Raw genomic sequence first — 72,089 nt, forward strand, 5'->3', positions numbered from 1 at the left:
TCTTCTTTTTCCAGGTTAGATATGCCTCTTGGTCTCTCCTGTGCTGGTTTGTGTTGCCAGCCTCAGGTTCAACCATAGCAGTGGTGAGAGGCTCTATCGCATCCTGTTCCTCTAGGATATACTGGACCTTTCGGTGCCAGATGTCCCAGTTGTCCCCGTTAAGCTTTTCTCCCTTGTTCAATTCAGCAATTATGTTCTTGGTTGCCATTCTTAGTTCTGTGACAAATCTATCCCACATTAATCTATGTTCTCTTTGAAGAGAACCGAACCAAAGAACATTTCAGTTATATAGCACAATGAAGTATACAATGTAATGTGCCTATATTATCCTCGATCAGTAAATAATGAAATTACAAGATCTATGATCAAGAGAATACGTTTGTACCTCCCATCACACAGATACTAGCAATAATCATCATGTCCTATCAAGGATTTTATATAAGCACTTCAAAGATTGTAACCTTTAGAAGTCTCATCTTCTAAAAGCTCCCACTTATAAAAGGCATACATATGATATTCATAAATAATCATACAACAATAATTCAAGTAATTTCATTAAATGAAATAACATACTTAGTCTGTTTACAATGCATGAAACCACAAATTCATGGCGAATACAAATATTACATCATTTGATATGAACATAAATGTAATCAAGCATTGCTTTTCTTAGGCTTCTAAGTTTGCGCGTTTTGTTCATAAAGGAGGACACTAGCTCTATGGCCCAAATCCAGTAAGACTTTCTTATGGGTTTGCCTTTAGGTCCGCCTCTAACTCTTATTGCTCTTATGTACTCCATTATGACTCTAAGGTAGAATTCTGTATTCTTCTTATCGGTCATGTAATGGACGTAGCTAGCGAGCACACCATTGATGCCTTTTATGTTTGTCAATTTAGCTGCATCACTTTCAGCTATTCTCATAGCTAAAGCAGGGGTACAGGGTTGATCCACCTCTTCGCCTTCCTCTACTTCGGTTTTATTGGGAAGATCTAGCGAATCATTACAGACCAAATGAGGTTCGGTACGGAGGGGTTCAGTGGGAAATAAAGATTCTGACTCAGGTCCAGAATCCATTAACTCCTCCGGGATTTCTTGAGGAACCTCTTCAGGGTCCTCTTCAGGATCCTCATCCTCTGGTTCATATTCTGGAACTGCATTATCCATGTATAAGTATTCCAATGAACCATCTTGGATATTTTCAGTGCTACTAGAAGCCTCTTGCTTCATTTTCACCTAGAACAAAATAATTTAAATTATTTTGAATATTCTGGAATTTATTTCCGCATGAAAAATACCAGAAAATACACTGAAATAGATCCTTAATTATCTCCAAAATTATCAAATTATATATCAAAATGAAGATCTTGATTTTAGGGATTTTTAGAGACAAACCGCACCTCAAACGGACCTTCCACGCGCCTACACGCGCCCCTAGAAGGAAAAATTAGCGAAAAATTGAAAAAAAAATTTCCCACTCGCCCTGTCGGCGCGTGTACTTCACGCGCCACCATGCAGCCTGCCGCCGGCGACACGCGCCGTGCCTGCGGCTTCCACGCGCCACCACCTGTCAGGTGGTGGTCCCCACGTGCCAAGGTGGGGTGCCACGTGGCAGAACGCGCCACGTGGCGCTGCTTGTCAAAAATTTTTTTTTAATTTTTTTTTTTGGACAGACCCTTTTTTTTTATTAAAAGTATTTGGACCGGTTGGGTTTGGGTCCATTTCGGCCCAACCGGTTCCCTTCAAATTTTTTTTTTTTTGATTTTGGTCTGGGCTGGATCCTGCCTCCAGCCCAGTACACCCCCTTTTTTTTTTTGGTCTGGGCTGGATCCTACGTCCAGCCCAGTACATGCCCCTTTTTTTTTTTTTTAAGCAGGGGCCAAAACGACGCCGTTTTGGCCCCGGAGGTCACCTTCAACCTCCAGCCGGGTCGTCTTGACCCGGATTCTGCAACTGGGTCGGGTCCCACGGACCCGATTTCTTCTCTCCTCCGTTTCTCCGCCGTCCGGTGTCCGTTTTTAGTGTACTTTATATCATTTTCTTCGTTTTTCGAGCTCTACGCAATGGGATAATTTTGAAACCAAAAACTTGATTTTCCAGAGACCCAAAAATGAAAACCGTACGGCCAAACTGATATACTGTATGAAACGATTTTCATGAGGCAGAGAAGCAACCCAATATGTCTAAACATAAATATAAGACACCAAAACTATCATACTGAAAGTAAAATGGAGGATTTGCATAATATATTGAAGCAAATCACAAGTTACTCAGACCGAACAATCAGAAAAAAATACTGATATGAAAACGCAGGCCACAGAATCTACAGGAAATATCACATGCTCTAATACCAATGAAGGTTTTCGGGCATACCTGGAGTCTACAGTAAAGTCAGGTTGCCACGTGGAGGTCCGATCACGGTGACGGAGTCGGATCTGGGAGACACAGTAAATACACCGGAGGGAGAGTTTGGAGAGACAGGGAGAGAGACTTGTGGAGGAGAAAAAAACGCATTATGCTACTGCCCAAAACTGATCCCTTTTGATCAGTTTCGTAACTCCTTGTTTATTCAAACAAAAACCGTCTCAAAACCGTCTCCTTTATACACCCGTTCCCGCCTTTTGGCAAAATATATTAAAGGGCGAAAATTACAGTTAAAGACCCAAGAGTTTTGCTATTTACACTGGAGTCCCAAATGATAAATGGGCTTGGGTCCAATCCACCAAGGGTGGACTGGCCCATTTTCTTACAATATAGATATGATTACCATAGAAGTCATAGTCTCAAAATTAGATAAAATTAAAACTCAGTGATGGGGTAGCAGGCTATATATATATATATATATATATATGCAAGTAATAATTGTACCGTATATAACAAAAATACAGATAAAAATATTCCAAGTCACGCGAATGCAATGTCAATGTAAAGATATGATTGGGTACCATTAGTTTCGGATGCATGAATGTGTTCCATTTGTTGTTTAGCATCATGTTCAAAGTTTGAAATTTCCACTAAATGAACTCCCACTTCCTGAAATTGACTAGGCAGTTTGTTCAAGTCCAAGAGAAACTTACCTAGAAGTTATCTCTCTCAAGGGTAACAAAATTAGTAACCAAATTAATGACATAAAGCAAAGTGATTACAGATTAGTAATCGAACTATTGACTTAATTATGCTCAAAAAGTTCTTAGTCTTTGATTAAGATAACAATAAGCTGTAAAGTCCTAAAATCATATTAATGCCATCACCTGTTTCGGATTCACCAATTCCTTCGCTGTTCAAATCCAAGTTTGTGAGCATTGAGTGAGATTGATTCTCAGCAGCGACCATTTATAGCAAGCAAATAGGACGCCATATGCACTTCTAGGGAGATAAGCTAGTAATCTTGTCGGTGACACTAAAAGGACAATGAAGACAAAAATATGTCAATGAATCTTAAGTAAACACATTGAATCAATAAAAACACATCAAACGGTAGAAGTTCTTAGATCGATGAAAATCTGAAATCACAAATCAAAAATTGGAAATCAAAAGTCTAGAATAAGAGATCGGTCTGTGTTGTCAAGTGGAGGTTTGGAGCTGTTGGAAAAATGCAATGAATCCATAAAAACAAGAAAATCTGAAATCTCAGCTCAAAAAAAAAACAAAAATATGAAATCACAAAGTAGAAATTAGAAATTGAAAATCCAAAGAGATCAATCAGTGCTGTCAAATTGAGATTTGGTATGGGCGATTAGGTATTGTGCGGGGCTATTTTTTAAAATTTTATAAGGGTATTTTTGGGAAATAGGTGACATTTTTTAACCAGTAACTAATTTAACTAAATTCCTTAATATTTCCAAATTAGTAAACTGAGTCTTATAATTAGGACCGGAGATAGTATCATATTAACTAATTTAAATAATATTTTTAATCAACTCAAATTAGTTTATTAGGTTTTACATTAAAAACCGAAGGAGTATAATTTTTTAACTTAAAATTGAATCTATTTTGGAGAAATTGCAAATCAAGTATTTTGTAAATATATATATGTTGTCAATTGCAATCCAATTATTGTCAAAACCTATGAAAGCGTTGTAACAATCCTAATTTGTGATTTCGTAATTTCCACAGTTTTCTTTTGTTTTTTTATTTGTTGTTGCGATTTTTCCATCTATCTTTCCTCAAGAATAAGACTCAATTATATAACTAATGTCCTAATCACAAAATTACTAGAAAAATCCACTCATTCATAATTTTTCAATCAAAAGATCACGATTTAAAAATATAAATAATTGTATAAAAATATGCACGTGGAACAAAAAGCAAAGACAAATTACACAATAAAAGGCCTAGCAAACCAAAGGGGCAACCAAAGTACCAAAAAGCTCAACTGGAGAGGCCCCTCAATCCTAGCAACAACTCATTTCTGGGTGGTCTTAAGCCAACCACACTCAAAGTTCTAATTAAAACAAGGAGCGATTAGACCTTTATATGATCGAGAGTCGCTCGCAATTTCCATAACGTTCACTTTCCACCACTTTGTCAATGAAATTATACTGACTTCTGTTTTCTTGGAAATCTTCTCCTTCCCATGCAATGCCTTGCCAACTCGAAAAGGATTGTTATTCCTCAAAACCGTTCCAAATAATAAAACTAATAAACTTTTTTTAGTTTTATTTATATGTCAACCTTCTATATTTACAAGTAACTAGAGTTATATGTAATTGATTTCATTATTTAAAAACTTTGTGTAATTCTCCCTGGAATACACGTGTGCATGTATAACTTTTGATATCAACTTACACTGCATAATTTGAACTAGTTGATTAACCCTATATTGGCCAAGAAAAACCTTTAAGCCAATGACCTAAATAATATTTGATCACTCCCATCTATCACTGGGAATTGAAGAAATTTTTAAAGTATTCCTCCAATCTTCAATATAAGACCCAATTATTAAGTTGATTTTGGTCCTAAATATGAGAAATATTTCTTATATTTATTAATTTTTTCTAAATTATCCTTATAAATACTCTCCAACCATAAACAAGTGGAAAAGGGAGAGAAGATATCAGGGAAGATGATTATGGTATTTTAGAAAAAATATATTATATTTTTTATAATTAACTAACTTACTTAACTTCGTTAATCTAATCAAATTAGTTAAATAGGTCTTATATTAAGGACCGAAGGAGTATTTTGTATTCTAACTTCCTTAATCTAATCAAATCTGAGCATGAATTTTGTACACAATCATACAATAATAATTTACTTAATTTCATTTTGCTCTAATCAATTTCTTTTCTTTGAATTTGTCGATCCCCTTTTGTTCAGATGAACAGTCGAAGATGTGGGGATAAGTTACTAAAAAGCGAGGAATCAAAGCAAATCTTATTCGTGTGTTAGAAATTAACTTTAATCAAAAGCTTAAAGGCACTGGATCCCATCATGAAGCTACAAGTGGCCATTTTTTTTAAGTAAAAGAAAAGGTTACATAAAAAAAGGAGGTTGGTATCTATAAGTCAGATCTTGATGTAGTGTTTCGAAACATGAAATAAAGCAAAAGAAAAGCAGTATAAATCCAATACTAAAGCACTCCCGCATCAAGTGCCAGGGATCTTAGAATTGAATCTAGTTTTTTTTTTTTTTTGCCAACTTAGTGTGAATATAATGTTGTGATAAACGTTAAAATAAAATATTTTGTGCATGTTATAGTTATAATACTATACCATTGCAAAATATCCAAAAATCATTGCAACTGCTCAGTTCAAAATTCTTTTACTTTGATTTTAAGGAAAGATCATTTTCTGGATACTTATATTTTAACTCAATATTTAATGAGGTATATGTAATTTTTTCATTCTTTATTTTTTGATATAATTTTCACTTTTTATCCTTTAATTTTGTTCTATTAACACTATTAGTAGTAGGACAACGGTGTTAACAAAGTAAAGCTAAAAGATTTAATAAAAAGAGAAAAATATAAAAAAAATAAAATTAAAAATTAAAAGAATAATAAGTACATGCAAGATTTAATAAGTACTCTTGAGCGGAATTAATTAATATGCAATTAAAAAAGAATAGAGAAATAATTAAAGCCTTAAGAAAATGTGAGGCAATCTCAATAATTTCGAGCCAATATATGATTCCGCATTTACACGCAAGGGCTTATTAGCATGCCTGGGCAAGAAGACCAACCAGGATAAAAGCTGAAAGTCGACAATGACATGCCCATGCAAGACAAACACCGTATGATGACTCATCCATTAATACAAAAGTCGCCTGAAATTTTTGTAGCCACATAGTTTTTTTTTTTTGACCAAGGTAGCCACATAGTTATACTATAATGAGAAAACAAATAAAGTTTCAGATTACATTGAAGAATAATAAATAAATTGATATATTATTCAAATCATGAAGTATCGTTTTTCGGTAAGCTTTATTGACCTCACAATTATATTTTTTAAAATTTATATTCAGAATTTATAACAAAAAAAATATAAAAATTCTCTCATCGAGGCGGAATAGATCTAGAACTGAGTATTTTCATTCAGGAATAATAATTATCTGAAAAGAAAAACAAAACAGAAACTCAAGCGTTAATTTAATTAAAGTTAAAAATAAATAAAAATAAAAATTACCTAAATAGTGCAAAACTGCTCAAGTACTAATACTACACCTACATCTAACTGCTCCCCGAGCCCGGGGAATGGCATATTCTTTCCCAAGGAAGAATTAACTAATTTAACAGAAAACAAAGGAAGGAGGGAAAAAGGCCAAAAAAAAGAGGAGTAAAACAAAAATAGAAAAATAAAAAGGAAAAAGCCAAAAAGGAGAGGCAAAAGTGGATAATGTGAGTGGGATCATCTGTACTATGCCCACAAAAAAAGAATTAGAGAAATTTTGCTAAAATAGCCTATTTAAAAATTTAATTAGCTAAAAAAACTTACATTTAAACGAATATAACGGAGGAGTACTATATACAAACACGGCCTAGGCTTCTCCCCACCCATCAACATGAATATTGTCCAGATTGTAAATATAAGAGGCAAATAATAATTTATTTTAGCTTTAATAAAATTTTAATTGATATTTTCTTTGAATTTATAAATATTTTTTAAAAATATTTTTATACTAATATTAAGAAAGTTTTCCATTAAAAAAGGTATTTTAAAAAATTAATATATATTTATTACAAATAATTAATTTAACTAATTATTTTATTTTTATCAATTAACTATTTAATTCTTATATTAAAAGCATAAGATTTAGTAATAAATTAGAGTAAGCATGTTGGATTAGAGATTTTGCATTTGTAAGAAATTTGATATGAGATGCATGTTACACTGTTTTTTTTTTGCACTGCAAGGTCTTTTACTTACTACTTCCATGTACAGAATAAATCTTAGTTCTCACAAGCATGCCCCTCTAGGAGCAAGAATTCCTTCACGGCATATGATGCCTACAATAAATTTTACAAAATGAAAAATGTATACTTGAGGATTAAATTGCGTATCTTTTAAGGGGGGAAAAACAAAAGAAGCAGAACAAAAAATTATGGAGAACGAGTTGTTCAGAATTTAGACTTGAGATTGATGGAGTCCACTGCAAGATGATGAATGTCTTTGAGCAACCCCAGGACCTGTCACACCGTGGGCCTCTTCGCCGGTGACTCCGCCGTACACAAGAACGCCACTCAAAGGCTCTCCGCCATCTCCCTCTCCAACTCGCCACCCTCATCTCTCAGCCTCTCATCCAACATGGCCACCCCATTTCCTTCTCTCACCATCTTTCTCACCCACACGACTGTCTCTGCCATGCTAGCCCTCCTCGTTAAGAGCTCCATCAGCACGACACCGAAGCAGTAAATGTCCGTCTTCATTGTGCAATTCAACTTATCTTGCTGCCTGATTTTTCAGAACCCAAAATCCGTGATTCGGGGTTGGAAGTCGTCGGCAAATAAGATATTAGAGGTGACTAGGTGGCCATGTACGATGGGCTCTGATCCGGCATGGTGGAGATATGCCAGGCCACATGCTATCTCGACAGCAATACGATGTTGTGTTCGCCAACCCATGGTTTCTGATGAAGACGCCTGTGATCTGACACCGTTTTGAATCTCCCATGTGTCGCTACCCTAATCCTTCACATTAGTAGTCCCCATTGGCAGCTCATAAATCCACCTTCCTGAATCACCGTTCGGCATGAACTCGTACAACACCAGCTTCTCTTTTCCTGAAATTGCAATAAACATAATCAAATTTCAATTTTAATTAAATTCACCACATTTAATTACACTCATATTTAAGCAAATTTCTCAATTAGACCAAACATGAATCAAGTTTGCCAACTTCCATAATTTTTTTTTAAAAAGATTAATATTAACAAAAAAGTTTTGTTAGGCTGAAACCATTTGAAATATTTTGCTTATTTCCATAAACAAACATTTCAATTACGAAACCAAAATGTACGACAGGACAGACACAAATTCCTATACGTAATCATAACAAGAGTGTGGATTCAGGGAAAAGGGGTACACAGCAAGTTAGTGAGTGCGACATCATAATATTAAAACCCGTGAAGGCAATTAATGCGAGAAGGTTCAATTCAATTTCAGAATGTACGCTGCTTCTGCTAAAAAAGCAGAATTTAAAAAAAAAAAAGAGTAAAATTTGGAACAAAGCATTTGGATTTTGGAGCAGATGCAACTCGGCACAGTACTTGCAATGCAGTAACTGGAGAGTGGCAGTATGTTTGGATGCTCCAGCTTTGAGAGTTCAACGAACAAGTCAACCACGTTGTCATGTTTAACGCCTCTGGCATTCTCCAAAACCTTGATTTCCATGTGGATGTCTCCGCCGGCCGGTAAGACGGCTCTGTAGAGGGGGCCACACCTCCCTTCAGCGGGCAGCGAGTCTTTACCGAAGTGTGACGTGTTCGTGATCAGTTCCTTGAACTCAGGTTCATCAATGGCTTCTCGAACATCACGATTGGCACCGATGATGGCTCCTTCAGATCAGCCACCCACGACGTACCTGATTCGGTCTCGAAAGCAAACGGTCCGGATTTGTCGACCTTGAAACGCAATGGAGGGACTGGTTTCGAGATCACCCATTTGTTTTCCTTAGCCAATCGTCTCTTCCTGTAGATGCAAAATACTGAAATACACAATAGAACAATGATGACTCCTGAAGCAGAGTAAACTGAGAGAATCAGTGTTTTAGATTTTGATTTGGGTTGTTTTGCACTGATCGAGTCTCGTTTCGGAGGGTGATGAAACGTCGACGTTTTAGAAGCGTTGTAAGTGAAGTTAGCACCGGTGTGAAGGAAAGCTGATTTGTCGACTTTCTTCTTGTACCCATCGAAGCTAAGTATGTCTCTGAAATTGTTGTGAGAAATGTTCAAGAAATGAAGGGTATGAAGACGAGGGAAATCAAAAGGAAAAGTACCATTCAACTTGTTATTTGAGAGGCCAAAGTAATTCAGCGACTTCAAAACAGAGATAGGTTTGACATTTCCTTTGATTTTACAGTTGGACAGGTCAAGGTAGTTCAGGTTGGTGAGCTTCTGAAACCCAGAAGGGAGGTATTTCAGATTGTTATGAGATTCTTGGAAGGAAGCCTTATGGCCCTAAACTGATCGTCGTTGGAGCAGTGGGGTAACGAAGAAACGTTGAATCCGGAGACTGATTTGAAGGCCTTGGACACAAGGTCGCCTTCCTCTTGACTAAGTTTGCAAGAGGAGGAAGAAGGTACAACAAAAGCAAGCAGAGCCAGAAGAATGAAGAACCTGAAAAAGGGTCTCATTTTAGCAGGAGCAAGTGAGCGGCTCGAATTATTTCTGTCATATATACCCTGTTTGTTTCAGTGAGAGGCTTTGAGGGGGAGGGGGATGGGGAGTTGGAATTGAAGTGGGGCAATTATCGCGAATATAAAGAATCGACGACGTCATGGTTGACCGAGAACTTAACGGCTCGGGAGAATGGGAAGAGGGTGAGGTGTTGACTATTGACCATTGCACTTAACACATTATTATAGCTTCTTCTTCTTTTTTTTTTTTTTGCCGCAAAGTACTATAGCTTCTAATTACACGCTTATTTGTAATCATGTGAATCGGAAGATATAAATACGTTAGAAAAGTAAAAATTTTTTCACCAGCGCTTGAAAAATAAATTATACTATTAGTATATTACAAATAATATATTTGTATATATATTTATTTATGATGTGTGGTAGTTGCAGAGTAATTAATCCATTATTTGTCATTTAAAAGAATAATTGATTACTACAAGACATGATGTCATGCGAATAAAAATTGGTAAATGTATTCTGCAAAGTTATGGATTTAAATCATAATCCATTGCGATAACTTTCTTCAAGAGGCAATCTGTGACTATAATAATCTCTATAATAAGTATTATTTGAGCTGTAGGACACATCCTAACCCTACTAAATTTGTAAGATTAAACTTATTGAAAAAAATTTTTATAATTTTTTTTAAAAAAACGATGTTATATGTATACTTTAATAAAGGAATGGTGCTGTTTTTTTTTCACGAAAAATGGACAGACAGTTGCGTTGCAGGAAATTGGAAGTCCCAACGAACGTAGAAGGCAGGAAGGTCACATAAGGAGGTGGGAAGTCAGATGGCCCCGAAACAGATGTGAAGGCGACTTCTAAAGTTTTCATACTCAAGGGTTCCCACTTTTTATTTCTCATTCATTCGGAGAGTTACAAGCATCATGTTCATGTAGTATTGGCAGATGCAATCGTACGTGACCTTGTGATAGACGATAACTTTTTTCAAATAGTCAAAACATAAAAGAATTTTTAAAAAAATTAGTTAAATCGGTTATTTTTTTACAAATACGTAGTAATCTTCTTAAACCGTCATCTTTAATCATATTTGTTAGATTATTAAAATTATCCTTTCATGAAAACCTTTTATAATCAATAGAAATATTTTGCAAAAAGATAGAGAAAATACATTAGATTGATATATTATATTTAGAATCAAATCTAATTCTAACTGATTTTTATATTAAAAATCAAAGGTAGTATATGAGATCATTAAAGGCCAAAAAAAAATTCCATAATAAGTAAATAAACAAAGTTTCAGTACAAAATTGATAACAACTAATAAGCTCATGCAACTTCTTTGTTATTGAGATTTTTTGGTGATATATTCTTTTCTTAGAATCTTATAATGAATCCCCCAAAATACTAGCTTTATAATGCTAATTAAAAAGCTTTTATTGAATATAATGTTATATTTTATAAGAAATAATTAATTTTAATCAACTTTCTTACGCAAAGCAATTAATTGAATCTTATAAAAAAAGGGTATAAAGTATTTTTTTTCCACATATATTTTTTCATCACACTACTCTTCATCTATAAATATATTTTATGCTATTTTTTGTCACTTTTTCTTGTGATGAGCAAGGGTGACGCTCTTTAATTTATATGGTGTATATTGATTGATATTGATATGATTATTTTTGTTAATGGCATTGATGATTGATAATAATGATGGTAGGGAGTCATTCTTTTAAGAGTAAATATTATCTATACTAAATTGATAAATTAAAATAATAAAAAGAACAAGAGAAAGACCCCATTGCACAAAGATTATGAAAAGACCAACGGAGGTGAAGAAAAAAGAATAGAAAGAAATAAAATATGTATATATGAATATGGCATTTTGGTCTCTAAGTAAAAAGTACATTAAAGACAATAATAGTTAATTATTGTATAATAACAACAACAAAATAAAACACATCTCATTTTATGTGCATTTGGAAGGCAAGTTGTCCCTTTATCATTATTAGTTTTAAATTTTAAGACCTTGCAATGTATGGACATATTCGCTCTAAATTAAATACTTAACGAACAATATTATTTTTGGTTGACTTTTGAAGAGCTCTGAGAAGTCATGAATCATGATGCCTTCACTTTAACTCCATTCGTTGGGTAAACTAATCTCTTCATATATTCAATTTGGTCTTTAATTAGAATGATGAATCATATCTGAAACTGAAAGGAGCAAAAATAAATTATTACAACTACTTTGTTGAACTTCTAGCAGTAGTTGACGTGAGTAGAGACTATACGCCCACACATTTCCAGTTCCATTAATGATAATAAATAATACTTTAATAAAATATTGAAAAAAAAAAAACTATGCATTCCATGTAATATAGGTCAAATGTAATTAATTAATGCTTTTTAAGAAATACTTGGTCGTTTATATTTTTTGTATTATAAAAAATATCATTCCTTTTCGATTTTTCATTTAATGCAATAAATTACCAGCATTCATTACAAAAAAATTGACTTTCAACAGTGACAAAAAGTTGCAGCTAAAAGTATAAAATTTGCCGTTGAAAATTTTTAGTGGTAATTTGTCACTGCTGAAAAGTCATTACCATAGTGATCGTGATTGAAAACTTTTAGCGGCGACAAAAAAAAGTTCCCGTTAAAAGAGACTTTTAACAGCGACTTTTAGAAGTTTCAGTGGCGACATTTGTCTCCACTGAAAGTCACTTTCATTGGTGACTTTTTGTCGCTACTAAAAGAACTTTTAGCAATGACAGTTTGTAGACGCCAAAAGTGACTTTTAGCGGCGACTTTTTTATCGCCGCAGAAAGTGATGCCTAGGTTTTACTGAAGCCACATCATCGCTGCCGATCACCATGTCATCACCAACCAGACGCCACATCATCACTAGCCACCTCCACGTCATCGTCAGCCACCTCCACGTTGTGATAACATCACCGATGAAGGTCATAGATTCAGTGGCGACAAAAAAGGTTGCTGCGGTACACTCACACTAATTTAACTATAATCATCTCTCCCTCATAAACTTAACTATGCTATCCCTTTCAATTATAATGCATTCCTCTCACACACACCATCTCACTTTCAATTATATTTTAATTACATTTTACATCTCTCTCTCTCAGACTCTATCTCTCACTACCTTCCCATCTTTCCTTATCTCTCAAACATACATCTTGCGTTGCCATTGAAAGTATTTTCTACGGCAACAAAATGTCACCGCTGAAAGTCAACTTCGAGCGGCGACATTATTTGTCACCACCAAATGTTGTACCTTTTAGCGGTGACCACATGCAGTTGCTGCAAAAAGTCCTACATTCGGCGGTAGCTTTGATGTTGCCACTAAAAAGTTCCACTTTTGGTGGTGACAATAAAAGTTGCCGCTGAAAGTCATACTTTCAGTTGTGACTTTTTTTGTCACCACCGAAAGTCATCATTGAAAGTGATTTTTTTTGTAGTGATTAAGTGGGCAACTAAAAACAAACAATAATACAATAAAGCAAAAATTCTCAATTCAAACTAGTAATAATTGGATAAGGATATTGAAAAAAAAAATATAAATACTTCACCATAGGTTGCCCTAGCTTTTGAACCAACTGTAGCTTAAAAGTTGTCTTGTATTTACTACGAGATATAGCAATGTGAGCGGCAAAAAGGGAAAAAAAGCAGAGATAGATATGGTAGTGTGTGTGTATATAAAGGAAAATTTCATCTAAGTTTCGCACATGAAATTTAATTGTCAATAAGTTCCAAAAAATTATGACCTTTCAATTTAGTAGTAAATGATAAAAATGAAATCTTTTTTTTTGTTAATCACCAAGCCGTCAAACTCATTTAGTTATATTGTGCAAAAATCTATATAATACATTAATTTTCCTAATTTACATCCTAATTCTCTTATGCATTATTGTTAATTTCCTTATCTATACTTGTTAATTTGCTAATTTTAGTTATTTCAGATTTCCAAAATTTCATAAGAACAATTGCAATTAGCAAATTAAAACGTACATTTAGAGGAATTAACAATAACCAACAATTCCTATTTTCCATATTCTCAAAATTTCACAAGTTAATCGTTTTACACAAAACAATAATTTTATTTTTATCCCTTAATGCCTACTCAAAATTAAGCGGCATTTGTAGGACTCAAATGAAAATTTTCATTAAAAAGGAGTATATTTCATATCACAAAGTGACAATTTACATGCCAATGACCCATCGATTAATCAAATCAAAATAAAGCAAAAAAGAGGTGATATAAACAAAATGCGGTCAAAGTGACTAAAGACTACACATGGTGATAGTAGATACCCAGTGGCGTCACACCTGCTCTGCACGTGATCTTGGCTTCTACCATTTGCTCTTATTGTCATGTTCATATAATTTTACTATATTTGATATAATTTTGTTTAGATTTAGTGGGGTAAGTTAAGTGGGTGGCATCACCTCATCCACAAGCATACAAACCAAAGTTCCAAGAGAATGACACGTCAGCTTTACTCTAGCAATAATATTCAAATTACGAGAAGACTGAGTTTCTGATATAAAATTATAGCAAGATCCCACCAACTCTCGCTTGTGGGCATTATGAAATTGAAAACTACTCTACTTAATGTATATATGAGAAAATGTCAGAGGTAGTTATTTGTTCCATTTAAGTAGGACTGAATGGAGAGGCTCCAATAAATAATACTTGTACTATGGAACTTAGCTCCCCCTTTGTTTAATTGTTTTATGAGCCCTCTATTCTAACTTAGAAGAAAGAAAGAAACTAAGCAAGCCCCCAACGCAGGACAAGGATGGAAATACCAACAAGTGTTAGTCTAAGTAGAAAGAACTTAGACATCTTAAATATTATGTCTTGGGTTCGATATTTGGGACTATGTGTATGACAAAAATACTATTGGGAGAGGTCTCTTCTACGGCGCTTGACAGTATCCCGAGAGATTAGTCTTTTATCGTTCAGGTGGAAGGATACTTTGAACAACCAAAATAAAAACAAGGATGGAAATATGAGAAGTTTTCTTAGTGGGCCAGCCCGTTAATCTAGTTTTGCCCTAAAATTCTATGACTATACGGGTTATTTTTAATTCAAACCAGAGCCAGTCCGACATTAAGATTGCAACTAGAAAGGTTAAAATTCAAGGATATACCTAGTTACCTCTTGCATTCGATCATTTTCTAGCAACTCCCTCCATAAAACTGATGTTTTATTAATTTTCTATTTCACAAAATCTATTACACCAACTTCACCTATATTATAACTTATTCATATTATATAATTAATTTTTTTATCAAAAAATTAGAGTCGGAAAAATACAAATAATATTCTAGCCAAACGGATCAGCGAGTCGCGCTCCATCCCAAATTTTCTTATCAATACCTTTTAAGAATCTTATATGAATTTTTCAACATTTAAATTCAAGTATCCGTTTATTTAATAAATAATAAGACTCAATATATCAGTCTATTTTCTCTGATAATTCTTGTATTTGAAGTTTGAAGTTTTTAACTGTTTACAACTTTTTTTTTCTGGGCCAAGAACTGTTTACAACTTAACAAGGTGTGCTATGTGGTGACGGTAATAACTAAAATCACACCCTTGAAGAAAAACTTTTATTAAAGACTTCAAATGGGCCGAATAATTTCTGGTGTGGATTGGATTGTCCGCTCCTTGTTTGGGTCTAACATGTTATCCAAAGTAAATGCCCATTTGGAGAAAAATGTTCTGAGGCTCAAAATCATAATTTTGAAGTTGAACCAATCAGAGTTGAATCTAGTAAAAATAGCCAACTCATCATAACATGATGAACTAATATATAAATCTGCACTGCAAGATGTACTCATATTTCGTATCAAATAATATTTCAAACAGGATTACTTTTAAGAAAAGAATAGTTGGGGTTAGAAAAAAAATCATGAATTTGAAGCCAAATCCATGTTTATTGAGAGCGGTTAACAAGCAACACAATTTTTAAATTCGTAGTTATGAATTTTAAAACCAAATAGTACCATTTTTTTTTTTAAAAACCACGTTTAACCCCAAAACCTTATTTAGGAATAGAAGCAAATTGTACCTGCTTTTGGGTAACTTCAGTTTTTGCTAAACTCAATTTGGGCCACTTTTGATTTTGCTTAGAGCCAAGTTTGCAAAGTTAATTAATTCTACCAATACACAGCAAAACTAAACAAGCTTTAAATACATAAATAATTAAAGCCACGTGATATTTATCAACATTCTGCTAATTTAGTTTTTTCCCCCCCAATTACATTGAGAAAGAAATCACCACTCGACTGCATTCAAGGGGAGTTAAAAAATAATTAAAAAAGTAAAGGACTTATTACCAAATATTTTCGGATCTGCGTTTACCACTTTAGAAAACCATCTCCTCCCCCCCCCAAAAAAAAGCCGATATTTTTGGAGCTTCGTTTATTTATCTTTTGCTTGATGAGCCTTGTTTATTTATTTATATTTTTTAAAGCAGTTTCGTTCTATGTTCTTGCGTGTCATTAAGGCATCATCATAAGGCATGAACTTAAGTTTCAATATTATATTAACCCTTTACGTACAATGTATAGGTCAACTTATTTGCTTTTTGAATAATAATATAATTGTTTTATGATTAATCTTATCAAAGTCAACAAATGTATATTGGTTATGTCACAAGATTCATAGATCACATTTGCAAAATGTGGAAGTCACTTCTTCACCATGTTAGAGATACAGGTTTTATATATGACTTTGGAGAGTATCATGGTCTTGTCTTTTCAGTAATGTGCTGGTCATTATCTCAATAAAATAGTTGTTGATTTTAAATGCTCTTCCGATCCTTAATATAAAACCTAATTAACTAATTTGAGTAAATTAAGAATGTTATTTAAATTACTTCTCCGATCCTAAATATAAAACCCATTTTGTAGTGTAAATTATACTATAAAATGGGTCTTACATTTAAGATCGGAGGAGTAGTTAATATGATATGTTTTTTTCTAAAACACTCTGAGTATCTTTTTTAACTCCTTTCCTCATTTTCTTACTTGATTATTGTTGGGAGAATACCAATAGGGTTAATTTGGAAAAAAGTTGATAAACATGTGAAATAAATCTTATATATATTATCAATATTAACTTCTTAATTAACTCCTAGATTAAGGACGGCAGAAGTAATTAATACAAATATGCGCTTGATTTATTTATTTATTCTTTTACGTTCATCATCTTATTTTTTTTTAATCTTTATTTGGTATTATAAATAGATGGGAGGATAAAACTAAAACTAAGTCCTTAGGATTATTTGGGGGCAAAAATCTTAAGAAAATCTTGACTAGCTAAATACATGTTGGGTTATGGCGTAAAGCTTCTCAAACTTGGCCTTGATCTTAGGAAACTCAAGTTGGAAGAGGAAATGGAAATAAAATCTCAAAGTCCTAATAACAACTGAGCAATTTGTAATTACAAATTTTAAGACTACTTCTCATTTGTTATTGGGACTTTTTGATAATTATTTTTTTATTTTAGATCTCACAGTAATTCTCCAAGTTGGAATATTGCTTTCATTATGAAAATTCCCTAACCCGGATAGGTCAAGGTTTTAAGGGGTAAGTACAAATGTAACAAACCTACCATTCCCTTGTTAAACATCGCCCATCTGAAGTTTTACTTGGACTAGAATCTTCTTGGGACAAACTCACATGGGAAATTTAGGATTAGGGATTGGGAAAAGGAATCAAGTTTCTTTATGGTTTGATAGATGTGTTAGCTAAACAACATATATACATATATTATTCAAACAATCCAGATTATATACATATATGTATGTGATACTCAAAAGAGTTACAGCGGAAGACTTATAAATACCTCTCACCATTAGTTCAGTTGATTTGATGTAGTTCTGACAAAAACAAAAAAAGATTTGATGTAGAACTCAATCTGAATAATGACAAGCTGTGGATTGAAGAACACAATTAGAAAAAGAAGGAATGCAGGGAATCTTCCAGCTGGTGATTAGGCACAGTGATGGCGATTGGGTTGTAGCCGTCACCAGTGGGGAACCCTCAGAAAGTGAGCAGAGAGATTAGGGTTTCGCTCCTGACTCAGTGTACCATCTATTATTTTCACTATCAGAAACTAACTTTAATTAATTGAGTCAATTACCCATCTCGGACTGGGCCTAAAATGACTACGGGCCATACTCAGAAATATTTATTAATTATCCTAATAATATCTAAATAGTTATATATTAATAATAAATATCTCACATTCTCCCACTTGGCCTATATACTTAATGCCATTGCCCAGTCAAGATTAACTAAGGACATACTACAAGAATCATGGCGGTAAGTCCTCTTTTATCGAGTATTACCTTCCATGTATTACAAGCAGCATCCTTGCTTAATGGGTACCACTTTATGAATAAACTCAATGTTTATTCGGTTCCTATCTCAATGTTTATCAATTTCAATATCACAAATGTATACAATCTTAAACAAGAAATGATAAATCATAAATTTGATTTCATTGCTCATACCTCAACTAGTCAAATGAAGGACGAAATCCCATGTGAGGTACATGTGAAACGAAAACATTTGGTTTCAACCCTTTCGTCAAAGGATCAGCTAGCATATCATTTGTACTGATGCGTTCAACCGAAACTTGGCCATCCTGAACTCTTTCTTTCAGGCATAGGAATTTAAGTTCAACAAATTTGCTTTGACTTTTATTCCTTTTGTTATTTACTATGGCCACTGCAACTGCGTTATCACAGTACATTCTTATTGGCCTACAGATTGAGTTCACAATATTGAGCCCAGCAATGAAATTCTTTATCCAAATTGCTTGTGAACTTGCCTTAAAACATGCAATGTACTCAGCATCACCAGTAGAAGGAGCTGTCAGCGTTTGCTTTGCACTTTTCCATGATATAGCTCCTCCTGCTAACAGGAAGATGTAACCAGTTGTAGATTTATTTGTATCTACACATCCTCTAAGATCTGAATTTGAGTACCCAATTACTTCCAAATTGTCTGTTCTTCTATATGTGAGCATGTAGTGTTTAGTACCTTGTAGGTATCTGAACACCTTCTTTGCAGCTATCCAATGTGCTTCCCCAAGATCACTTTGATATCTCCCCAACATACCCACAGCAAATGCGATGTTAGGTCTTGTACAAACCTGTGCATACATCAAGCTTCCTACCGCTGAGGCATATGGGACCTTTTCCATATGTTTTCTTTCAAGCTCGATTTTGGGACACCGATCTGAACTAAATTTATCTCCTTTTTCAATAGGAGCTACGTTAGATGAACAGTTTTTCATTCTGAATCATTCAAGAATCTTGCCAATGTAAGCTTCTTGAGATAAGCCTACAAGACCTTGGGTTCTATCTCTATGAATCTTTATGCCAATGACATAAGATGCCTCACCCATGTCTTTCATGTCAAAACTCTTGAACAGAAACTGTTTCACCTCATGCAATAGTCCCAGATCATTTGTGGCAAGCAAAATGTCATCCACATACAAAATCAAGAATATGATCCTGCTCCCACTAGCCTTGTGGTATATATAGTCATCCATGATGTTCTCAACAAAACCAAATGACATGATCACTTTATGGAACTTTAAGTACCACTGCCGTGAAGCCTGTTTCAGACCATGTATTGATTTCTCTAGCTTGCACACCAACTGCTCTTTACCTTCTGCAACGAATCCCTCAGGTTGTTTCATATAGACTTCTTCCTCCAATTCACCATTGAGGAATGCAGTCTTCACATCCATTTGGTGCAACTCTAGATCAAAATGTGCAACCAATGCCATGATGATGCAGAATGAATCTTTCTTCGATACAGGTGAAAAAGTTTCCCTATAGTCAATTCCTTCCACTTGTGTGAAACCCTTAGCAACCAACCTAGCCTTGTATATATCAATGTTGCCCTGTGAGTCCCTTTTGGTTTTGTAAACCCATTTACAGCCAATGGCCTTAGACCCACTAGGCAACTCTACAAGTTCCCAAACATGGTTGTTTGCCATGGAATTCATTTCATCAATCATAGCATCATGCCACAATTTAGAGTTTGCACTCTTCATGGCCTGAGTAAACGTTAATGGATCATTTTCAACACTTGCATCACAGTCAACTTCAGCAGAGTACACTATGTAGTCATTTGGTAATATCGGTCTTTTTTCTCTAGTTGACCTCCTTAATTCAACCTCTTGGGTTGATTCAGGCTACTGACTAGGAACATCCTCTATCACATTTTGTGGGGGTTCCACTTGTGTGACAGTTTGATCAGCTTGTATGTGTTCCTCTTGTCTAGCATTGTCAACTTGAGCTCCAGGATTTACATCATGTTCAATGTCAACTCTAACAGTAGGAGAGTCATTAACTATTGATGGTCCCTCATAATTGGTGTTAGTGGTTTGCTCTATATGATTGTCTTGTGAACAATCACTCCCACTAATCACATCATTCTCAAGAAATTTGGCATTCCTAGATTCTACAAATCTTTTAGAAGGTGGAGGACAATAAAACTTATAACCTTTTGACCTTTCTACAGAGCCTACAAAGTAAGCTCTAATGGTCTTAGGGTCCAGTTTCTTTTCCTATGGATTGTACACTCTTACTTCAGCAGGACAACCCTATACCCTGAAATGATTTAAACTGGGTTTCCAACCTTTCCAGATTTCAAAGGGTGTTTTAGATACTGCCTTTGTTGGAACCCTGTTTAATATGTAAGTGGCTGTCTTGAGTGCTTCCTTCCACAAGGAAGTTGGAAGTTTAGAGCTACTCAGCATGCTCTTAACCATATCTAATAAGGTCCTATTTCTTCTTTCAGCTACACCATTCATATCAGGTGAGCCAGGCATGTTATATTGGGCTACTATACCTTGCTCTCGAAGAAATTCAGCAAATGGACCAGGTGCTTGTCCTTCACTAGTGTACCTGCCATAATACTTACCACCTCGATTTGATCTCACAATCTTGATTGGTTTCCCGATATGTTTTTCTACTTCTGCTTTATATTCTTTAAAGGCATCTAGTGCCTCACTTTTATTATAAAGCATATAGACATACATGTATCGTGAGTAATCATCAATAAAGGTGATAAAATATTTTTGACCATGCGTAGTCAAGTCGGGGCAACAAATATCCGTGTGTATAATTTCTAGCAATTCAGAACTTCTCTTAGCCCCTTTATGTGACTTGTTGGTCTGCTTTCCTCTTATGCAGTCCATACAAGAATCAAATTCTGGATGGTCTAAAGATGGAAGAATTCCATCTTTACTTAACCTTTTGATTCTTTCACTAGAGATATGTCCCAATCTCCTATGCCACAGGCTAACAGAATTCTCATCAATGACACTTCTTTTAGTACCATGCATAACAGAAAAAGATTGCGGAGAATCAGAAACAATTTTAAATAAAATATCAATCATAACGAAGTTCGCAATCAAAACAGAGTCTTTTGACAAAGTCATAAATTTCTTAGAAAGAACTAAATGGTAATCAAACGGAATCAGTCTTGACATGGAAATCAAATTCCTCTTATAATAGGGTACATAAAAAACTTCATAAAGATCCAAAACATGATTATTTGAAAAAATTATGCGAAAAGTCCGAACAGCTTTCACAGGATCTCCTTTCCCACTGCTTGAAAGGACCGTTTCCTCATTGGGATGTGGAGGCCTGTTGGTTAGAAAGCCCTGCATGGTAGTCAAAATGTGGATCATTGAACCAGTGTCAATCCACCAAGTGTCATTATTAACGCTAGAAAAATTAGATTCAAAAGTAACACACGATGAAAACATACTTCTCTTTTCTAGCCATGCCTTCCTCTTGAGACACTCATCCCTCATGTGTCCCTTTTTCTTACAGAAGAAGCATCTAGCATTCCTTTTGTTAACAGCTGAAACAGCAGGGATTTTCTTCTTTTTCTTTTCCTCCTTCTTTTCTTTCTTTCCCCTTCTGCTGCCAGCCTTGGAACTTTCTGCTAAATGAGCCTCCTTTTGTACACCCTTTCCACTCATCAGCAATCTAGTCTCTTCTTGAACACACATGGACAGCAGTTCATCCATTGACCATTTCTCCTTATGTGTGTTGTACGAGACCTTGAAAGCATCATATTGACCAGGAAGTGAGTTCAAGATCAATTGCACTAGGAACTGCTCGGTAGGTTCCATTTCAAAGGATTTCAGCTAAGAGGCTAGGTCTCTCATTTTCATTATATGTTGCCTCACGCCACCAATACCTGTAAGCCTCATAACACATAATTCAGACATGATGGCACCAACCATCTGTTTGTCTATTGGCTTGAACTGCTTGTCCAAGGCTTCCAGGTATCCTTTGGCTGTCTCACATTTAGGGATTGCTCCCCTAATGCTTCTGGTGATCCTTTGTTGTATAAGCAGAAGAGATAAGTGGTTGCTCCGCTCCCATAATTCATACCTTTCTTTTGCCTCCTTATCATTTGAGGCATCATCTAGTCTAGGAGGCTTTTCATACCTTAAGGCATAATCCAAGTCCATACAACCGAGCTGCAGCAAAACATCATCTCTCCAATTAGCGTAGTTAGTGCTGCCATCTAAAATGATTTTGTTGCTCACATCAGTCATGATTCTAGGGGTAGCAATCGGAACTGCAAATTGGAAACAGATAAATGAACAAACAAACAAGCTCACAAGTTAGAATTTGAGGCAATTACCATTCACTGTGCCATGTATGCATGCTTAAATGAATAAAGCATACAAGTAATAAATACGTATCACTAATGTCTACCTGTGGGCAAAGACATTAGCATAGCATGTATTTATCTCAAATTGATGAAACTAGAATGCATTTGCATTTTCTAATACCTGTGGGCCACTTAGAAAATAACAAGGCCATTCTATCCCACCCTAATTAAATATGCAATTATGAGATGTCTACCTATGGGCAAAGATAAATCATAATTACACATTTAATTACAATTGATATTTCAAATCCATATGTGATTAATTAGTGCATGCGACATACTTAGGGATGCCGTGGCTACTCCTTAGAAGATGCATGCTATCACAAATATCACAAATGTGTATTTAAATTCCAAATATGCACAACTTAATGGAGAATATAACAAATCAATTTAATTAACAAAAGTAACTAAATAATTTAATTTAAATTCTCCCCCTATTTTATGCACAAAAAAAATTAATAAATTAATTTCAATACATTTCAACTTCAAAAGAGTTTTACAAAATTCAAATAGTTAATTTAATTGCCCAAAACATTATCCAAAATAGGCAATTAAATAACAAAACAAATTAAATTTTGTAAACATGTTCCAAATGTCAAAATGTTGAAGAAATTAATTATCCTCAATTTAAACAATTATGGAGCATAAAATAGAATTCAAAGAAACATATTACAAAGCAAAATTAATTTATTTTGTGCAAACATATTTTGGAAAATCAAATTAAATGGCCCAAAATAATTTTCTAGAAATAAAACCAAATGGCCCATACTTAAGAGTCCAAACAGAGCCCAAATAATCAATCCAGAAACAAAATAAAAAAGTTAAGGCCCAAAACGAAAGTCCAGAAAACAAACAGAGACCAAAAATAAATTTCCATGCAAAACGAGCCCAATAAGGAGCCCAAAATGTTACTGTTCTGAAACTGTGCAATTTTTTTTTTATGTAAAGTGGCCCAAAAATAAAAGCCCAGACCGAGAGGGAGAAAAGAGACAAAAACCTGGAAAACAAAAGCCCAAAGCTTTTGGCCCAGTTCGACATTAAATTTTTTAAAAAAATTTTAAACAGAAGCCCAAATCACGGCCCAAATGCGTGTCCGACCCACTACAGGATAAATGAAACGGTGAGTTTCATTTCACCAGAAACGACACCGTTTTTTTTTGGGCCCAGGTTGTCTTCCTCATGGAGTCGGATTAGGTCAACCCGACTCCTAACCCGCATGCAACTCGGTTCTGCAGCCGTCGACTCTGCAACTCTTGGCGTCTCTTTCCGACGAGCTATTCGTCGTTTTCTGGCATTAAGGAGGCCGTTTTGAGGCTCTTCCGATGGTGCAATGTTCTCAAAACAGCAACAAACATAATTCGAACATATTTGAATCAAGATTTTGAGCAAAAATCAAAGCAAGATATTGATTTTGATGAAAGAAAAGAGTGACTGAAAAACAGGACCTCCATGGACAATGAGGTCGACGATAGGTTCATCAGAGAGATAAATTTCATCTCCTTCCATCGCCTTAATCCGCAACTGAAACTCTTACAATCATAAACATAAACAACACGGTGGTGACCATGATTCCTAGGCAATATGAAAGTTTATTTCTTTCCATTCAAAGCTCAAAACGTACAGATTGAGTAAAAAATTCAAACTCATTGCAAACTGAATGAAAGCAGATTTTGAATGGATCTTCGGATTTATTCGAATGTGGTGATGGTTCACGGGAGAATAAAAATTATTCTCCTCCATCCCATTCAGCCCGTAAAATCAAAAATAAAATATCCAGATCAAATTAAATTAACCAAATCAAAAGATGCTATCAAAATGATTAAAATTTTCGAAGTAGAAAATTAAACAAATTTAAATGAGCATCATAAAAGAGTAAGGTGAGGTGAATCAAGAAACCAAGCTCTGATACCACATGTTAGCTAAACAACATATATACATATATTATTCAAACAATCCAAATTATATACATATATGTATGTGATACTCAAAAGAGTTACAGCGGAAGACTCGCCATTAGCTCAGTTGATTTGATGTAGAACTCGATCTGAATAATGACAAGCTGTGGATTGAAGAATACAATTAGAGAAAGAAGGAATGCAGGGAATCTTCCAGCTGGTGATTAGGCACAGTGATGGCGACTGGGATGTAGCCGTCACCAGTGGGGAACCCTCAGAAAGTGAGCAGAGAGATTAGGGTTTCGCTCCTGACTCAGTGTACCATCTATTATTTTCAACATCAGAAACTAACTTTAATTAACTGAGTCAATTACCCATCTTGGACTGGGCCCAAAATGACTACAGGTCACACTCAGAAATATTTATTAATTATCCTAATAATATTTAAATAGTTATATATTAATAATAAATATCTCACAAGATGGTCATCACTTTTTCCTCAACCTCTTGTTTGATATGGTTCTAATGCGGGTGCAATATTTTTAATGCCAGAGTCACTAATTTTAAAAATTTAGTAAGGGATTGGGACTTAAAACAAGATTATCCGCGATCCTTCTATGAATGTCATCAGCCAAATATTTCTTGTTCAACTGCCTGATTCGAATGAGGATGGATGACGATGATGCTCTTTGTTGGAGACCTTTGGTTGGTGGCAACTTCTTAATCAAATCTCTGCCTATAAAGGCACTGAAAATTCAAATTAAAAAAAAAAATCGCTTCCAATCCCGACATTTGGACAAAAATGTGGAAATGGCTCACCTATGATGAGATAATCAAAACCTTCCTTTGGAAAGTTAGATAATTGCAGCTGAACCATTGGAAATGCATGAAGGCCCTCAGTCTCTTCTGGAATGAAAAGCTTCTACGAGAGTCAGTGTTTCCTACAATTCCTTGAAAGCTATCATCATAAGAACAAGCACTTTCGAATTTATCCCTTTTCCCCCCATTTTTTGGATATGATTATGCATGAATCTTCTCATGCGAGATTGGATTGTCTCTTTCGATCACCCCTTTGGACAAGATAATACCTACTAACTAACTCATAAAGCAGACCATTATAGCTTGAATTTTACGATTTTAAATAACCATATCCCTTGGCATATAGGGATTTATTAATCTCTGATTTGACTTAATCCCTATTTTATGCGCACCATCCTAACTGTGGTTTTAATTTTGTTATTCAAAAAGAAAGATTGTCAAACTAGAGCGTGGCTTCCCTTGAATAAAGTATGGGGTAAGCTATACTTTTTGAATATAATATACGGGTAAATACATATACATACATCCCCAATTCTTGGGTCGTAGATGGGAGTGCTTCCTGCTGGGGCGACGACCGTACGGTAGCCGCGGTCACTAGTTCCCTTATGATATTCCACTTCCAGTTACATGCCAACCCTATAAACGTGGAGCTAATTAAGTTGTTACTCAAACCAACTATGCTTTTAATATTCTATTTTATACCTCATCCTTGGATCTCAAATCTTTAATTTGACCTTTCTTTTTCTCCTCTCTTTTGTTTTTGGCACATACTCTATTCAATCTTCATTTCAATTTAGTAATTTACCGGTAAGTTACTCTGAGATTGGCATGTGAGAAGTAAAATAATTGATTCTCTTAGTGCATCAATAGAATAATAAAGGAACTTGGTTTTGATTCAAGCTAACCTCATAGGCTGATAATATCATCATTAATCTTTATATATATATATATATATATATATATAAGGAAAATCAAATTGCATTCGCAGGTTATAATTTTCAAAAAATTCAGTTTAATTCATGAGAGGTATGTTAAAAGCTTCAAATTCAACTGCACGTTTGAATTATTTTGCTCTCAGTATTGAATTAAGAGATTTATGTCAATGCAAATAAACAAAAGCAATCTACAGGATTGGATTTTGATTGACTAAACATATGTTGCGTATTTGTTCTGATTCAACATTGTTTGAAAAATTATTTAAATATTTTAAACATCAAAATCAGATTAATTAGTTTTTTAAAAAAAATGAAAAACTACTCTAAAATTAGAGTTAAATAAGTTAAAAAAATAAAATTAAAATTAAAATAAAGTTATCACATTGAAATTAAATCAAAATAAAATTTAAAATTATCACACAAAAATTTATTTAGCCTAACCAACCCCGCAGATACACACACACACACACACAAACAGACCTCAACAAATCAAAACCACATCTTCGCCGCCAAACAGCTCACATCATCACCACCTTCAATGGCCGAGAAGCACGTCGACGCCCAAACCTAAACCAGAAAAACAGAACAACCATAATACTGCAGCTTCTACGTTCTTCACCACCATAATACTGCAGCTTCTACGTTCTTCACCACCATAATACTGCAGCTTCTACGTTCTTCACCACAGCATCCATGGCAGACGTCGACGTTTCGAACAGCGGCCTCAATCGGACGAAGAAGAAGAATGACGCCAATCATTTACTTGGCCGCTATGAAGTCGGAAAACTCCTAGGACATGGCACCTTCGTGAAGGTTTACTACGCTCGGAACATTAAAACCAACGAAGACGTCGCAATTAAGATCATCGACAAGGAGAAAATACTCAAAGGCGGCTATCTCAATGCTCCGCCGCGTCCGCCACCCCAACATCGTCCAGCTCTTCGAAGTCATGGCCACGAAGATGAAGATCTACTTCGTCATGGAATACGTCCGCGGCGGCGAGTTATTCAATAAAGTCGCAAAAGGCCGATTGAAGGAAGGAGTCGCCAGAAAGTATTTCCAGCAAATGATCTCCGCCGTAGAATTTTGCCAGGCCAAAGGCGTGTACCACCGCAATCTCAAGCCGGAAAACCTGTTACTCGACGAAAATGGCGATCTCAAGGTTTCCGATTTCGGCCTCAGCACTGTCTCCGATCAAATCAGACAAGACAGATTGTTTCATACTTTCTGTGGAACGCCTGCGTATGTTGCTCCTGAGGTTCTGGCAAGAAAAGGATACGACGGAGCCACAGTTGATCTCTGGTCTTGTGGCGTTATTCTCTTCGTTTTAATGGCAGGTTATTTACCATTCCATGATCAGAATGTTATGTCTATGTACAAGAAGATTTACAGAGGAGTTTTCCGGTGTCCCAAGTGGTTCTCGCCGGAGCTAAACTTATTATGCACTCGTCTTCTCGATACAAACCCAGAAACTAGAATCTCAATTCCAAAAATCATGGAAAACAAGTGGTTCAAGAAAGGGATCAAACAAATCAAGTTTTATTTCGACGACGATAAGCTACCAGCATTGAAGATATTGACAAACTGGATTTAAACAAGGACGACATAGGCTAATCTCAGATTATTCAGTATCAGAATCCTATTCAGAGCTAGACGTCAAAAGAAGAAGCAACGCTTCATTGCCAAGACCAGCAAGCTTGAATGCATTTGATATAATATCATTCTCTGCAGGCTTCGATCTTTCTGGGTTGTTCGAGGAGAAAGGGGACGGGGCGACGCTCGTGTCCAGCGCGCCAGTGTCAAAGATCACATCGAAGTTGGAGGAAATTGCGCAGTTGGTGAGCTTTACAGTGAGGAAGAAGGATTGCAGGGTGAGCTCGGAGGGATCAAGGGAAGGTGTGAAGGGGCCACTGACGATTGCTGCTGAGATATTCGAGCTGACTCCGTCGTTGGTGGTGGTGGAAGTGAAGAAGAAAGCAGGGGATAAAACAGAGTATGAACAGTTTTGTAACTCTGAATTGAAACCTGGCTTACAGAAGTTAATTATGAAGAATGAATCAGCAACTTCTTCTCCCAAGAGAAATTCTTCTGATGAGACTCCTCAATCCGATTCTGATTCTTAGAATTCTCCACACTAGTTAACTCTCGGATATTGAATCCTCATTTTTTCTCCTCTACTTTAGATTGTTTATATATGGTAATCTTTGTCATCTTTTATTTTCTGGACTTAAGGTTTTGTCCTTAACTGGAGGAGTGGATTCTATGGCTCTTTTTTAATATACAAACTATAGGTGCTATGGTGCAACCAGCCTAATTTGAATAATAAATGATCAGATATATCAATAATTATCAATACATAGCTAGCCAAGCCGTAGTGAAAACTCATTCTTCAAATTGTGTATGGGACAAAATATGTATGTAGTTGAGTACTACTCTTATCCTTAAGATAGAACCTAATTGTTAAGTTAATTTTGATTTTAATTATAAGATTTATTTATCATATTTATCAGTTTTTTCTGAATTACTTCTATAGACGCTCATTCAATCATAATCAAGTAAGCGAGAGAAGAAGGATATTAAGAAAAATAATTATGGTGTTTTAGAAAAACCATATTATATTTTTTATAATTAACTAACTTACCTAATTTTCTCAATCTAATCAAATTAGTTAAATATGTCTTATATTAAAGATCGGAGGAGTATATATCTCTGCCGAACTTGTAAAACTTCATATTTACTTCTCTTATTGGTTTGAAGTATAAGAAAATCTAAATGTGGTTCCTTGCAAGGATTGTAATGGGGTTTTGGTTGGATTACTCCATTGATCGTAATTGTTTACATTACAAGTCTATATTCGTAAGATATATAGTTCATTAGCTATATATCTTGCCATATATCTCAACCTTCACTATAAAAAGATGAGACTTCCTATTCGAACCAAAGATATATTCATATTCTTTCTTTTTTTAAATAACTCATATAACTATCATATCTTTTATTAAGGATTCAAACTCACAATTTTATGCAAGAAAAACTTTAAGAAAAAGATCAACAGGAATTGGGTTTAGTGAAAAGGGTTAGCTCCTCACGACGTGACAAATCAAGATTCAAATCCTCGTTAGGAGAGATGTTCATATTTAATACTCATACCTCGAATATGATTACTTCCAATTAGAAGATACCTATACTTTAACCAAAAAAAAAAAACTTTAAGAAAGATGCTTGTTGTTAATTGAGTTATAAGGGCCAAGCTCCACATATCCATATCCATTCCAATTATCAAAAGACTGTTTTGCACTTTAATTTCTAGCTATGTTATTATTTAATTAGGGTAAAGTCTTTCTTCAAGACAATTATTGAAATTACATAATTTTTATTTATTTGTCAAATTGAGAAGAAACTATACCCCAGTCTTGAGTCTTGTGTGTAGAGCCCAAGGCTAGAAACCCCGTGACCTTTATTCTGCTGCTCTCTTTCAATGCGAGAGAGTTTCGAAAAACCTTATTTTAGTCTAAATGATAAGACATAAAGAGCTCAAACCTGTAGCATCAATTTATATTATTGTGTGTGTATATATACACGTATATGTAAAATTGAATTATTATTCATCATTATAGAACTAGGTCCATGCCAGCCTTAGGCGTGATTTGGCACGTAAAATAAAAGAAAAAAAGGACAAAAATTTAAGGACCAATTTGTCTGCTAAAGAAAGAAAGCCACCTCTATTATTGCAACCTTAATAAGAAAGAAAAAGAATGAGAAAAGAAAATGGATATGGAAAAGAAAAGAGTGTAGAAAATATTTTCATTCCTTATATTAAGATGAACAGGAGAGAAATCAAAAGGAAAAAAAACTAATTTGTGCTTATTTTTATTGTAATTATTTAAATTGAATTGAAAATTTAATTATGAATACACTATCAACATAGAGCAATGTCATTTGAGCCAAGGCTCATTTGCATTCGAATTGAAAACTCAATGATAAGTACACTGTATCACCATAACTATAATACTACCTCCGGTCGTAAATATAAAAGCTAGTTGACTAATTTGAGTATAACAATAAAATAAATTAAGTTAGTTATTTGTAATAAATATAAGTTTATTTGCTAGGACTAATCATTCTTAGAAGGACTATTTTGGAAAAATAAATAAATAAACATGAGAGATAAAGTAAATTGGGGTCTCATATTTAGAACTAAAATAAAAGTCAAATGAGATCTTATATTAAGAATCTGAGACGGTACTTTCTAGAATCAATTCCCCCACCTCCTCCATAAAGGAGTAGAGCGATGTCATTAAAGTCAAGGTTGATTTGTATTGAAATTGATTCTCGTAAATAACTCCCATAATATGTATAATTAATAAAAAATTTAAAGAAGTATAAATTTAGAAGACGAATTAAATTGAAATATTATATTTAAGACTAAAAAAAATTCTTTTATTATATCTTATATTAAGGATAAAAGAAATAACATACAATACATGATAACAACTTCATAACTGGGTAATGAAGATTGAACTAAAAAAAGGTTAAATCAAAATTCCTAAAGAAATCAAATTTCAACGTTATAAGATGCACAGACATATTCGGGAGAATTATAATAAGATTTTAAGCAAAAAAAAAAGTTATCAAAAAGTCTAAATAATAGGTTAGAAGTTTTCATTTCCTATGCTATAACTTATCATTACATGTGCTTAGTTGTTATTAGGACTTTTTGATTATTATGTTTCTCTTTTAAGACTTTGCTGCAATTCTCCCTGTTGAAATATGTGATTTTAAAAGTGACTGATGAAATCTCCATGTTGCCAGCAACAATCACTATCCGGATCCGCCGGCCAAATGTCCAAAAATTAATGAGAAATAAATCAACAAGGACAGGATAGGCGATATGTGTGATTATGCCATTCTTTTTCTCTGGGAGAGACAATTTTTTTTTTAATTAAATGGCCTACTTATATGGCCTTATTGACATTTTCAGTTCCTTTTGACCTTATTTCAATTTTGAAATATAAAATTTAAAATCAATAGTTTTATTCCTTGAAATTTGATTTTTTTTTTGGTCTCCCAAACAGGTATGATCCTATATGTACATAACTCACTACTTGTAAGTAATTGATCAAGGGTAATTATTGCCCTCATATTTTCGCATATGTCTGTTTCACTAGCTCTATTGCTTCTTTTGAGGAGTGCATGTAAATAGTTAGCATTATGATGTACTTAGTATGGGAAGTTCTCACACGTGGTTTAATATAACTGATAAGCATTATTTGTGGTGACATAATTTTTTGCACGCGCAAATTACTATTCTAAGTATCAACAAAAAAATGAGGACCATAATGATGATGACCATAATAATAATAATAATAATAATAATAATAATAATAATAATAATAATAATAATAATAATAATAATATTATTATTATTATTATTATTATTATTATTATTATTTGTACTTCTTAATATAATATCTACTTAATTAATTAATTTGGGTAGATAAAAGAAAACTAGTTCAATTAATTATTTGTCAAAAATATATTTTGGTTTATACAAAATACCATATTAAATCATTTATATTGTAACCTTTCTTGATGCAAACTCCCCATTTATTGATGCAAACTACCTTAAGACATGCAATTGGTTAAAAAAAAAGTTTGGAGAAAATAATAAATATGAGGAATAAAATAAAATGAGATCTTATATTTAAGATTAAATTTAACCCCTAACTAGTTCTTCTATTAGAAATAGGAGCTAGTAGGAGCAAAAGCACTGTCTTTAGAGGCATAAAATTTGAACTCTACTGTTACAGTTCTGTACAATATTACTATACACAACCCGGGCGCAAGAAAAGAACAAGGAATACAATAGAGACAACCTTCACAACTTTGCAGCAAGTGATTCTGCAGATTGGAAGACCATGTATCTGAACAAAAGAGAAACAGAAACAGAACGTTTCAAATTACCTATTCCGCAAGCAAATTAAAAACATAAACCGTATCTTCTGGTATATATGGGTGCCAAATATTGCTGCTACTGTTCACCTCCTTGGCTTCAAGTTCTGATCCCGAAATTGGATATACTCAAACGTATCGCCTGCAGTTATCTTCACCTCCACAACATGAAACGTTGATGTCACCTCAAAAATCTCTGCATCAATACCAAGTTGTCCCTTCCGACCACTCTTGCGTCCCTCCAACCTCACTAATCCATCTTTCTTCACAACATTGAATTCTCTCTCTGCTTGTGCTATTTCTTCCAGTTTTGAAACAATTGTTGAGGCGGGCTTCGTGATGGTGAATCTAGCATGTTGTTTCCGACACGTATCTTCCTCAAACAAACCGGAGAGATCAAATCCTGAAGATAGGGATATTAAATCAAAGGCATTGAAGGCAGATGGTTTCACTTTCACAGGGGTTTCTTCGGTTTTTTCCTCTGGATTTGATGACGATGAAGAATCAAAAAGAGCCTGAACATCACTCGCAGGATTGGAAACTGGTGATTTGGGTGGTTCAATCTGCTGATACCCAATTTTAAACCAGCCATTTTCCACAATCTTAGCAATACTTACCCTTGTTCTTGGATTTGGATCGAGAATTCTGGTGATAAGTCTTCTGGTTTGAGGTGAGAACCATTTAGGACACTTGAATTATGCAGTACAAATTTTCCTATGCATTTCAATCAGATTCTTATCCTGAAATGGAAGAAAGCCTGCGAGAAGAACAAACAGAATAACCCCACAAGACCATATATCAGCTTTGGCTTCATCATAGCCTTTCTTGTTGAGCACTTCAGGGGCCACATAAGCAGGCGTTCCACAAGTTGTATGGAGAAGACCATCATTCTTTCTTGGTTCATACAAAACACTCAAACCAAAATCCGAAATCTTCAGATCCCCATTTTCGTCCAGAAGAAGATACTTCAGTTTCAGATCTCGGTGACAAACCCCTCGGCTATGGCAGAAATCGACGGCACCGATTAGCTGCTGGAAATACTTTCGAGCCAAATCCCCCTTCAATTTCCCTTTTGCGATTTTGGCGAAGAGCTCGCCGCCTTTCAAGTACTCCACCGTGAAGTAAATCTTGTTTTTGCTCGCCATTACTTCGCAGAGCTGAACAACGTTTGGGTGCCTTATCAGGTGCATCCCGGAGATCTCGCGCTTGATTTGGTCGATCAAGCCGATGCGAAGAATTTTCTGCTTGTTGATGACTTTAATGGCGACGCTCTGGTTGGTTTTAATGTTTCTAGCGTGGTAGACTTTAGTGAATGTGCCTTGGCCAAGCAAACGGCCCAGCTCGTATTTCTCCATCAGAATTGTGCCTTTCTTCTCCGTTTGCTCTGAATCCATTGGGTTTGCAAAGGAAGGAACTGTGGGTTTCAAGGTTGAGATTTGAGAATGAAGAGGAGGGAGGACGACGACGAGGAGGAGGAAGAAGAAGAAGAAGAATTGAGTCAGGCGGAAGCCAACAGATTCACAGAATAATTATGCCGAAATCCGTTATTTTGCTCTATTTGTAGGAAAATCAGTATATAGATATTACTATTCAGTTTGTAGAAAATTGAGAATGCTGTCCGTATTCAGATGTCATTGGCTCATCCCTTTAGTGACAAGTTCAACTGCTAAAAGTTTGGTGAGTATTGTGTTTTTGAAGATAAATGATTACAAAAAGATGAAAGAAATTGCAATGAATAAGACTAGTGAAGATGTAGAAGGTAGAATCACATTCAACCATAGAGAATTGGACTTCCTGATATGTCAAGCTTGAAGATGTTTTCTTCAAGAAGCCACGCCTTCGAATTCCCAGAATTGAAAGTGATACAAATAACTAGATATCCTAAAATGAAGAAGTTTTGTCCAGGGGTGTTGGAAACACCAAAGTTGTCTAAAGTGAAAATAGAAGGGCATGAGATGGAATGGAAGGATAAAGGAGGCCTTAACAAAACGGTAGAAATGCTATTCTCAGCAAATGCATGATATATCCACGCTAACAAATATTGTTTCGAAAAATGTATATTTAATTATAAGGAAATAGAGAATTGATTATATTGTGCTTATAACAATGTCGTCTTTCTTCAAAATTACATATTTTCAGGCTAACCAATACTATGATTTGGTATTGCAGGATAGTGTTAGCTGTTAATATATAGAAGGATGAGTCGATCATCCATGTTATCATTTTCAGGTTGGTTAGTTTTATGATATTTTTCTGCTTATTGTCCATGCTTTTCTCTAGTAGTTATTATGAAATCAACAAAAGCCCCATATATGAAGGGAGGAAGCATTAAAAAACTTGCATCTTTTTTTTTAAAAAAAAAAAATCATTTGTATCTTTTTGCTATATTTGTCCGTGCTTTCCTACCCCTGAAATAGTAGTTACCATAATATCAACAAATGCTACATACATTAAGGGATGAAACAGATAACTCTTTTATATATGTCAATTTTTCTTTGTTTTTTTTTTGGACACATTGGCTACAATATGATTATGCTACTATATATGATAACATGGATACACTCAAAATATAAACATGCCTTTTTACTTTCCTTGCTTGATCAATGCAGGTATACGTTGTTGGCGATGATGTTGACACTTGATGAAGGATGTGGACAGACGTTTGTGCAATGATGCTTTTGTTGAATTCTCAAATGATATGTTTTAGTAGTTATATATGTTCCATTATATTTGATAGTAAATGAGACTCCGTTTCTATCATAAACAATATTCCCAGTTTCCTACCAATAAATTGGCTTGGTCATGGTCGAACCTCTATCCTTAAAGCGTGGCTTGCTTTATTATGTACTATGACTCCAATGTATTAAAGACTCAGAAAATTGGTGTGTTGTGATTGTGAAGTTTTTATTCAACAACTGTGTGGTTTCTATTAAATAATTGTCTAAGGTGCGTCCAGTATACTTGTGTTGTAATTATTTCGAGTTTATATTGAATTTCCTACTTGACAAAATTAAGTTGTTAATCATAGATGAAGTGTTGATGCCGCTATATGATGAAGGTTGACATGTTTTGCTGACTATAAGTACATAGAAAATTATATTCAAGGACCAAATTAACAAAATTTTTATCCCTTAATAAGGGTCTCGAACATGTAAAATCATTATGAAGGTACATGACCTTGTTTGTAAAATTATGTATGAAGACCAAATCCTTGTGTTAAAAAATGGAAGTGGTAGATATACATATAAAAATTCTTGACGAAGTACGAGTGTTAAATAATGAAAGCTAGAATTATAATTTTTTTGTTGTTAGAGTTGAATAGTAAATAGAACTGGTATACTTGCCAATTTTCCTCAAAGTTATTTCTGCAATAGCGTTAGAATCTGGTGAAGAGTGAAGCATGACCCATTGCCCTCTCCTCCGATCACTTCCTGCGAATGCTTTAGAAGAGAGAGCAAGAAAAAAAAAAAAAACACACACACACACACACACACACATGTATATATGACAACTTTTCACTTACATAGGAGCAAGATTCACACGATGAATGGTTTCTGGATATCCAACATTCAAGTGAACCCAACCAGGAATTATAGGAAGCAGGTACAGAGCCAACCTTAGCAACTAAGGCTAGTGAGACGATCACCACTTTCACCAACCCAGGTGTTGATCATGAGGGCGAGTTTCTGGAGTTTGATTTCCCTCATTGGGTTCGAACACTTCTTTTCCGAAGCCCACATAGACATTCATATAAATAAGCACATTCACAAATCACTGGATTTACAGGAGAAGCGTACCATTACGACGATGCAGTGTAAAGAACAGATGAGAGGAGGGAAGGTTGAAACTTGAAAGCGATACGACGGAGTGCCACCGAACGGAGAGGCTGATATATAGATAGACGCATGCATGCATGTATCTATGGTTGCTGCTTGGGCTTCGGCAAGAGCCATGAATCTAACGAAAAGACTATAATGCTCCCGCTTGACGTTGGTAGCTGCTGAAACACAAAACACAAAAGAATCTTTCCGTTGCCGGGAATCCAACCCGGGTCTCTCGGGTAAGAGCCGAGTCTCCTAAGTCCTAACCGACAAGACTACAACAGATAATTACATGCCAAGTAGCTGACCCACACAATGTGAGTCCAAGTTGTGCAACAAGAAGTCTTATCTCAGTCTTCTCCTAAACTTAATACCTAACGTTTGGCAGCCCACACGCTACTTTTGTCACTTCAGAATCCATACTCCACACGCCATTTTATATCATCTTCATGAATTCTTTCAGGATAAAAATATGTTTAGTCTTAGAAGCTTTATTATTTCAGAATTCTAAAGAAAATAATCGTACAAGAAAATTATTACTCCCTCCATTCCTTTTTATAAGATACAGTTGTTGGGTATACTTTGTTTCATTTTATAAGAGACTCTTAGAGGTTATTTCAAAATTAATTTGTAAACTTTCAATTTTACCCTCATTTAATTACACATTTTCTTTTTTCTAAGATAACTTTCTCTTTCTCTGTTATACATTCTCTCTCCACTACATATTATCTCTTCCACATAAATGAGGGCATTTTTAAAAAATAAAATTTATTTTTTACATATTTATTGCACTCAACTAATTTTAATTAACTTTTTAAACATTGGGATTTGGTTAATTATATCTTACAAAAAGGAATGGAGGGAGTAATATGCAAAAGTGTGATCTTTTAACTTTAAAAAATATGCTTTACTTTCGTTTAATCCTAATATCATTAACATAAAATGATAACAATTGAAGTAATCTTAAATATTGATAAAACATTCTCTAATACTAACATATCAAGTTTAATTTTCAAAACAATTATGATTGTTACAAAAACTCATCATTTTAAGCCTAACAATTTTTTTGTATATATATTACCATAAACTTGCGTTAGTAAATGTTAATATTATTAATTAGAGTTGGTGTTAGTCTCAATAAATAAAAATCCACAAATTATAATGGATAAGATTATCTCTAGGAAAAAAAGCAAAAAAAAAAAAAAGAGATAAGATTATCATATGGTGGGTACGTGGCTCCAAATTAATTCATATAATTACTCGAATATGGGATGACAGTGAAAACAAGGGTTGTTATCATCCTGTTCCCTTTTTCATTCAGTATTGTTTTTCTTTCCGCCCACTTCAATAATTCTCTTCGGCGAAAATTCGAAGTTGCCCCGCGCAGCTAATTGGACCAATAAGAAACCACACAACAAAGCAGTGTCCCCGGCTTGTTAGTTTCCCCTCCCCCCCCCCCTAACTGATTTTCTAAATTTTACAATTTTTTAAATTTTTTACCATTAAATTATGTTTCTATGCATTATTTTTCCCTTGATAAATACATAGAGGTCATCACGTAGAATGACAATTAAGTACTTCATAAAAATCTATGTTAACATTAAAAAAAAAAAAACTAAATATGAGGAATACGAACATGAGGAATTTGAAATTTTGAGTAGTGATATTAATTAACTTGTATAAGGTCATAAATTGTCATGCATTATCCCAATAATATAGACCCCACAGCATTGATCAAACTGCGTTGACTTGAATCCTTATCTAAACCAGAGAATTTGCAGCCACTCCTCCCAAATAAAGCTTCAGATCTTCTTTTTCTTCTTCGTTTTCCATAGTTTCACAAATCTACTTTCTCCCTTCTCTGCTTTCTATTGCTTTCTGGGCTTCTTCTTTTACGTCATCATCTCTGCAATTCCCTTTTTCTTATATATTTCCACTTTCTGATTTTCTTTTTCTTTTCTCTTTTCTCGACTAAAAAAAAGGAAAAAAAATTCCTGAATTTACTGCTTTCTGAATTTTTTGGCTGGTACTTCTCTGTTGTTGCGATCATTTTCAATTTTATTTTGCTAGTTGTGACATTTCTTCAAGAAGGAAAAAAAACCCAAAAATAATATTAAAAAAAACCTCCTCTTTCAATTTGTGATGCTTAGATCTCAAAAAGAAAAAAAAGGGCTAGTTATGCTAGTGATAGCCCTTATATTTTTCATTTGGCACTACTCCGCTCCTAACCTAATTATTATGTTAATTTTGATCTTAAATGGAAGACATATTTCTCATATTTATGAGTTTTTTTAAAATTATACTTATTGATACTCTCTTAATTATAATCAAGTAGAAGATGGAGGGAGAATATTAAAAAAAATAATTATGGTGTTTTAGGAAAAATTATCAAGCTAATGTTAAAATTATACCCATGCTCATCTTCCATGCTCTTCCATATAGAGGTGATTTATATATCGAAGTATAAATTTTAAACCTAAGTAAACTTTAATCTAAACATACACTGATATATACATGCATATGCAGTCTGGAGTAACTGAAATTAATATTTAAAATAATAATAGGTTAAATATTTTCTCTCTCTCTTTCAGGAATTTGCTCCTACTGTTAATACATGGGAGAAGAGGGTGATTAATGGCTTGGGCCTACAAGGTGATGATGCTTTTGTTGAATTCTCAAATTATGCTTTGGTAGTTATATTTGTTCTATTATCTTATAAGCAAAAATTTGTTCTTATCATAAACCATATTCCTACAAGTAAATTGGGTGATGAGTGGCTTGGCCCTCAAAACTCGACCCTTAGGCGTCGTTTGTTTCATTGAGTACTATGAGTCTATGACTCTAATGTATGAAAGACTCAGAAATTGGTGTGTTGTGATTGTGAAGTTTTCTTGTAGCAACAGTGTCGTTTTCTTGATTATGTTACATTAAGATTATTTAGTTCAATGAGAGTGTTCACCATTGAAATGGTTTCCGAGTCTAGACTTGTGGGGTGGCTCTTTTTGGTCGAGAGATTTTGTCAAGTAAGGAGCCATAGGGAAGCCATAATTATAAGACCCTTTCCTTCACTCACAATATTCTGTCCACGACAATGACAGATACTTTGGTTCAGGTTGGCAGAGAATGAAAGGTTTTGGAACATCAGTCTTAACAGACAGAATCCAGCAATTGTCTAAGCGGCGTCCAAAATATTTCTGTTCTTATTATCATGGGATTTCTCTAATTAAATTATCCATCTGCCAAAATTAAATTTTTATCACTGACGTGAGGTATCGATGCCTCTATATGTTAAGGGTTGAAATGTTTTTGTGACCCATTAATTACAGAGAAAATTATGCTCAAGGACCAAATTAACAAAATTGTTATTCCTTAAGGATCTCGAATGTCTAAAATTATTGTGAAGGCACATGACCTTGTTTGTAAAAATTAAGTAATACTCCTCCGGTCCTTATTATAAGATCCAATTTGACTTTTTATTTGGTCCTAATTATAAGACCCAATCCATTTTGTTTCTTATATTTATGCATTTTTTTCCAAGATAATCCTTCTAATAATGATAGTTTTAGCCAATAGACTTAATTAGTAAGGATATTTTAAGAATGACAACACTTATTTATTATAAATAACCAACTTAACTTACTTCCTTAATCTCCTCAAATAAGTCAATTGGGTCTTATAATTAAGACTGGAGGAGTATATGAAGATCAAACTGTCCTTATGTTAAAAAAAAAAAACAGAAATGGTAGATATAAATTCTCGGCCGAAGCTGGAATTATAAATTTGTGGTAACAGCTTTAGAATCTGCATGATTTAGACCCCTAACTGACAAATTCAGGGTAGCTATGAAATTAAATACTTTATGAAACAGAGCGGGGAGAAAAACACGCACACACACAAACAGCTTTTCACTTGCTTAGGAGCAACATTCACAAAATGAATTCTCAGTAATCAAAATGCTCTGTTTCTGAATGGAAAAATGAGTGGCTACGGAGCAAATGAGGTATTTCTCAATTGAGTCTTTTTCAAAACTTCCTTCCTAATTGTATTTGGTACTTCACAAATAAGGAAATTGTCAATTTTGTCACTTACAACATTGTCTTCTGAATTATACTTTCAAGATATAGATATTTTCAATCAAGTCCACCCCAAGTAAAACTATCATAAATAATGGTCCCTCACATATGAGTACATCTGAATTTGATAGAAAAAAGAGATGTTCAATAATAAAAAGGTTTGTGTAAAGAACCAATTGAGAAATGATCATAACTGAGAAACAATTTATGCACGAGGTGAGGGTGCTGAATTGAAAAATAAACAAGGAGATGGATTTGACAGTGATTATATAACAGTATTAATCTTGCACCACTGTACAATAACTTCCTTCGGGGTTGCTTCATTTAAAACAGGATGTAACGCTTTCAATAAAACAGAGATGTTTAGTGGTCAAAAAACTTGACACAAAGAAGTATTGGCAAATTATAACTTTTTTTTTCATAATTCGATGATTTAATCACAGAATTAGTAATATCTGAAATGATAAGTCTTGAATTCATATTAAAGGGAACATGTTAATAAATCAAACCTTATGTCACCACTTAGTAATTAGACAAGAGCAGCTGCCGAATTCATCGAATAATACCCCACAAGATGAGTGATATCCGCACTTTTACACCTTAATTTCATTTTGGATGGATAGATTCTCACACCAAAACACTAAATCAAAAATTTCAATGCCAAAATTCCAAACCTGAATCATTATATTCAAGTGCTTCCACAGGACCTTAGAATTATTTATGTACGTGTTGTTTACATTACATATATGCACAATCACTAAGCACGACTGGAAGTCATAGGAGATTAGAGTGTAATTATTACATTACAACTCTTCCAAAGCATCGCCAAATTGGTTTAATCATATTCACTAGCTAACTAACATATGAAAACAATAAAATTAATGGATAAGAAGCTTAAGAATTTAAAGAGCCATAGCAAATTAAAAGCGGAGCTCTAGTGTGGCACAAAGCAAAAAGGGAAAAGGACATCAAACTGCACAAGCACACAATAGCTGTTTTTCTTTTAGGGGGAGGGAGCAAAGCACACCAATTCAATTCAATAAATTAGCACATATCTAAAATTTATCGAGAATAATTTACTGATTATTACAAAATTAATCTAAAGAAATTTACTTGTAGGCATTCAGAGCATTTAACTTTGGGTGGTGGTGGGAGAAATCTATCCAATGGATTTACATACTCCTGCTCTTCCCCCCACCCCTGGGTCGGGCCCCTCAAACAAAAGTCCAAAATCCCAACCCATATATTAGGCATAACAAACAAGTCACTAAAACACATACAAATATTTTGTGTGTCGAAGTTAAAACCGAGTATTGAGTGTGCACGAGCGCGTGTTTTCTTTTTTTTCGGGGGTTTGAAATAGTACTAATCACAACACAGTTTGCCATGTTAATTCAGGTACGTACTATGAATAATAGTTCTGATCATCATGTAATGTAAATACGTAGTGTCCACAAGGAATCCCAGAAGCAACCGATACCAAGGTTTGTTTCCATAGAATCTCAGGGTACAGTACTGCGACAACATTTTAATCATCAAATGCATAGGATACATTGGAAACATCTGCTCTGGCCTATATGTGTGCCACATTAACAATAATGTCATTTAATTACATTAAGCGGATAAGAGATGATGATATCATATATATGTGGATTCAATTCAGGTGGGCTCTGATCGCGGCAAGATTGCCAGGACTAAACAGATAATGAGAGTTCAAGAACTCCTGGAAGCTAGAATTATAAATTTTTGTGGTAACAGCTATAGAATCTGTATGATTTAGACCCCCACCTGACAAATTCAGCGTAGCTATGAAATTAAGTACTTTATAAAACAGAGCGAGGAGAAAAACACACACACAAACAGCTTTTCACTTGCTTAGGAGCAACATTCACAAAATGAATTCCCAGTAATCAAAATGCTCTATTTCTAAATGGAAAAATGAGCACTGTTGTCAAACTCGCGAGTTGACTCTCCGAGTTTAACGTTTTTATGTTTTTAGCTAACAAAATCGTGTCGACTTATTCTTAAACTCGTGATAACTGTAAATTTGATTAAACTTACTAGTTTATTTACCGAGTTTACCGTTTTTACATTTTTATCTTACAAAATCTTGTCAACTCGCTCTTAAACTCGTGTTAAATTTTTTAATTTGATTATGTTTAGTGACTTTATATATGATTTTTATAGAAATTTCTTTGATGAATATGATAAATTATGAACATTGATAGATATAATTTCAATTATTTAAATTTAAAATATATTTAAATAAACTTGTTCTCATTTTTTATATATTAATGATTTGATTATATACTTTTAATATCCGTTTATTAATAAAAGTAAACTTTTACGAGTTCATGATTCGAGTTTACAATCCGAGTTTACATCATTATCACGAGTTTGTTTAAACTCGTGAGTTTGACAACCTTGAAAATGATTGACTACGGAGCAAATGAGGTATTTCTCAATTGAGTCTTTTTCAAAACTACCTTCCAAATTGTACTTGGTACTTCACAAATAAGGAAATTGTCAATTTTGTCACTTACAACATTGTCTTCTCAATTATATTTTCAAGATATGGATATTTTCAATCAAGTCCACCCCAAATAAAACTATCATAAATAATGGTCCCTCATATATGAGTACATCTGAATTTGATAGAAAAAAGAGATGTTCGATAATAAATAGGTTTATGTAAAGAACCAATTGAGAAATAATCAAAAGTAAGAAACACTTTATGTACGAGGTGAGGGTGCTGAATTGAAAAATAAACAAGGAGATGGATTTGACACCGTGATTATATAAGTGTTAATCTTGTACCACTGTACAATAACTTCCTTCGGGGTTGCTTCATTTAAAACGGGATGTAATGCTTTCATTTAATGAGTTATTAGGAAATAGCATAAACATGGACTCGATAAATTATAAAACATTTTAAGTAAGATATAATCTGAACTCCAGTGCCTCAATCAATCTTTTATTTAAAAAAAGAAAAAAAGTTATTATCAAGAAGGTTGCGTCTGGTTCACCGAATACTGCCTACATGTTTTATTTTTAAAAGATAATTATATAGGACGTCTCTACCTCCTCACAAAACACCTTTTTTATTTAAAAAAAGAAAAAATAAGCCGTACCAAAGGCTATCTCATTAATATTTTTAATGATTAATATAATCTTTGATAACATACTTATCCTTTCTTGCATCAAAATTCCCCATTCAATACGTGACAAGGTAGATTCATTATGTGCTAATTTTTTCTGGGATTCGGTAGATACCAAGAAGAGGATGCACATTTGGGCTAGGAATAAGCTTTTCCAGCCTGTGGATACGGGTGATTTGGGGTTAAGACCAGCTAAGATTTGTGAACAGAGCCTTTCTTGCCAAGTAAATCTGGCGGGTAATCTCTTCCCAAGATTCTTATTTGCTGGCCATAGTCTTAAAAGTCAAATACTTTAATTTAGATAGCCAGTCAATTATTAAACTTCCCTATAACTCATCCTAGATATGGAAGGGCATTGCAGAATATGCTGATATATAGGACGAGCATCCCAATTAACCACCACCTTTGGTGGCCTATTCAGCAGGATCTGATGCAATATTTGAATATTAAGTTTGCATCGCATCCATTATTCATACTCCCCCTTTGTGGAATCCAGTTTCAGCGAATTCCTCCCTCATTTTTAAGATTTATCCATCAGATATAGCTCGTTCCGTTCTTGCTCAATCTATTTCCCTCTTAAATCTTCCTGATCAAATTATCTAGTCCGGCAATAACAAGGGCATCTACTAGGTTCGAGATGGAACTTATTTACTTTTCAAGCTGATTCTCACAATTTGGCTCAACTGTTGATGATTTCTGGCTACTACTTTGGAGGTTGAAACTTCCTCTCAAACAATTGTTATTCATTAGGAAATTGCTGCATTAGGCCTTACATTCTGTTGATATTCTAAGGGAGCATCATCTTAACATCTCAAGCCTCTATGTATTTGGCTGTGAAGAAGAAGAGAATCTTTTACATCTTTTTTTAACTGTTCTTTTAAATGACTTGAACAATGACAGATACTAATGCAGTCAAGCAATTACAATGAACAGAAAACATAACACGCAGGGAAATAACGGAAAAGCCCATCCAGAGAGAGAAGACGCAAGAGAGAGAAGATTCTTCAAATCATGCACACCCACTCCTAACGTCCTGACACTGCCTTTATGCTGCTGTGCTATCCTCTAGCTCACGCAATTTCCACGTGCTCTTTCTCACCCGTGTAGTACGCCTTGGAAGTACTTGGGCTGAGCCCCCAGCATTTGATCTCGCATTATTTGGCCCGTCCACAGTTGGGCTACTGGTGTTCATAACATTACCCCCCTCTATAAATCGAACCTTGTCCTCAAGGTTCAGATCAGGATAAAGCTGTTACAGATCAGAACCCCATTCCCATGAAGGTGACATAGAACTATCCCACTGGACCAGGTACTATGGAGTCCATTGACCGTGGTGCTTAACCGATCTGGATTGGAGAACCTTCAATGGTTGACTAATAGGTCCTTCAGGCACGGATGTTAATGGGAGAGGCAGGTACGAATAGTGATCAGTAGTACCTTCAAACTTTTTGAGTAGGGAAACGTGAAATACTGGATGGATCCGCGACTGAGGAGGTAACAGTAGTCGATAAGCAACTTTGCCGATTTGTTCAGCTACTTCGAAGGGCCCAAAAAATTCTAAAGCGAGTTTTTGAAATTTACGCAACTGAACAGAGTGTTGGCGATATGGCTGGAGTTTAACCAGGACCCAGTCACCGACAGAAAATTCAACCTCTCGTCTCTTTTTATCTGCGAAACGTTTCATACGAATCTATGCCTTCTGTAAATTCACCTTGAGGACCTGTAACAGTTGGTCACGCTGTTCAAGCTGCTGATGGACATCATACGGTGTATCGTCAGTCAATGAATGGTTTAGTAACGGAGGAGGATCCCGACCGTAAACCACCTTAAAGGGTACCATTCCAATTGCTGTATGGAACGACGTGTTATACCAAAATTCTGCCCATGGCAAATAAGCCAACCAGTTCCGTGGATAGGTAAATACAAAGCACCGCAGATACATCTCTAAACACTTGTTGAGAACCTCAGATTGACCATCGGTCTGAGGATGATACGCTGAGCTCATGTTCAATTGCATTCCCTGCAATTTCATCAGATGTCTCCAGAAAGCTGCCGTAAAAGAACGATCCCGATCTGAAACAATGGTGCGTGGAATGCCGTGAAGTTTCACCACATTAGTAAGGAAGCTCTCAGCAACAGTTTGACTGGAATAATGAGCTGTTAATGGCATGAAATGGGCATATTTGGAGAGACGGTCGATAACCACCAAAATGACAGAGTATCCACGTATCACTGGTAACCCAGTCACAAAATCCATGGCGATGTCTTCCCAGATATTATTCGGAATTGGAAGTGGGTTGAGTAATCCGGCAGGATGTAGTTGGGAAGCCTTAGCTTGTTGGCACACCAAGCATTGCCGAATAAACATTTTGATATCTTTCCTCATCTGAGGCCAGAAGAACAGAGCAGTAATACGATGAAACGTATGCAAGAACCCTGCATGCCCTCCCACTTTGGATGCGTGGAATTCTTGCAATATCTGGTTGATCACATCGGGCAAATCCGATGGAATCACAAGATGATTCTTCCAATACAACTCCTGATGTTTCAAATGATAGTGAGGTAATGCGTCGGCTTGCCACGAAAGCCACGACTTCAAGTCGGATACCCAAGCGAACTTCGGTAACTGGCTCCGAATTGAATCCAAAAAGGTGTGTTCCAATTGCAAGATAGCAAAGCAAGTTCGTCGGGATAACGCATCTGCAGCTTGATTCGAGCACCCAGGCTTGTATTCAATACTAAATTGATAGCCTAGTAACTTCGGTAGACTGAGTTCTTGTTCTGGGGTTTGAATTGTTTGCTCGGTGAGATGTTTCAAGCTCGCGTGATCTGTGCGAATGATGAAGTGCCGACCAAACAGATAATGACAAAATTTAGCAACTGCCTCTGTGATTGCATATAATTCCTGGACATACGCTGATTGTTTTTGCATTCAAGGAGACAGTTTCTTAGAAAAGAAAGCCACAGGATGATCATCTTGACTTAGGACTGCTCCAATCCCAGCACCAGATGCATCAGTCTCTAACACAAACATCTTGGTAAAATTCGGCAAGGCAAGGACTGGTGCAGTCGTAAGGGCACACTTTAGGTCACCGAATGCATGCTGGGCCTCATTGGACCAAGTAAACGCATCAGTCTTCAGTAAATCTGTTAATGGACCAGCAATCCTGGCATAATGCTGGACAAACTTGTGGTAATAACAGTTGAGACCCAAAAATCCTCTCAATTGCCGGATGTTTGCAGGGGGAGGCCAGTTCTATACCGCCCTGATTTTTGACTCATCCATTTCAACCCCTACCTGTGAAATTATATGCCCCAAATATTCTATCCGACGGCGACCAAAGGAACACTTGCTCATCTTAGCGAATAACTGTTTTTGAGCTAGAGACTGCAAGACTAACTCTACATGTCGTAAATGCGATTCCCAAGAGTCACTATAAATGAGTATATCATCAAAAAAAATCAGAACAAATCGACAGAGGAATGGTCGAAATATGGTGTTCATCAATGCCTGAAAGGTGGCCAGCGCATTGGTTAAACCGAAGGGCATGACCAACCATTCGTAGAGGCCGAGGTGAGTTCTAAACGCCGTTTTCTCTCTGTCAGTTGCTTTCATCAGAATTTGGTGATACCCAGACCGTAGATCCAGCTTGGAATAAAAATTCGACCCATGGAGTTCATCCAATAATTCGTTGACCGTAGGCATGGGGAAGGCATCCTTCACTGTGACTGAGTTTAGCGCACGGTAGTCAACACAGAAACGGCAAGTGCCATCTTTCTTTTTGACTAGTATGACCGGAGCTAAGAACAGGCTGACGCTTGGTTGAATTAGTCCTTCAGATAGTAATTCTTCAACCATCCTCTCAATCTCATCTTTCTGTCTCACTGGATATCGGTATGGTCTCACTTTTACAGGGCCAGTTCCAGGGAGTAAATCAATGCTATGCTCACGGCTCCGTTCAGGTAGGAGACCATGCGGAACTGCAAATACATTGCTATATTTTGCTATTACCTCCTTCATGTCACTGGGTATTGTTTCCAGAGGAGGTTCATCCATTACCGGGTGTAGCATGTACAATTCCGCAATGGCTTCTGTATTAGTTAATCTAATCAAATGATGACATTGGGCTTGGTTCACAGCGGGCCCTCTGTATCCTTTCAACGTAATGAACTGATCCCCCAGTAGAAATTTGATTGTGGAAGTACTATAGTCTGCCACATGTGGGCCCAATGTCTCTAACCAATCTGCACCAATTACCATGTCGACTCCGGCCACAGGAAGAACAAAACAGGACATGTGTAAAATATGCCCATCGATTTGAACAGGGGTGTCATTCACCAATTCCGAGCTAGTCAAAATGCGTCCGGTTCCTCCCAGAACCTTAACTTCTGGTGTCAGTTCTACGGGAATTTTTAAATGACGCACAATCCTAGGGTGTAAGAAATTGTCCGAACTCCCCCCATCCAACAAGATCTGCACTTTTGTTCCTTCAATTTCTCCATTAAACCGGATCGTGGCTGGCCGCTGTGTGCCTCTCAGTGCACGGAGAGATAAATGGTGTATCGTCATCTCTGGTTCTTTTAACTCGACCTCTTTTATGACGGGAATGTCCTCATCATCGTCATGAAGAAGCATCATCAACTGTCTATTGGGGCACCGATGAGCTGGCGAGAATTTGGCATCACAGGTGTAGCAAAGGCCCTTCTTTTGTCTAACCTGCATCTCCGCCGCAGTCATCCTTTTAATGGGCGGTATACTCGGTTTAGGCAATAACGGCGGTAGGTTAGCTTTACTTCCACTAGTCTGTGAAGTGGCAGTGTTGGTATGGGACCCTGAATACGGTATTATGGCCTTCGGAGACATCATGGTTCCTGTCGAGGTGTGGGGCCGTGATTTTGACTCGCTCGCTGGAACAGAAATCCCTGAGTTGGTGGCATTTGCGAATAATCGTGCTAAAGCCATAGCACTTAACACATTAGTAGGTCGTTGGACTAACACATTCCTCTTCAGGTCTGGATTTAAACCCCCCAAATAGTAGTCTAGCAACGCTGCCTCCGGTATGTCTTCAGTTCGGTTAGCCAACGTCATGAACTTGGAGTTATACGCCTCCAGTACACCGCTAACCTCTGCTTGAGTGAGCTTAAATAACTGTGATCTAGCACAGTCAAACTTAGATGGTCCATACTGTAGCTTGATTGCCTTCGCCAATGCTGCCCAATCGGGCACTCGTCCGGCCTTTTCTAACATTTGGTACCACGGAAGAACGTCACCATCCATATGAATAGAGGCGATCACCAGGCGTTGTGGGTCCGGTACACCAAAGTATTTAAAAATACTGTTCAGCTCTATATATCCAGTCCAGTGCATCATGGCCATCAAACCTCGAGGAATCCAACTTCAGCGTCTTATGGTACGGTGTGTTGTAGTTTCTGGTTTGTTCTGACGTCCCCGAGAAAGAGACTTCTGGTATTGCTTCAAGACGCGTCGATAGCCCAGACACCGCCCTGGGTACCGACTGCAGCATCACCTCCAATTGATTGAAGCATCCTCCTATTTGATCAAATCTCGCATCAGTTTGGTCGAACCGTTCCTCTATTCGATCAAGTCGCCCCTTGGTACTCTCTGTAAAGTCGTTCATCTTTTTCATATCATTTTGCAATTCCTTCAGACGTGTGTTATCGGCCATTCCGTATGCTGCCAAGTTCTCTCAACGAGAGCACCAAAATGGAATGACCTGAATAATGACAGATACTAATGTAGAAATCGACAAGTATATATTGAAATCACCACGGAATATCAGTCTAATACTGTCAAGCAATTACAATGAACGGAAAACATAACACGCAGGGAAATAACGGAAAAGCCCGTCCAGAGAGAGAAGACGCAAGAGAGAGAAGATTCTTCAAACCATGCACACCCACTACTAACGTCCTGACACTGCCTTTATGCTGCTGTGCTATCCTCCAGCTCATGCAATTTCCACGTGCTCTTTCTCACCCGTGTAGTGCGCCTTGGAAGTACTTGGGCTGAGCCCCCAGCATCTGATCTCGCATTGTTTGGCCCGTCCACAGTTGGGCTACTGGTGTTCATAACACAGAATTTCTTTCAATTCTTCTGAGAAATTTGGTTCTGGACTAAAAGTTACCTTGGCACAGTTGTGTCAAGATCAATTGCAGTATGTTGCTTATAAAATTACATGTCTGCTCAATATTATCTTGAAGACTCGGAATGATATTCTTCATCAAGGCAAAGTGGCCACACTCTTCTCAGTACTTTATGATGTCAAGCAAATTTGTTCCATTTCCAGGTTAGCTTTTCTAAATTACCACAGCACTCAGCATTATCCTCAAAATAAAATTCAAATTCTCGAGGATTTTTACTTGCATCCTGATGTTTGGAACATAATTCTCTTCAAACATAGAAAAGTCCAATATCATTTTTGCCATGGAATGATTTGTCATCAAGCTACATGTTATTATTTGGAGAAGCAATTTATTAGCAGGTCCAGTTTTTCATTCCAAATGCCTTAGAGCCTCAATCTACTGGATAAAATCTGTTGGCCTATTGGACGGAATTACCAAGACTTCTATTATTTATACATTGTGTGCAGAAGCAGCCCATTCAGCTTTTAGGGACAACTCTTCTTCTTCTACTATTACTTGGCAAGAGATCATTGCGCTTCTCTATAATTTTAGTTCTTACGATGTTGATGTTATTTCTAAATATTTCTTTTTTAGGCTTAACTCTTGTAACGTAGGATATCTTAGTTACTTTATTTTGTAACCTTTCATTATTAATTTTATCATTTTGTTGTGTTTCAAAAAAAAACAAAAATTTGATCTTTCAAGTTTGCTCTCATTTTGATTTTGATCTCTCAAATTTCAAACAATAAGCTTTGGTCCCTTTAAGACAAAATAGTTCAGGTTCTTATTGAATTATATGAATATTGTTTTAAATGAAAAGAAAATTAAGAGACCAAAACACATGGCTTAAAACTTGAGAGATTAAAATTAAAATGAAAACAAATTTGAATGTCTAAAAATTGTACTCATTCAGTTCTTAATGTAAGATCTATTTAACTAATTTGATTATATTAAGAACTAAATAAGTTAATTAATTATAAAAAATATAACATGTTTTTTATGAAATATTATAATCATCTTCCTTAATATCCTTCCTCGCTTTCTTATTTGGTTATGATTAAGGGAATATAAATAAAGATCATTTAGGAAAAACTGATATATATGAGAAATAGATCTCATGTTTAAATTTAAAATTAACTTAACAATTAAGTCCTATATTAAGAACCGGAAGAGAATTAACCATTTTCTTTATTAAAAAAAATAGCAGAGCACTAAGTGCTGCAGCTTAGCTTAAACAAATTTAATCTTCAAAAAAATGCCTTTACCTTACGTTACCTTACGTCTACCTAAAGACAAAAGTCAATGCTAGAAGGAGCCACCAAATACTACGTCATTTTTCTTTTTAACTCTTCATTGTCATCAACTCACCCTTTTAATGAAAGTTTAACTGCCAAAAGCTTGATGAGTCTTTAATAGTTGGAGATAAACGATTGCTAAAAGGTGGAGACAATTGTATTGAATGAGACTAATGCAAATGTAGAAGGTGGAATCACATTCAACCAATTACGAAGGATCAAACGTACTGATATGCCAAGCTTTAAGATGTTATCTTCACAAAGTCGCACATTCAAATTCTTAGAATTATAAAAGATAAAAACAACTGGATGCCCTGAAATGAAAATATTTTGTCCAAGACTCTTCAAAACAACAGAGTTGTTTAAAGTGAAAATAGAAGAGCATGATGTGGAATGGGAGGATGAACGATGCTCAGCAAAGGTACGATATGATCCCCCTGACAAATATTGTTTAGAAAAATGTATATTCAATGACCAATGAAATAGAAAATTGATTATATCGTGCGCCTATGCCAATGTCGTCTGTCTTCAAAATTTCCCTTTTTCGTGAGGCTCTAACTAATATTATGATTTGGTATTGCAGGATGGCGTTAACATGTAGAAAGATAAGTCCATCATCCATCTTATGATGTTCAGTTTGTTAATTTTAGGATTTTGTTGCTAAAGAATTTTCTCTTTTCTGAAACTGTTTGTATTTTTACTTACTGTCTCTCTAGTTTTCTCTTGTAGCAACTTACTATAATATCAACACTGAAAGGACCAAACATAAAAAGAAACCTTGCATTTTATTTTTAGTCTTCTATATGCCAACTTCTCTGCTCTTTAAATTATTTGTATCTTTTTGCAATGTTTGATTGTGCTTTATCACTTAAAAATAGAGTTTCTCATTGGAATTCATTTCAATACTTATTTTCCAGTTATGGTTATTGTAACACCAACAGAACAACTTCATATATTAAGGGGTGAAACAGGGGAGCTATCTTTGCCTTGCTTCAAATTGATCATACTACTATAGCTAATGACATGGATATACGTAGAATTTAAACATAGTCTTATTAGTCTTCTTTTCCTTTCTTGATTAATTTAGGTGTTGTTGGCGATGGTGTTGACACTTGAAGAATGTAGACAGACGTTAGTACAATGATGCTTTTGTTCAGTTTTCAAATTATATATTTTAGTAGTTAAATATATGTTTAATTATCTGATAAACGGGATTTTTTTAATCATAAACAATATTCCTCCCGGTAAATTGGCTGATGAATGACTTCACCCTGGTTAAAACTTTACTTTAAGGCACGGTTTCTTTTACTGTGTACTACTCTGATGTATGAAGGCTTTGAAATTGGTGTGTTGTGATTCTGAAGTTCTACATTAAGCTTCCTTGCAATGATTTTATTTGGAGGCGGAAGCGAGAACCTACTAAGGTACAAGTAACGAACTATTTAATTTTAGTTTTACTTTGAAACTTTTTTATGATATTTCCTATCGGAATAAATATCCGGTTTGAAAGCACGTCGCAGGAGATGTTTATGGTGGTTGGCGAGATATGAAGTTTGATACTCTACGAGAGAGATCAAGGAAAAACACATTAAAAAAATGAATTCTCAGTAGTCAAAATGCTCTGTTTCTGAATTGAGAAACAGAGAAGAACAGAGTGAGTAGCTTATTCTACGAGTTTTCATATGAAGTGTACAAGAAAAACAGATATCTGATGATAAATTGGTTTATTTAAAGAACAAAAATTGGGAAACACCTCACGTAGGAGATGAGGACTGCATTGAAAAATAAATAGGGAGATGGATTTTCCATAGTGATTATATAATAATTTCCTCCGGGTTGCTACATTCAAAATCGATGTAATGCTTTCGTTGAATGAGTTATCATGTATAAGAACTAGCAGACACATGAACTCCCAGAAAGATTTTGACATAAAGCAATATCATATGTGTACACATGCTTCGCCAAAGCATTTTAGTTTCTGGAAATCCAATATGTCATCTAAACCCATGCAGAATTTTTCAAGCGTTCTTGTTTTGTTTTGCTCAACTTTTCTATGGCCACACTTCACCAATGCAATGACATATTCTTGACTTTCGTAACAGCCCAACAAAAGAAAGGAAAAGAAGCAGCCTCTTCTTCTTATAATACCTCCTACCTCCCCTCCTTTCTTCTAACTTATTTTATCTTTTATATTTATCTATTTTCTTAAAATAATCCCTATGATAATTGCACATATTAAAAGTTTTTTCTCATAATAATTCTAACTAATATATATTATTATCAAGAAAATTATAAAAAAGATAACACCATTTTATTATAAATAATTAATTTAACAAACTTTTTTAATTTAATTAAATTAATCAACTAGCTATTATATTAAGAATCGAAGTAGTATTTAAAATAACGGTCCATGCGGCACTCTTGTTTTATTGATTTTACAAGTCCTCTATTTGCTAACTAAACTTTTCTTTTGTTCTTTTTTTGTTTTTTCCCCTTCGTTCTGACTTTCAGTTGGTGTAAACTTCTCTATTCATTCTCTTCAATTCTTGATATTGACTTCCAAAGCAAAAGAAAGAAAGAGAGCTCACTTAAATAAATATCAGTGTCCATCTCAAAGGACGTGGGAAACAAATTAAATTTGCTAGCATCATTCTATTGCCACATATATATATCTTTTCTATTATTCGTTTTAATTGGCGGCATTACTCTTCTGCTGAAAAGATTTAGGATTATAGGGTAAATGTGGTTGGGAGACAGCTTGGATATTTGATTTTCTCCGGTGGGAAACACTGAGGGCCTGAAGAAGAAAGTGAAGGACTGGAGGATGAACAAACCAGTGCGCAGCATTCAATTGAAGTCAAAGTTAAGAGTTGGATGAGATGACAAGGCATATATATCTAAAGCCAAAAGGTGTAATCAAATTAATTATTTATGCTCATTTTGTCTCTTGTTCTAACTTGTTACAATACTTCAGACTTATGCTATGAAAATCAATTTCACTAGAATTACTTTGTTGATTGTTCTTTGAAAGGGGGGGGGGAAGAGCTACCTACTTCGCTTAGATCCTATTTTGCCGCTTTTTATTCTTTTAATCAATATAATGTTAATAAACTTGACAATTTACTTTCCCCATAGTTATAGCTTTAGAATTTCTTTTGCTTAACCAGAATATGTTTGTTTTTTTCAATAGAATCATTCTTTTCAATATTTAAGACGCTTAGATATATCAGGAAACAAATTCCAAAGAATGCTTCATCTTGTATAGATGGTATGGTGTTGGAAGTATGTTTATATTGGATGATTAATTAATTACTGGGTTGATTTTTCTCTCGGACGCAAAAAAAAGTGCTAATAATACGAAAATAAAAATTGTAATAATACAGTTACCATTAATTAAATCATAAAAATTCTAACAATGCTAAGACGCAGTGCATGTTTATTATTTATGTTCTTAAACAGCTCATCGAAGTTATTTTATTTTTATCTTATTTCCTCTTAATAGGCGCGAATTCCAAGATTAGAGATGTTGGAATTATCCAATTTATATAGCTCAATTCCTTTTTGACCCAAAAAAAAAAGAAAAGAAACAGCTCAATTCCTCATTCATAGTGCAAAACTGTGACTTCCACGCGCTCAAGTGCTTCCGCAAGAATCTGTTGCCTGCTCCTACCTTTGCAGAAGAGGATACTCCCAGCGTCCAAACTGCAGCCGTTGAGATTAATCTAAGAGGTCATAATGTGCCACATCATGATGATATTGAAAATAAAAAAATTACCAGCTTTGAAATATTTTTTAGGAAAAATCGTAAAAGAAACCTTAAAATTATAAAATTACAAAATAAATACTTAATAAAATTATTGTCCAAAAACGGGTCTTAAATATGAATTATAAAATGTCAGGGAAAAAAATCAAAATACCCTCTTCTTCTCTTTTTTCCAATCTCATTCTCTTCTTCTCTTTGCTCCTCTTCTCTTACCTCTTCCTTCTCCTACTCTTCTCTTTCTTACCACCCATCAACGCTCATGATTTTTTTTTTTCCTTTTACCATCTATGTTCTTGTATTTTGCATTTTTTTTATCGCTAAGGATATAAACCCACTTAAAAACTTGTTTGTTATGAATATGTTGGTTTATATTTGTTCTTACTGTAATAGTGGAGTTGAAGATGTTTTACATATTTCAAGGGACTGTGAGTATGCTGGAAGCTCGTGGCAGCAGGGAGTGCATCCTAGACACTATTCTTCTTCCCCCTTTTGTCCCCCCCCCCCCCCCCGGGCGGCTCAACAACGTCACTGGATTGCCGTGAATTTAAAAAGACTCGGAATTAATGTAGATGGGCCATGGCATTTGTTTTGGGGAGTACTGGCTGGAAGTTATATAGACTTCCAGAAATAATAGTACATCTGGTCAATATAAAAATCAGTTAACAAATTTAAATAAATTAATAAAATTAGTTAAGTTATTAATTTGTAATAAATAAGTGTTATTTTTTAAAATATTTTTATTAATTAAGTATATTGATTAGAAATACTATTATTATAAGAAATATTTGGAGAAAAATAAAAAAATATGAGAGACAAAATAAATTGAGGTCTTATATTTAGAATTAAAATAAAAGTCAAACAATATTTTATATTAAAAATTCAAGGTATTAGTATGTTTCATGACAGTTTTGTTAAGCCTTCGAACACAAACTTGGTCATTATGCAATCATGGAGGGGTTCAAATGAATTACTGTAAAATGCTCAAATTGCAAATCATAATTTACTTCTAAAAACATCCGCAAACATGAACAACATTGGAATAATTTGTCTTGAATTGATTTTTATATCTAAAAATCTTGAACTGAGTTATGATTGAAGTATCAAACTATTGAGATTCTTGTTTTGCTTGAACAAAAAAAGTGAAAATTGTTGCTGTCAAACACTTACTGGTTTTTTTATTAGTGATAACATTGTTAAAATTGTGAAAATTAGCGTTAACTCATGTTTTAGTAAAAATTGATATTATTTTCACAATTTAATTGCTATTAACAAGTCCAATATAAAAAATAACAAGTATTGAAAAGATATTCACAATAACTTATATTTTAATAAAAATTGACATTATTTTCACAATTTAGTTGCCAATGACGACAAGTCAAGTATAAGAATAACAAGTATTGAAAAGCTATTCACAACAACTTAAGTTTAGCAAAAATTAATATTATCTCCATAATTTAATTATAAATGACAAGTTTAGTATAAGAAATAATAAGTCTATTAAAAATTAAATACTAACTTAAGTTATTTACTAAGTTGTAAACTATCTTATGTGAATGTGAATGACACCTACTCATAGTTTAACTAATAAATTTATGTTATTTAGGACAAATTTGAGGTTTTTTCAATAATTAATATAGAAATTTGTTCAATTGACAAGTATGTCAGCAAAACAGATACGACAAAAGTTTGGCAAGATGCTAACGCTTGGTTATGATAATAAATTTGACTTGACGACTTCGAGATCGGATGGAAGGCTACGGCAAAATCTTCACAATTGTTTATTGAAATTAAAAAAAAAAACATAGGTAACATAAGGTAGTTTACAACTTAGTGAATAGCTTAAATTGATATTTAATTTTTAATTAAATTTATTATTTCTCATATTAAACTTATTATTTGCAATTAAATTATGAAAATGATGTTAATTTTTGTTAAAACATAAGTTATTATAAATAAATTTTCGAACATGTATTATTTTTCATACCATATTTATTATTTTTGAAGCATTTTTTAACATGAAATATCCAGTTTTGTTTTTTTTAAACACCTACCAAGGGCTCATGAGAGGTGCAACTCGTCCGTGAAAACACTCAGATGGGTTCAGAAGTCAGCACTGTACTTATTTTGTCTTTTCCCTTTATGCCCTCGCATGTGATATTTAATTATATAGCATGTGTTTTGCTTCTTTTTTAAGAGAATTATTTAATGATAAATTTTAAGATAAAAAATATTTCGGAAACTTGTTTTATAATTACTTTTTTAGGATTTTATTGTAATTGTTTTTTTATTTCCTATTGCTTGTGTATTTTTTTATTAATATATAAAAGACGACCACTTAAATTGATATTGGATTGATATCTATGCAAAATTTGAATTTAAATTTTCATAATTAGGTAGCATTATTTGATTTAAGAATTTTGTAGTATTTCTAATTTAAATATATTTTATCAAATATAATTTTTCTGCTATTATGATAATTTAAAATTATTATATTTGTAAATCTATATTTTTAATTATTTTTTGTTATTTAATAAAAGTCATACTCATTTTGGTCATACAAAGTAAACTTATTTATTTAACTATAATCTAAACAACTTTTCTACTTTATAAGCTAATTTTTTATAAAAGTTCATCCAAACATAAATCACTTTACCCAATCTAACTTTTCTAAAAATTAGACTGAAAATAAGTTACTATTTCTACCATCGATCTAAATAGAACCATAAAAAAAAACAAGCGTTAAATGTGAATTCAAAGGGGATTATAGATTTTTTTTCAATTTAATTTACAGTAAAGAAAGGGGACTATGAAGTTAACTTAAAGGGTTTTTTTTTAATTTTAATATATGGATGTAATTTTAATATGAAATAATAAAAAAATTTTAAATATTAGCAAAAGATGAGTGATCCATTTACAAGTTCTTGAAATCAATATTCTTCAAGGTTCAAAAAACCGGATTGGATACTAAACCGGTTGAGGTAGTAGTTTAAGAGTTGGTGGGTCAGATTGTAGTCAGACCAGAATCAAACCAATAATTATTAAAATAATATAATTTAATTAAAATGTATAAAACATTCATATTTAAATAAAAAAAAATAACATTTAACCTTATTTAAGACATACTTTTTTTATTTTAAATATAATACCTATTTTATAATGTAATAGGACCAGAGGAAGTATAATATAAATTCTTTCTTCTTTTGACCTTTTTCCTATCTCCTTCACATGACCCACCCTTATTTTTTTTTGACCTCTTTTCATTTTCTCTCTTACTTTATGGCTTGAGTCTTTAACACTCTACAGGCGACACAACCTATTGTCCCAAACTTTTCTTCCTCCAGTGTAGGGGTGTTCAGGGGACAAGACGGGACAGGATTTTTGTCTCGTGTCCGTCCTGTCCTGGTCCTGACGGGACCGAGACGGGACATCCTGTTTTCCCCCCTTTTTCCAAAAAAAAAAACTGTAATTTTTTATATAAACTTTTTTTAATGTTATAATGTTGATTTTTCATTGGGCTTCTAAAGATAGAAACATTATTAAAAAAAAGTATTATGTAGAAAGCTCAATTATATAGTATAAAAAGTGTAAAAAAATACCGTAAAAAAACACTATATAATAGCTTTATGAATTATTTTATTGAGAAAGAAGATTTTGTTGAGATAATACTACAACCTAAGAGCTAAAAATCACTATAAAAATAATTATTATTATTAAGTAAATTGAATAATCAAATAATAATTATTAATAAATAATTTTTTTAAAAAAAATATCCTGGGATGGGATGAGATGCGGGACAGGCCCATCACGTCCCGTAGTTGTCTTGTCCTGAAATTTTTTTTGTCCCATCCCGTCTCGTCTCAAGCTCACCAAGACCAAGACGAGACAAATTGAACACCCCTACTCTAGCGTTAGTTTGTGTCTTTATTCTTCTTTCTTGTGAGGGTAACCATTTCTCTCTCAGCTTTCATAGCTTTTCACTTCAGATCTAATCAGCTCTTAACAAAGAAAAATGACGATGATAGAAGAACTATCACAGCCTGTGAACGACGATGACCGTCACTTTTCTTCCTTCTTACTTTGGTCTCCTTTATCTTTCAGATCTATTCTTCCATCTTCCTCCTCCCCCCCCCTTTTCTCCTTCCTCATAAGCAACCCAATGTAACTGGCCAAACCAACGATTAACCCTGGTTTTTTTCAGCTTACTCCAGTTCAGGCTAAGTTATAATGGGTTGATTTTTTTTCCAGTTGAGGAGGTGAATCAAACAAGACAACTAGCCAATTCACCAGTTTCCTATCTAAACCGGTCCGGTCTGGTCCAATTTTTTTAACATTGATATTCTTGATGTAATTTACTAAGTCATCTACTCATTATGGTAATTGTTTTATTAATTATAATCTTATAGGTAATTTTTGCAAGCAAAAGCATCGCTTTATATGTGGAGATTATCACAATGATAAGGAATATTTTTCCAAAAGTGAGAACTCTTTATGTAGAAGGCTTTCATAATCAAAGAATAACCTTTCCTTGTAATTCTCAATGCAGATTTCCGAAGCTGAAAAAGCTTTATGTGAAACATGGTCCGTTTGAGGAGATATTTCCCTCACATGACCATATTCTTGATTTTAGGGTAAAAATCCCATCATTTTAGGAATCATGCATTGCCTATTTGGACCGTCTCAAGAGCATATGGAAAGATGATTCTCAACTACCACCAATTCATCAAAATCTGACATACATTGAAGTCAAAAGTTGTTGTAATTTGGTCAACTTGGCACCATCTTCTGCTTCATTTCAAAAATTGAGAATGTTGCTCATATCCATATGTGATTTGGCTCATCCATTTAGTGACAAGTTCGACTGTTAAAAGTTTGGTGAGTCTTATATTTTTGAAGATAAATGATTGCAAAAACATGGAAGAAATTGTTATGAATGAGACTGGTAAAGATTTAGAAAGTGGAATCACAATCAGCCAACTACAGAGAATCGAACTTATTGATACGGCAAGCTCGAAGATGCTTTATTCACAAAGTTGCACCTTTGAATTTCCATAATTAAAAGTGATACAAATAATTAGATGTCCTGAAATGAAGCTTTGTCTATAAGTGTTGGAAACAACAAAATTGTCTAAATTGAAAATAGAAGAGCATGAGATGGAATGAAAGGATAAAGGAGATATTAACAAAACGGTAGAAATGCTATCCTTAGAGAAGGTATGGTATATCCACACTAACGAATATTGTTTCAAAAAATGTTTATTTAGTTATTAAGGAAATAGATAATTGATTATATTGTGCTTATGGCAATGTCGTCTTTCTTCAAAATTACATTTCTTTAGGCTAACCAATACTGTGATTTGGTATTGCAGGATAGTGTTAATATATGGAAGGTTGAGTCCATTATCTGTGTTATCATTTTCTGGTTGGTTAGTTTCATGATTTTTTTTTCTACTTATTGTCTATGTTTTTCTCTAGTAGTTATTATGAAATCAATAAAAGCCTCATATAGGAAGGGAGAGAGCATAAAAAAACTGGCTTTTTTTTTCAATTATTTGTATCTTTTTGCTACGTTTGTCTGTGCTTTTCTATCACCAAAAATTTTTTTTCACTATTTAACCCAATTATTTGTATCTTTTTGCTACATTTGTCTGTACATAAACTTGCCTTTTTACTTTCCTTGCTTGATTAATGCACGCATACGGAGTTGGTAGTGATGTCGACATTTGATGAAGAATGTGGACTGATGTTTGTGCAATGATGCTTTTGTTGAATTCGCAAATGATATGTTTTAGCAGTTATATATGTTCAATTATATTTGATAATAAGTGAGACTTTTTTTCTGTCATAAACAATATCCCAGTTTCCTGCCAATAAATTGGGTGATCAAAGGCTTAGACCTGGTAAAAAAAATCTCCCCTTAAAGCGCGGCTTGTTTGATTATGAAGTTTTTATTCAACAACTGTGTGGTTTCTATTAAATAATTGTCTAAGGTGCGTCCAGTATGTATACTTGTATTCTTATTATTATTTTGGGTTTATATTAAATTTCCCATTTGCCAAAACTAATTTGTTAATCATAGATGAAGTATTGATGCCACTATATGCTAAAGGTTGACATGTTTTGCTGGCTACGTACAGAGGAAATTATGTTCAAGGACCAAATTAACAAAATTTTTATCCCTTAATAATCTTTATGAAGGGATATGGCCTTGTTTGTAAAATTAAGTAATGTATGAACATCAAGTCCTTTTGTTAAAAAATGGAAGTGGGGTGCATGTGTGTTTGTGTCTGTGTAAATTCTTGACGAAGTACGAGTGTTAAATAATGAAAGCTGTAATTATAATTTTTTTTTGTTATAGTGTTAAATAATAGAATTGGTATAATTGTCATTTTCCCTCAAAGTTTTTTCTGTAATAGCGTTAGAATCTGATGCAGTGTGAAGCATGACACGCTGCCCTCTCCTCCAATTACTCCCTGTGAATCCTCTACAAGAGAGAGCAAGGAGAAACATACATGTACATACATATACACACACACACATATATATATATAACAACTTTTCACTTACTTAGATGAATTCTTAGTAATCAAAATGCTCTGTCTCTGAATGCGAAAACAGAGAAGACCAGAGTCGGTAACTTCCTAGAGATGAATGGAAGTATTATTGCATTTGTGGCTACAAAATAAAAGTATGGGGACCAAATTAAAAATCGAGGTAAAATACAAAGACTAAAATATTAATCTTCCAGAAACACAAACCGTACAAGAAAGTTGCTTCCCATTATGATGTTTAAAATAAGGTAGTCCAGGACTGCCCGTCCAGTTGTATCCTCTTCCCCCTTACACCAGTTGTGAAATTTGAGTTCAAAAGAATAGTAGTTAAGCGTACGTGGCAATCTTTATTTTAATTTATTAAAAAAGGTAATCTTTATTTTAGATTTATACGCATAGCAATAACTTAGTTTTCTGACTAATCGGCATTCAACATATACAAATCCAAGTCATCCCAATAATTTAAAATATTTTGAGAGCCACCGTTGGCCCTTTGATCTTTCTGATTCGTGAGACTTAAGGTATGTGCCGTAGAAAGTAATTCTCATTTGAGTAGTTTAACCAGAATCTCAAAATGAATGGGAAGTACTAATTCTAAGACTTAATATAAAAACTTGTTTTATTTTTATTTTGATATTAAATATAAGACCTCAATCCACTTTTTCTTTCATATTTATCTTTTTTTTAAGGTATTTTATGTAATAATGATAATTATAGCAAATACATTTGATTAGCAAGGATATTTTTGAAAAAACAATATTTATTTATCACAAATGACTAATATAACTAATTTTCTTAATGTACTTAAATTAGTTATCTAACTCTTATACTAAGAACCAGACGTAATATATTTTAATATTTGTTAGGCTTACACACATAGGCACAGCGACTACTTCTTTCTTTGACTAATAATCAGCATTCAACATGTATACTCCTACCTTCAATTTTTAATATAAGAATTAGTTGACTAATTTGAGTACGTAGATTAAGAAGCTTTGTTAAGTTAATTATTTATAATAAATAAGTATTGTCTTTCTTAAAATGTCCTTACTAATTTAGTGTTAACTTTAGATGAAACTTTTAACATGTATAATTACTATAAGGATTACTTTAGGAAAAAAAATATGAGAAACAAATTATATTGAAGTTTTATATTTAGGATCAAATTGAAAGTCAAACTAACTTTTATATTAAAGATAAGAGTAATAATAATTATGGTATTTTGAAGACAATTGCAATGATGTTCTTCTTAAATATGGATAATTCAACTTTAATTTGGCGAAGATAGTCAAGAGAGTGGAGAGCGTTCCAAACTATAGTATTTTTCAGTTACGTGAATATCAAAAGAAGAGAAATATTAATGTTGGGTTTTTATTTTGCTTATTTAATTATTATTCATTTTACAATTATTGAATAACCGATGCATAAACATGATTTAAGAGGGTTTGGATTAAGTTTTTAAAGTTTAAACATTATTTTATGATGTATAAAGTAAGTATATGAGATCAATTTTGTTTCCATTTATATGATTTTTTTTTTCTTCAAAATGATTTTGGGGTTACCAAACTCTCCCTTATATAGGAAGAGACACAGATATCGATTTTATCATGCAAAAGAGAAGAAAAATGGTAATCCTATGTACAACGACGGGGAACAACAAAGAACAGCATGAAATTCAGGACGTTCTAGGACAGCGAAGAAATCCATCCCATGGATCCCAATTGAAGGATCATATATACCTCAAGATAGGACAAAGGTCAGCCAACTGATTAGGCCCATGCAATGTCAAACTTTACAGACATAAATGCTGCTAACAAACATTGTCAATCAAACAATAGTAACATATTTATCGATGGTCCCTGCCAAAACAAATGCATCACAAAATCGGGGGGAAAAAAAAGGTAGCAAAATATATAAACCAATCAAAGACCAGAAACAAATATCGATTTTCCTGATAAAGTAACGATGCAATACACAAGACATCAAAATTGCTCCATCATTTCGCCTGATGGCGTGGAGATATACGATTAAAGTGAAGTTAGTTTCTCAAAAAGAAATTACAATCAAGTCCCATAAAAAAGAAATAATTACCAAAAAGTCCTAATAACAACTTTAACGGCCTATAATAACAAGTTCTATAGTAAGAATGACAACTTTTGGGACTTGTTTTTTTAATTGTTTTTCTTACGTAGGACCTTATTGTAATCCTCCCGTTTCCCAATCATAACATAGGACACATTTTTCAAAATTCATGATTTGATACTTAGACCCAGATAATTATAACGTACTTGATTCCACGATCAATATGTGAGATATTTATTATTATTATTATTATTATTGTTATTATTATTATTTTGTAGATACTTAATTAGGAAATTAATAAAATATCTCGACTATAGCCTGTGGTTATAGGGTAATTAATTTTAGTCTATAAATTCTAATTTCTCTAATAGTGAGAAACACAATTACGTTTATGACAATTGAAAACATTCAGTAAGAAAAAAAACCCTATTTACTCATTTGTGGTTCTTTGACTGGTAATAGCTAATATCAATTGCCATCACTGTGCCTTTTGCCAGTTAGAAGAAGAGACTTGAACAATTACTTTCTCTTGACTCTTGTTCTATTTTGCAGTTGTTATCTCTTATCTTAGATCCCAAGATAACTTAGTCAAAGTTATGGCTAGAAGTATTTATGAAGTTTTCTACTGTATTCTTATAAGGGGGTTCATACTGTTATCATCCGGATCAATTACTCGTTTATACGAATCTGTCTTACACTGAAGACCAAACCCGAAAAATCCAGTTTCACTGAAGTTTTTTCACAGTAATTCATGCTCCTTCACCATCAACCCACTCTCTAGAAGTTGCATCGCTTATCACCCCTAAAGGTGACATGGCAAGAAATCTTTTCATTACGCCTGATTCCAAATGATCTCACTGTAATGCATAAACAAAATAGTTTAATGCCAAACTAAACTAGATCGATCATAAGGATCTTGGTAAGCTTACGTTTCGAGAATACTGGGTTCGTCCAATTAGTTGCTTCAGCACCATAATATTTAAAAAAAATGAGTGATTACAGAATAAATGAGGCGTATATTTCTCAATTTCATCATTGGCAACATTGTCTTAATTAGATTTTTAAGATATAGATATTTTTCAATCAAGTCCCTCCCAAATAGAAATATAAATAATGGTCCATCACATAATGTGTACATCTGAAATTGATAGACAAAAACAGATATTCGATGATAAATAGATTTATTTAAAGAAACCAAAGTGAGAAATAATCAGAATTGAGAAACACCTTGTGCATGAGATGAGGACTGAATTGAAAAATAAACAGGGAAATGGATATTACATAGTGAATATATAATAGCAGTAATCTTGTACCATTGTACAATAACTTGCTTCTGGATTGCTTCATTTGTCGTAGGAACTAGAAGAGACATGAACTCGTAGAAGCATTATGATTTCTAGAAACCCAATATTCATCTGAACCCAACCAGAAATAGGAAGTGGGTACAGAGCCAATCTTAGCAACTAACACTACTGAGAAGTTCACTACTTTCACCAGCAGAGATGTTGAGGGCGAGTTTCTGGAATTTGATTTCCTTTGTTGGGTTCGAACACTTCTTTTCCAAAGCCTACATAAACATTCACATAACCATATTCACAAATCACTCGATTTACAAGAGAAGTGTACCATTACTACGGTGATGCAGAGAAAAACACAGATGAACAGAGGGAAGGTTGAAATCAAAAGTGAGACGGCGCAGTGCCGTGAATCACACGAAAAGACTATAATGCCCCTGGTTCATGTTTGTAGCTAAGGCTATTCATACCGAGACGAGACAAGATGGAAGCTAGGATAGGACAGGACGCGGCACGGCCTTGTTCTGTCCTAGGACATACATTCATATATATATATATACATATATTAATTTTTGTTTATCTATTATAAAAACAACAAAAAATAAATATTAATCATAAAAAAGTAAATAGAAGTCACATAAAAATTTAAAAAAATCTCGCGAGACATCTCAGTCCTATCCCATCTTGATTAGAACCTGAACAGCTTTGGAAAAAGACAAGATATGAGACAGGGTCGTCCCGATTCCGTCCTATCCCGTGAGCATCCCTATTAGTAGGTAAAAGTGTGAAATACACGAGACACGGGTTGAGGTCGTCTCAATTTTGTCCTGTCCTGTAACCATCCCTATTGGTAGTTGAAAGTGTGAAATGCAGCAAACAAAAACTTTCCATTGCCGAGAATCAAAGTCTCTTGGGTGAGAGCCGAGTATCCTAATCGGCCGGACTACAACAGATTGAGGGTTTAAACATTGGATAACTAAATTCTGATTATAGTTACAAAGCATATAAGTAGCTGGCCCACGCTAATATGAGTCCAAGTTGTGCAATAGGAAGCCGTCTCTCAGTCTTCTCCTGAACCTTATCCCTAACGTTTGGCTAACCCACACACTACTTTTGTCACTTTCAGACTCCATAGTCCACGCGCTATTCTTTACTATCTTCTCTCAGAAAAGCCAAACTGAATGGAGAGAATGACAATAAAAAAGGATGAAGTCTTAACCTCAAGCTCTAGAGTCTTTGAGGTAAAAGTGGCTTCAGAATAAAAATATATTCAATCTTAATAATATTTAATATTTCAGAATTATTAAAAAAAATAATCTTATAAGAAAATCATTAGTAGGTAAAAGTATGTTGTTAATCCTTCAACTTTATATAAATTTAAGTATGATCTCTCAACTTTAAAAAGTATGCTTTTAGTCTTTTAATTCTAAAATTGTTAACGTAAAATAATAACAATTAAAATAATCTTAAATATTGTATTAAGTTTGATTTTTAAAACAACCATGATTGTTAATGAAACACATCATGTAAGCCTAAAAATTTAAGAGTAAAATACTCTAACCTCCTTTGTATTTTGTCTTAATTACACATACTTCCTTTCTATTTTGAAAACATACATTCAAATCCAAACTATTAACTCTGTTAAGAATATTTCAAAAATATTTTTTTAATTCAAATTTATCTTGAAATACTTTCTATTTAATAAATTACCCTTCATAATACTAAATCCCAAGATCTTGATTAAAACTATATCAAAGAATTTAAGATTTTCTCCTTTACCTTAATTTTATTTTTTTATTTTTAAAAATTGTTGTTTGTTTAATGTTTTTATCGTATACTTAATACAAACATAAATTCAAATGATTTGTATAAGTTTCCAAACTTGTATAATTTATATTATGTGATAAGAAAATAAGCATTCAAAATATTTTCTACCATTTAAAAAAAAATCTTGAGTTTGAATATTTCATGAGAAACTAAAATTATATAATTTTATAATCTAATTGGAATTAAAAATTTTATAACATTAAAAATTTTGAAAATAAATGTATTATAACTATTTTTTGTTGTATCAAAATTTTTTTTATAAATATAAATGTTTAAATAATATTTATGTTAAAAAGGGATATTTTAGTCAAAATAAAAATTTAACGATCAACTAACAATTGGATGGATGGAAATTGAATTTTAAAAATATAAGGAAGATTTATGTAACATATATTTTAATTTGAAGGGAAGTTTATATGTGCTTTCAAAATAGAAGGGAGGTTTCTATAATTTAAGTAGAATAGAAAGATAGTTAATGTATTTTACTCAAAATTTTAAGATTAAAAGACTAAATACACACTTTTGTCAACCCATATTTGTCGCCATAAACTTGGGTTAGCATATGTTGATATCATTAATTACTTGGTGGGGGGCCCAATAAATAAAAATCTACGACCAAATGAATTCATATATAATTACGTGATGATGGGATGACAGTGAAACGAAGGGTCGTGATCAACATCGTGCTCCTTTTTTCAATCAATATATTGTAATTTTGGCCCACTTCAATAATTCTCTTTGGCGAAATTCAAAGTTGGCCCCCCGCACAGCTAATTGGATCAATGAGAATATTATTATTATTATTATTATTATTATTATTATTATTATTATTATTAACACATGGCTCATTGTGGTCCTTCATACTTAAAAATATCTGCAATTCCCTCATGGGGGTCTAAAGTTGCTTAGAAACCGTACAACAAAGTAGGGCCTCAAGTTTTTTTGTTTTTTGGTGAGTTATTTTTTTCCCCTTGATAAGTACATCAAGAGGTCACCATATAGAACGGCAATAGTTCATAAAAAGTTAATGTTAAAATGGGATTTTTTTAAAACAAAAAGTACTAAATATGAGGAATCTAAACACACGAGGAGTTTGAAAATTTGAGCAGCCATATTAACTTGTTGTATAAGGACATAAATTGTCATGCATCATCCCAATAATGGAAACCCCACAGCATTGATCCAATTACATAGACTTGAATCCTATCTAAACCAGTGACTTTGCAGCCACTCCTCCCAACTAAAGCTTCTGATCTGCTTTTTCGTTTTCTTCTCCTCCATAGTTTCACATATATCCTACTTTCTTTCCTGTGCTAATTTCTACTGCTTCCCAACTTCTTCTTTCACTTCATCTTCTCTGTAGTTTCATTTGTGTTATATATTCGGCTTTCTGATCCCTTTTTTCCTTTGTCTTTTCTCGGAAAAAGAAAAAAAAAAGTCCTGAATTTCCTGCTTTTTTGCATTGTTTGTGCTGGCACTTCAATTCTCTGCTATTGTGATCATTTTTAACTTTATTTTGCTGGTTTTGTGATCTTTCTTCAAGAAGAAAAAATCCCAAAAATAATTTTTTAAAAAAGTGCTCTTTCAATTTGTGATGGCTCATATCTCTTAAAAAAAAAAATCGCTATTCCGGATGATTTTATTTTTGGTGAGTTTGACGTTTTTCTTGTATTTTTATTGCTTAGTTGATGTTGTTTTTCCTGTTTGATTTCACAAATTCATCATCTTTTTTTGAAAACTTTAAGATTTTATAATTGTCTTGGATTTTGTGAAGCATTAGTTTCTTAAAGTTGTCCAAAACACCATTTAAAAAAGAAAAAAAAAAAGAGAGGTCTCTCATGCTTGATCTCCATATTGGAACATTGAGGAAAGCTGATTACTGTTGGGAGATCTAAGGATTATATAGCTTGAATTGCAAAGTTTCACATCGCCCACTACCGTAAGTTTGAAAATATGGATTTATGCCAAAGTCAATCTCTGTTTAATTTATTTGTATTTACTTGTATTTCAACTTTTGCAGTATATTTATGTGTTTCTGAATACAGGGAGCAGCAGCAAGAAGAAGAAGAGAAACGTGTTCTAGCCATAGTAAAGATACCTAAGGTCTGGCTCCCTCACTTGAATATTTGAATTTTCTTTTTCAAAGTTCTCATTTAAATATAGGTGTGACTCCCTTAGCTTTACATGATGTCTATTGGTTTTGAAGATACTCTCTTGTGTGTGTGTTTTTTTTAAGTAAAATATAAGGGGTTTTCTAACCAAATATATATATATATATATATATATATATATAAGGCTTTCGTTCTAAATATATATATATATATGTATATATAAGCTAAAGTATGTATTTAATCCTTTAATTTTATGTAAAGTTTCAATTTGGTTCTTTGACTTAAAATGTTTACTTTTAGTCTTTTAATCCTAAAATTGTTGATTTTAAATGATGATTTTTTTAACAGTCATAATGGTCTTGAAAATTTAACTTAATATATTATCATTTAATAATATTTTATCAATATTCAATAGTTGAATATCATCTACTAATTTCAAGGTTAGAGGATTAGAAGTTTATTTTTTAAAGCTCAAAAACCAAAATAAAAAATTATGTAAAGTTAAAAGACTAAAAATATACATTAGAACTAAATAATTAATTTTTCATAAAAAGTATCTTTTTACCTCTTGGTTCCATTTTTAACACCATTAAAAATATTTCCATATAAATTCAAACGTTTTCATTAAAGAGAAATATTTTGGTCCAAAATGTGTAATTAATATTGTGGTGTGCGAAAATATAATCTTAAAAATATAAAGATGGTTTGTTTTGCACAAATTTTAATTCTATAAGTTTATAAATTGTTTAAAAATAAAAAGAATTCTTCCTAAATGTAAAATAAATGGGACGTTCTTACCAAAAAACTAAAAAAAATAAATGGGACCTCATTACATTTTATCTTTCCTTTAATACATTCGTAAGTTTGTTTCGTGTTCGCTTAATAAATTGGTCTTAAAAAAACAATATATTAATTGCAAGTTATAAATACATCATCTCGTACTTAAATCAGGATTTTTTTTAACAGTTTCAACAAAATCCTTGAAATGTTATACATGAATTGAGAGTGTAAAATGGATTTCATGAAATTCTGATGAAACTTGTTGATGAAATTATGAATAAATGAGAAAGAGAATTTAAAATTTAAATTTTGAAAAAGAGAACTTTAGGGTATGATACTACAGGGGAAGTTCAGAGATTAAAAGTTTCAGAAATTTTCAAGTTCTCAGAGAGCGACACGTAACTTGTCGCAGACTTTACTTGTGCAAAATCTCTCTCTCTCCTCTCTTCTCTCAACTCCCCCTCTTTCTTTTTAATTTAATTGTCTCTCTCTTTCCCGAAACTTCCTCCACTCATTTTAAATTTGTTTTATTTCTCTAATATTTCTACATGTTGTATACCCTCACTCACTCTCTCTTCATTTTTAATTTTATTTACTCTCTCATTTAAATAATAACACTTCTTCCTCCCCTATTTTAGACTTTATGTTCATGTTTTGAATTTCCAAATAAAAAATACTAAAATAATTATATAAAAATTTTCTACAAAAAATATATAAATATTTAAATTTTAAACTCTGATGGATATGTTAATTTATATTTTATAACCTAACCCTTGAATTCTTTCTCAGATTTTAAAATTCCCTTCTTTTTGATGATTTATTTTATGTTGACATGTGAAAATTATTCGACCAAAAAAGACATGTCAAAATCTTGAGCAGATTTTGATAAAGAGAATCAAACTAAATAAAATATCCGGTTAGGACTTTTTTAACTTCAATGACATGCCTTTGCTAATAATAACTTGTGTTTATAAATTTCTTTTTATTTTTCTTCATTTTTTATGAGATCGCTGGTGTATTAATGTTCTAAGAAAAAAAATCCATCTTGAACAAAAAAGTGAATTTTCAAACCTTTTTTGCAGCTTCAGTGATATTTACTAATGATAGCTTATGTTTATAAAAGTATTTCATTTTTTCTTATTTTTGGTTTAAAATGTAAACCTTCGGCATTTCAATGTCTTTATTAATGCTATTTTCTAACTCCAGTTAAAGCTTAAAATGCAGTAATATTATTTAAATGAGAATAAATAAAATTAAAAATGAAGAGGGAGGGCGAGATTATGAGAAATTAAAATAGAGAGATAAAACTTAAAAAGTCATAAACTTACAATAGGGGGAGTTTGATCATGAAGAAAGAGAAAATTAAATCAAAAAGAAAAAGAGAGTTAAGAGAGGGGAGGGAGCGCGTGTGCAAAAGTAAAAAGAATACATAAATGCTTGCAATAAGTATAGGTCCCAAGAGGTGTTCATGGGACAGGCCGTCTTGTGTTCTGTATCCCGTATTGTTCCGATTTTGACAAGATCAGGATAAAACTGGGATGGGACCGAGACATCGTGCTTTTTCTTTTTTTAAAAAAAAAAATATTCTAAATTTTTATATGAATTTTTTTATATTATAATGTTTAACTTTTATTAGGCTTCTAAAAAAATATTATAAAAAAATATGATGTAGAAAACCCAATTATATAGTACAAAAAAAGTATAAAAATAATACTGTAAAAAAAATACTGTAAAAAAACACTATATAATAACTTTATGAATTATTTTATTAAGGAAGGAGATTTTGTTGAGATAATACTACAATTTAAAAGCTAAAAGTCACTATAAATAATTATTATTAATAAATAAATTGAATAATATAATAATAATTATTAATAAATATTTTTTTTAAAAAAAATCCCAGGATAGGATGGGATGGGACTATCCTGTTCCACGTCCTATACTATCCTGGTTATTATCCCGTCTTGTCTCGTACTTGTCCGGTCCCGTCTTGTTCCAAACTTGTCGGGTTGAGTTCGGGACAGGACAAATGAATATCCCTTCCCGTCATGTGATTTGGAAGATATTAATTAGTCAGAGCATAGATTATGTGACACTCTTGTAATACTTATGAATTTATCAAGAAAAGCGTTTTTTTTAGCTTTTTTTGGCCAACGAAAAGCGGAGTTTAATGCTTACATGTAGATAATATATAAGACTTTGATATTTTAAAAAATTTCATATACCATTCTGTCGTTTTTTTTTTTTACTGCCAATAATTTCATATGCTTCTAAAATTGCGATGATGTTTTACAAAATATATAGTGTTAGCTAAAAAGAGCAGCTAATGACACTTTTGGATTTCTCATTTTTCTTCCCTGACACTTTGATATGAGAAAATGGATCGGTTCCTCCAACCTTTTAGCCCAATTTTCCCCCTAAAGTACCGAGTAAAAAGTACGATCACTTAAACATAAGTTGCAATCAACGTCTAGAGTATTTTTTTCTACTGTATCTTAAAATAATTTTATATGCAATTATCATACGAGATATAAGCTATGTTATAATTTTTTTAAATATAAAAAATTAAAATAAATTATATTTTAAGAAAGTTAATTAGCGCACATTTCTTTGCATGTAACCAACTCACCTCATCTTTTTAATCCATGCGCATTATCTTAAAAAGATCCTAGCAAAGCAACAATTTGTGATTTTATTTATTCTTTTCTATGTTTCTCTTATAAAAAAAAAAAAAAAAACAGAGCTTAACGAAGGGAATAACAATGAAAAACAATGAAGTCCCGACCCCTAGTCTTTGGGGCAACCTGGTGGAAGTGGGTTACTGATATGCTTGTGTTTAAACCCTCGAGCTTCTGGCCACTGTCTTGTGCTTCAAATCGATCTTTGGAAAAATGCCTTTACTGAACTTATTACTCCTTTTATTGGCACTTTGTATTAATATCTGCTTTATTTTCATTTGCTCTCGTTGTCTCACTTTCTTTCATAATTTCACAGCATTCTTTACTTCTTCTGTGTTTCTTGATTTCTTAACTTGTTACTT

At 33.7% G+C, this 72,089-nt stretch overlaps 3 protein-coding genes and 3 pseudogenes across 3 annotated transcripts in view; 2 read left to right on the forward strand and 4 right to left on the reverse strand.

Moving 5' to 3' along the window:
• Positions 1 to 7,556: 7,556 nt before the first annotated feature.
• Positions 7,557 to 12,727, reverse strand: LOC114727184 (calmodulin-binding receptor kinase CaMRLK-like; annotated as a pseudogene).
• Positions 12,728 to 22,015: 9,288 nt separating this feature from the next.
• LOC114727185 (uncharacterized) lies at positions 22,016 to 24,057 on the reverse strand. Its single transcript, XM_028913898.1, has 2 exons — positions 23,997 to 24,057; positions 22,016 to 22,455 (listed from the first exon to the last, which is right to left on the reverse strand). The coding sequence occupies exons 1-2, from the start codon at positions 24,055 to 24,057 to the stop codon at positions 22,016 to 22,018; spliced, it is 501 nt and encodes a 166-aa protein (XP_028769731.1).
• A 2,836-nt stretch (positions 24,058 to 26,893) lies between these two features.
• On the forward strand, positions 26,894 to 28,323 carry LOC114727186 (CBL-interacting serine/threonine-protein kinase 12-like; annotated as a pseudogene).
• Positions 28,324 to 32,078: 3,755 nt separating this feature from the next.
• Positions 32,079 to 33,595, reverse strand: LOC114727187 (CBL-interacting protein kinase 5-like; annotated as a pseudogene).
• Positions 33,596 to 46,136: 12,541 nt separating this feature from the next.
• LOC114727189 (uncharacterized) lies at positions 46,137 to 48,482 on the reverse strand. Its single transcript, XM_028913899.1, has 2 exons — positions 46,762 to 48,482; positions 46,137 to 46,371 (listed from the first exon to the last, which is right to left on the reverse strand). Exons 1-2 carry the CDS (start codon positions 48,480 to 48,482, stop codon positions 46,137 to 46,139), a joined length of 1,956 nt encoding a protein of 651 aa, XP_028769732.1.
• Positions 48,483 to 63,631: 15,149 nt separating this feature from the next.
• The window catches only part of LOC114727190 (probable disease resistance protein At4g27220), a 13,715-nt gene continuing 5,257 nt past the window's right edge, over positions 63,632 to 72,089 (forward strand). Inside the window, exon 1 of the mRNA XM_028913900.1 lies at positions 63,632 to 63,642. The gene's annotated coding sequence lies outside the window, so the exon portion shown is untranslated. The remainder of the gene's footprint in view (positions 63,643 to 72,089) is intronic.

The sequence above is a fragment of the Neltuma alba genome, unplaced genomic scaffold (genome assembly GCF_004799145.2).
Source record: "Neltuma alba isolate B1F8T4 unplaced genomic scaffold, ASM479914v2 tig00012452_pilon, whole genome shotgun sequence".
In the NCBI taxonomy this organism is placed as follows: domain Eukaryota; kingdom Viridiplantae; phylum Streptophyta; class Magnoliopsida; order Fabales; family Fabaceae; genus Neltuma; species Neltuma alba.

Bases quoted from the DNA above. Each gene is read 5' to 3' on its own strand.
- LOC114727185 (XM_028913898.1), bottom strand. From the start codon at position 24,057: ATGGAAGGAGATGAAATTTATCTCTCTGATGAACCTATCGTCGACCTC. The intron at 22,456-23,996 runs GTCCTGTTTTTC...TCCAATTTGCAG, and splicing joins CGACCTCATTGTCCATGGAG to TTCCGATTGCTACCCCTAGA.
- LOC114727189 (XM_028913899.1), bottom strand. From the start codon at position 48,482: ATGGATGGTGACGTTCTTCCGTGGTACCAAATGTTAGAAAAGGCCGGA. The intron at 46,372-46,761 runs GTTGGTCATGCC...GCATTATGCCAG, and splicing joins CACCTCGGCCTCTACGAATG to GATTGCTGGTCCATTAACAG.